The sequence below is a fragment of the Chelonia mydas genome, chromosome 1 (genome assembly GCF_015237465.2).
Source record: "Chelonia mydas isolate rCheMyd1 chromosome 1, rCheMyd1.pri.v2, whole genome shotgun sequence".
In the NCBI taxonomy this organism is placed as follows: domain Eukaryota; kingdom Metazoa; phylum Chordata; order Testudines; family Cheloniidae; genus Chelonia; species Chelonia mydas.
Window position 1 is genome coordinate 289,752,798 of NC_057849.1, and position 72,089 is coordinate 289,824,886.

Here is a 72,089-nt window from a genome sequence, read left to right on the forward strand (position 1 = left end):
AGGATCTGGGGTGGGACTGGGGATGAGGGTTTTGGAGTGCAGAAGGGGGCTCAAGGCTGGGGCTGGGGCAGGGGTTGGGGTGTGGGAAGGGGTTCAGGGTGTGGGCTCTGGGCAGCACTTACCTCAGGAAGTGGCGACATGTCCCTCCAGCTCCTAGGTGCAGGGGCAGCCAGGGGGACTTTTCGTGCTGCCCCTGCCCCTGGCACAGGCCTGCACACAGACTCCACAGCTCCCATTGTCTGGGAACCATGGCCAGTGGGAGCTGTGGGGGCGGTGCCTGTGGACCAGGGCAGGGCATGGAGACCTCTGGCTGCCTCTATGCTTAGGAGATGTCGGGACATGCCAGCTGCTTCCGGGAGCCGTGCAGAGCCGGCCACTGTGGCCAACCATACTTTTAGCAGCCCGGTCAGCTCTGCTGACCAGAGCCACCAGGATACCTTTTTGACCAGGTGTTCCGGTCAAAAACTGGATGCCTAGCAACCCTATTTGAAATACTGTAGGTGAAATCCTGGCCCTAATGGAGTGGATGGGAGTCTTGCCATTGATTTTAATGGGGACAGGATTGCAACCTGTAACTAAAACTCCTTTCTGATATTATTTTTTGTCCTCAAACTTCCCAGACAAAAAAATTCTGCTGTGAGATGAAATGTAAATGACTCTCTTTGGGTGCGGGGGAGGAAGGAGAGGGCAGAAAATTGGACCTATTAGAAGCTAGCCAGCTTCTAAATAATTATGGCAACTGCTACTCTATAATTTTCTACAACCACAGAGGCTATTTTACATAGTGCAATATTTTATGCACTGACAGTAAAGATACAAATATAACCATGGAAAAGTAAATATTCTTTGATATAATGGCTGGCTATTATATCATTCTGTACCAGCTTTATCCTCTTTAGCACATCACAAATCACACATTGCCATTGGGAGGCAAAGCCTAGCTTATGCTAGTTCTGCCTTGAGATGCAATCTCACTAGTCTCATACATACAAAGAAAACCCAGTCTTGCTAACATTCACATGACTAAAGTTCCTCACTTGCATTTTTTCCAGGAGTGGGCCCCAAATCAGCAAACATTTAAAGTGATATCCTTAGTAAGAATTCAGAAAGCTGCTCTCAAAGTCTGAGTAACAGCTAATTTCTCACAATATGTGGAATTGCACCTGATCTGTCACCATCCCACGTCTCACAATTGAAATGCCAAGGCTGCCAATTCTGTCCTTTTTACTAATAGTCAATAGCAAGTAGCGTGTCAGGAGGAGAAACAGAATGTCAGCTGGGAAGCAGTGACAGTACAAAGTGGAAATATTAGTAAATGTGCAGATTGGTTATTGTTAAGGTTAGCAATGCAATGAGGCCAGGAGACAAGCTAGATTGAAGGGGCATGGCGCAGCTGACAGAGGTAATGTGTCAGGCATGAGCAGCCCTATGCTGTAACAAATGACCTCTTAAACTGTCTGATAATATTTAAGGAAAAACTCAGTGTCTCTGACTGATTTTTCTTTCTAATCACTGTTCAATACAGAGCCTAGTGATAGGTAGACCTCAACATTTGCTGTAGAGATTGAACTGAATCAGAACCACAGATCCATAAACTGCCTTCACTTTAGTTACATTCAAGTCTGGATTGGAAATTCTCAGCTGAGTCCTATCCCTGAAATGCCATAAATCCAAACACCCCACCAAGCTCTTGCAATTCAGGGACATTCCCTAGTTTGAAGATTTGGTTCAATCACTTGAATTTCTCTAAACATCTGATGTGGAAATCATTATCTTGGTCAATTCTAGTACTTCCTGGGATTTCTCAGGCTGCGAAGAATGACAAAATTACCTCTCACGGAGCTTCTATACTTCTCATTCTGCTGCACTAAAGTGAGGAAGCCTAGAGACCTGCAAACATTGATTTCTGAAAAGGCAGAAAATATGATCTAGCAGTTAGAGCATAAGGCTGAGAATCATGAGATTGGGGTTCTATTCCTGGCACTGGTACAAAGTTGTTTTGTGACCTTGGTAAGTTATTTATCTATTTTCCTGTCTGTAAAACAGGTATAACGGCACTTAAGTGTCTCACACAGCAGAATACTATAAGAATACAAAGTGGACCTTATTTATTGAAAAATAAAGTTAAATTTCTTAAACTCTAAGAACAGGGCAGTTTTGGTTTGAAGTTCAAGTTTTGTGGCGAAGTTATAGGTGCAGTAACTTCTTTTCTCCAATGTGGTTCCAATGTCCCTTTAATAATGTAATTAAAATATTGGTTTATGTTGCATGCTGTAGGCAGATCAGCAAGGTTGGCACCTTTTCAATAAGAGTGCAAATGTTGTTTATGTTGCAGTAATGTCCTTATTGGAATTGCAAAGGAGGAGGATGGCAGGAGAGGTGAACAAAGTGAGAGTTTTGAATGATCTATTCATGCAGTATGCAAGATCCCCTTAAAGTGCTATACTTGTCAGAGCTGGCTGAATTACTTGGTGTGAACAAAATATTCAACACATTTAGGAAGTTTTCATTTACTAGATTATTCATAGATAATTTTTTCATGTCTAAATGAGGTTGAATAATATCTGGCTCAAATATTTTGTTTGAACATGAAAATATTCAAAATCACGTTTTTCATTATCTAACAGCTTTAGTGATCAATGAATTACTTTATAGATTCTTTAAAATATTACCTTAACTGAAATATTCAAGTACAATCTCTTAAAGTGCAGTTCTATGAGAAAAGTAGCTCATGAAAGCTTATGCTCAAATAAATTTGTTAGTCTCTAAGGTGCCACAAGTACTCCTGTTCTTTTTTCTAAAATATAGCTTTGTGTGATTTCATGTTCCTTGGCTCTTAATAGGCAGCTCACTGGCTTGTAAAGCAGCACCAGTGATACTTCAGAATCTACAAACTGAACACAGAGCTATATTCTTTTCTACCAAGGAATAACCCACACAGGGGAGTGGAAACTTTAGGAGTCAAGTCACTAACTTTACATAACTCTCCCCCCAGGGAGTGGGGTTTGTCACTCCAGGGATGAGACAAATAGTAGTTCAGATCACTGGAGATGTGCTAGAGAGAAGGAATGTCTGCTAAGGTACCTCTTGCCTCCGCACACCCTTGGATAGTACATCTTCTTCATGAATCATGGTTCCAGACTCCCCGGACTCCTGGCTTCTCTGGGATCCTGTAAGAGTGGGGAGAGGTTCCACAGTTTGGAGGGAGAAGCATCATAAATTACTGAAGATCTCAGTGGAGACCTGTACCTGCTGCTTCTGCAACACTCCAAACACAGATGTGCAGTGCAGCCTCACTTCAGCCTGCAGAAGTGAAAATAATTATATGTCTTAAACCCCCTACTCTGCAATGGGAGCTCCATGAGTTGAGTCCCATCCGTGTGCAGCCCCAGTGACTTCAATGGGACTATGTAGGCGCAAGAGGCTTCACTTGCACAAATTTGATTGCAAGATCAGGGTCTTGCATAGCAATTCACTGATCATAAGGGTGCTAAAAAATCCAGCTCACTCTTCAATAGCTGTGATGACTCTCCAGTGATAAGAGCTGTGACAATATATTTTTGTCTCAGTACTCATATCTCTACAGCAAGAAGATGCCATTTTATCAACATACTTTCCTGACTATAATGCTAAACTAGAATAGAATAGATCAAGATGTTTTCAAAGCAGCTCAGTTTTTTATAGCTGAAATACAATGCTTATCATTTGGAACTATCAGAATTGTCTGTTTTGTCTGTTTGTACCCATATGAATTGTATGCTGTAACTGATTAATATCTTTTAAAATAGATTTTGAGAGAAAGCTAATAGTAACTGTTAAAATGTGAGGAGGCAAGGGAGTTCTGAAGGGCCCTATCACTCGGTGCATCTTTCCTTTCAAAGAGCTGATCTCCATATCCGTATTTTGATAGCGTATTTCATAATGAATGCCAAATATCTCAGGAAATTTTAAATATAAATCAAAATATATCTATTAGTTCTTTGTTTTGCAAAAACCTAACTTGAGAAGAATCATATGTATATGGGTAACTCAATTAGTTACAATGGCTTTGCAAATATTTTCATCGTATTTTGGTATTAGGAGACACAGAACTTTTATATGAAGGCTGCATTAATTCTGCTCAGCTGTTCATCTAGCTATCTCACAAGATAAGAACTTGCCACACATGCAGAACAACTGTAAATGACTATTTACATGAGGTAATATTTTTATTGAAGTAACATCTGTTGGTGAGAGAGACAAGCTTTGAAAGCTGTCTCTCTCACCAACAGAAGTTGGTCTGGTAAAATGTTACCTCACCCACCTTGTCTCTCTAATATCCTGGGACCAACACCGCTACAACAACCTTGTATGCAACCTATTTACATGGTTTAACTAAACTGGCATTTCTGACTTCTTCTTGGGATCATTTTGTGGAAATGTGACATCTTTGACTCTTGAGTTCTTAATGGCAGAGATGATAGGAGTTTATCATAATGGTTTAAACACCAAAAAGGCTGCTATTTAAATACTAAATCTTATTCTTGTGATTGTATAAACCGAGTGGAAAATGGCCAGATCTGATACAGGTATCAAGAAGATAAAATGTTATGCCCCAACTGATTGAGGTCTGTGGGGTTCCACCTGGTCACAGCAGTCTGCCTGTTTGGTATCAATCCCATGCATGGGATTTATATATATATATATATATATATTACATTTATTCGTAGACTGATGCTTCTCCTATGCACCATGTTAGCTTTAGAATTCTACACGAAAAAGAGTGTAACCAGGTTTCTCCTAAAATGATAACGTTCTGCTCTGAGTAACCATGTGCAGATTAAGTTATTTTAAACAGAATTCTTCTTTCCTGGCCAGCCTTACATCGCACCCACCCTCTCAGACAATCAGGGCCGTCCTTAGGCATACACAGCTGCATAGGGCACCATGAAATTTGGGGCACCACCCTGACTGGCAGGCGCCCTAGCAGCTGCGTGCTGCATACGTGGCAGCACCAGCCCGGAGGACCAGCCCTATCCCTCGGCCGCCCCCACGCGGTCTGCGCCCACTGCAAGAGGCAGGGCCGTCCCTAGGGGGAGCCTGGACAACTCCCTCCGCCCCACCTCTTACCCTCCCACACCCCCCGCGCCCCGGTCTGCCCCCGGCCCACCCCCATTCCACCTCTTTCCCCCCCAGTGACCCCGCACTCATCCGGCAGCGTCGGGAAGCGGAGCAACCCGGCCCCAGCCTGCTCCACTCCGCCAGCTGCGGCGCTCCGCTTCCCCCTGCCGATGAGTGCGGGGAGCTTGGGGAAAGGACGCCCCCCGCACTCACTGGTGGCAGGAAACGGATTGATGCGGCCCCGGCCCCAGCCGTGTCACCCGGTGGGGTTGGGGAAAGGTCCCCCCGCACTCACCGGTAGCGGGAAGCGGAGCGCCGTGGCTGGGAGCTGGCAGAGTAGAGCTGGCTGGGGCCGGGCTGCTCCGCTTCCCGCCGCTGCTGGTGAGTGTGGGGGAGATCCCTTCCCCCAGGCCTCTTCCCCCGAGCGACATGGCTGGGGCTGCGACGAGGGGAGCGGAGCGGGCTGCTCCCGGCCCCCTGCTAATCCCGTGGGCCACTCTGGGTCTGTGGGGCCCCCAAAAGTGCCCCCCCCCAGCTCCTGCCTCCCAGACTCTGGGGCCCCACACAGCAGCCCCCCCTCCCCCGCGCAGGGGGGGCTGAGTAGGGCATCCACATGGCTAGGGCGGCCCTGCAGACAATCCCTTTCAGATGCTTCCGATTGAGTACCCGACCACAAATGCACTGAGTCACTGAACATTTGAAAATCTTGGCCTTGGTGTCAAGAAAAGAGGCTTTTTTGCTGCCTGCGTTACCGAAGACCAAATTCTTAGATTTGTATAACTTCCTGACAGTCATGGGACACAGCTTTTCTTCTTCTACAGATCGCTTGTTTTGATGCACTGCACTTAATAAGTAACTGAAAGATTTAGGGGGAAATAGAATAGATATTGGAGAGAACTTACTTTCTGTGCTGGATATAGTAATCAAATGAGTTAATCATTTCAGAATCTGTTATTCATATGTATGAAAAAAATAGAATATCAACATTTATTTCCTTTCTTCTTAACTCGGAGAAGAAAACTTAGAATTATATTGCCCCCTGTTGTTGCAGTGCAACCACTGCTTGAATTAAAGTGTAATATGCAAAAACATTCCCCCCACTCATGGTACCACACAGACTATATACAAGTTCCAAAAACACTTCTGATCTTTTAATACAAACTTTAGAGCTTTCGTTAAAAATTCTTTAACTTTTCAGGATCAACAGTGTTTAGATAACGGACTACCTGATTGCCCCTTTGGGACAGAAACTGGCTTGCAGTTTGAGAAATTAGAGGCCAGGTTGGTGTTCTTTTGAAAATGTAGCTCTGTAAGTCCTCTCCCCCCCCTCCCCCATCTTAAATGTGGTTTCTGTCAAATATTTTTAAATCCTATATACTATTTGCATTGTTGTACATCAGTACCACTTATTATGGGATATGTAAACTAATTAGTGTAAAGTAGAAAGCCACTTTCTGATTAAGAAAAAGCATATTTTTCAAAACAGATGAGTTATTTGTAGAGATGGCAGAATTAGATTTTTTTCAAAAATAATTTTGTCAGATAATGTTTTTAAAGCATTTGATATTGATTTAAATGTTCAGTTACAGGAAATTACGGGGGGAGTTCAGATCATTAATGACAGATGAGATTAAAAAGGTTAAATTTTTATAACTGTTAAAACACAAATTGTCAACATCAAACTTATATCAAACTCTAAGTTCTCATGCAGCATTTTTCTTACTTTGCCTGTCTGTTTTATAGTTATTGATGGAAATATTTATTAGTTTGGGTGTATATGGTGAAACAGTTTACTGACACCAATAAAATTCTAAACCTTCCAAGTTTAGTTATTTGATATGTTGCTTCTAAATGGCCCAGTATCTGTATCACAAACAAGATATCAAGTGCCTATACAGCCCTAAATTACAAGGGGTGAAATCCCACTCCACTGAATTAAATGGCAAAGCTCCTACTGACTTCAGTGGGACCAGGATTTCGCCCAAGGAGCCTATGATCTTATAGCAGTGTAAAGCAAGAGTAACTGCAATAAAGCTGAATTTGTGAGGTAAGAATTAGGTCCAAGAAACATTTAGATTTGTCTGCTGCATGGGGGTAGAAGAGGGAAACAAGTGTTTGGGAGCTGTGAAATATGAAGTCACAAATGATTTCCATATCAACTCTTAAATTGTTGTACTTAGACTTGGAAGGATTAGATTTTTATTGGTAAATGTTTTTTACCCTATAAACAGAAACCAATGAAACTATTTCCATTGATAATCAAAATTTACAGATGGACAACATAAGAAAAATGCTGCTTGTGAACTTATTAGAGTTTGATTTAAGGCTAACATTTTTACATTGATAGTTTGTGTTTTAATGGTTATAAAGTTGTAACTTTGAGTCTCAAGATTTGTTGTAATTGAATAATTGTCTGATTTGTCCCCTTACCCCCATAATTTCTCACAACTGTGAACATTTAAATTGATACTATTAATGCTTTGTCAATTATTTTAAAAAAATTCTGCCAAGTGTAGCCATAGCCAAGAAGTACATATTGCATGCTTATTATAGATGCTGTAAGGTCTTGCCCCTGTATTACAGTAGCCCCTGAGATCAGGAACTCCTTGTGCTTCATGTTGTACATATACGTAGTCCATGCCCTGAAGATTTTACAATCTAAATAGATTACCAATGAAATAGTATTTTACCCTCACTCTCTGTGCCTTCTAAAGATCATTTCCAAAGATCAAACAACTAAGATTTCCTGAGTGCCAGTACAGCACCTTCACTCTGTTGCCAAATGAATTTCCATGAAGCTACAACATAGTCAGATTGCATCTGTTGTATCCATGCAGGCTGCAGAATTAAATTTACATTCTTTCTCTCCTTCCAATTTTGCCCATCTTCCAAGTGTCAAATCTTTTATCAAACTGCAATTAACAGCAAACCACTGTGACTGGTTGTGGTACCTCAGTTAAATATTTACCCAGTGAGAATGTCTTTAAAAACATTTGCAAAACACTCAATAAAGATCAGTCACTGATCTGTTAATGCTATGACTGAAGGGTGTGAATGGTCTCAATAAGATCTAGTGCTTTACTGATAGTTCCTAGAAAGATAAAAGAGCACACAGGGACCTCACCTGCTATCTTCTGTCACAATTCAGGGCAACTTCACCTGTATTCCCCCTCCCTGGTCCACCTGCTCTAGGTTCTTAGCTCTTCAGCTGTCACCTCTCTTGGGCAGAGTTCAATATAGTTCTTCAATCATCTAGACCTTATATCACATCTGCCTTCTAAAGAGCTTACATACAATCATGGCACACAGTAATACTCAATATAGCATGGTCTCCAATACAATTAGGATACTTCAGGAAATTGACAGGTTTCAGAGTAACAGCCGTGTTAGTCTGTATTCGCAAAAAGAAAAGGAGTACTTGTGGCACCTTAGAGACTAACCAATTTATTTGAGCAAAAGCTTATGCTCAAATAAATTGGTTAGTCTCTAAGGTGCCACAAGTACTCCTTTTTTCAGGAAATTGCCATCTCTCTCACACTTCCCACTTTGCGCAAGGTTTTTCAAAAGCCCCCAAGACTATGTAGAAGAATAGTGCTTCAGCTACATTCCTCTCCCATCCCCCAGATCCCACTGAAAGCCACCCCATTGGCCTGGGCTCTGCACTGCAAGGGAAGTGGAGAGAGTTGCAGGGAGGGGTCAGGGAGGAATACGAGACTCTGGCACTGTGTCTTTACGGAGCCCACAAATCTGGGAGGTACTGCTGGCTGCAATAGCAGTATTTCTCCCTCGATGACTGCTGGCATCACTGCGCCTGAGGGGGGATCAGTCACTGGCAAGTACTATAGCTCTCTGTAAAAGAGAGAGATCCATATGTAATAATACCTCGTTCTTATGTAGCATTGTTCATCTTTAGATCTCAAAGCACTTTCCAAAGGAAGTCAGCATCATCACCCCTTCCCGTCTACTGATAGGGAAACTGACCCACAGGCAGGGAAATGACTTGCCCAAGGTCACCCAGCAGATGCATGATAGAGGTGGGAATTCCAGCAAGATCTCTTGAGTCCCAGAGCCTTATGCATTAGGCTACAGTTAGCAGGAGTTCCATCTACTAGCACATAAGAATCTGTATCGTTGTCTGCAAGTCAGTAGGTTCAAAAATACCTGTTGTTGCTAACATGTAATGCAGGTGGCTTTCAGCATTCAGCTCATAGCAGTAGGATCCCCAGGGCATTATGGCTCCTAAAATGGGAACTGCATAAAGGCTCTGAGCTGCTGTGAAGATGCTTCTGCTTGTTGTAAAGATCCTGGGACATCTACACATTAGGGGCCAGTGCTCCTGCTAGTTTATTAGGGAGGAGAGAAATAGACGTGGTGGTCTCTGCATTAAAACGGGGGGTTGTATTTCACAACAAAATTACTTTTCTTTATACATTACATAAAATAGCAACACCAACCTGCTGTAAGCTGTAGCCAGCACACTCTGTTTAGCCCCTATGCTGTCCAGGCCCCATCTTCCCATATAGAGGATAACTTTTGATCTTTATAGCCACACCCATATCCTTGTATGAAAAAGACAGCTACTCCACACAATAGGGCATGTAGAGCAAAGGGCAGTTTGTCCTTGTTATTCAGAGGTAACTGAATGTGTGATAAACCCACATTAGCACACATTCCAAGAATTGCAGTTGTGGTTTGAATGCATAACCAGACAGGAGACTTTCAGTGCTGGTAGGTTTTTATTTTTATTCTATATAGTATACCAGGGATGTAAATGTAATCTTGTTTAAATTAACTAAAATTTTATAGAAAAAAGAGGGGTCACCTGTTTCTCCCACGATCAGGGCCATAGGACCATGACTGCCAAAGACTACAGAACTTCAAAAAACTTAAGGCTTCAGCCTTTATTCCAAATAAATTTAGTATCTGTTGATCTCAATATCAATGATAAAGATGCTGTAGCTTTTTAATATAACCTCTTGTGGAAGAAGGACACACAGCACCAAGTTGTGCAGAGATGGAGAGCTGAAAACCATATTTACTTGTGTCTCCAGGCTCTGAGTTTAGCTGATCTGTCGTAGATGAGCCCTTCTGAGTTCACAGGAGATGAGCTGGTGCTCACACTAGTGAAGAGATGTGTTCTGGCATCAGTATGACCACTACCCTTTTACACAGGCAGTGCTAGGAACAAGCTGTATTTCTGGTATAGGGTGAATCTTGTCTATAGCAGATAACTAATTTGGCACACACTGGGCTTGACAGATGGGAAGGAGGGAGACTTCTTTCTCTTTACTCAGGACTTCTCTGAGATACTAAGTGGGAAGGTTGATTCCTTAGGCTCCAGAGAGTTTGACTGTGCTGGAGTATATCCGAGAGGATTCATAGACCATTTCAACAGCTCTTGTGCTCATAAACCCAATGACAACTCAAGTTGTAAGGGAGTTGGACTCAGGTGGGACAATAGCATTAGACACATATGCTTGGTTTAAAACATTGCAGGCACCCTCTGTAGCAGAGACCAGCTGTTACTGCCATTCTACAGACCTAAGTGCAGGAAGGTACAAGTAACTCATAAAATATGTGACAACCATAGCTGCACAAGACTTAATGGGATTTTCTTTAATTGGGGTGTGAGGAATGAAAACCAAACTACAGTTAACATATATTATGAACAGTATGCAATAGCTATTTTCCTCCTGCTCATTGTTGCTGAATAAAATCCAACCGAGCTGTGAGGCAGAGCAGAATTTTCAGGTTAGGGTCTTTTGACAGACCTGATTTGCACTGGAGTAGAAAACGTTAGGAGACTTAATTTTTTTTCCTTTCCTCTTTTGCAGAAGAGGATTGTTAGATGGCTACAGATGTGGATATAAGACAGATTCATTAACTGTCCTGTGAGCTTTACATTCAGTTTTCTTGACACAGTCATATCAGCTAATTGTAGTGACAGGGACAATGAAACATGAGTAGAAAAGCTCATGTTTGGGGATTATAGAAGTGGAAAAACCTGTAACCACTCCCCTCAAGAACCTGAACCCAGGATTTGAGTCTCAGCATCACTTTGCTGGCACCAAATATCTGCAAAACCCAGAGCTTAATTTGTGCCAGGGCTTGCAGGGGCTCAGCTGTAGCACCTCTTTTGTGAGTGACATGCAAGGCATGAGCTCACACATGTGGAGTGTAGAAGGTCACCCTGTGGGAGGATGCCATTGTTATTGCTTCAGCCCCAGCAATTTTTTATAAATTAAGCATTGTTCATCTCCTGGTGTTTGTTGGTCAATCTAGAAGATAACCTCTTATCAGTTACTCTGTTTCAAGTTGCTAGGTAAGTCTATGCTGAAGATCCCAACACTGCTAATGAACCATGTGGGAGTCAATATTTTTTCATATGCTGTAACTCTTATTTTCCTGTTTGCTTTTTTAAAAAATGTAGGAAATTAGCAGCAAAATAATACATTAAAAGAACGTTAAGATTGCAAAATGAAGCACTCAAAAGTTAGGAAAAGCAAGAATTAGGGTTCAGGGTGGGAAATATAACCCTGGATGGATATCACTTGTATTAAGTTATGTCCATCCAGTGCACTGAATGAGGCAGAGGTCTCGTGGAAAAAATAGTATGTGATCATGTAATTAAAAATTACATCATAATGCATAAACACAAAGGGCCAAATAAGGTTGCAGTTATAAGTGCTTATAACTGGCATTTCCTAACCTTTCAATGCTTCACTTTGCAACCTTAATGTTCTGTTTTTGAATTGTACAGTAGCATCCTGATTGTGCCTCCATAGTACTGAGCACTATAGATACACAAAAATAAGAGATGCTCCTTGCCTCAAAGTTTATTTTCTATCATGACTATCCTAATTCACCAGAATCTTTTGTTGCCATTTTAAAAAAAAAAACACCTCCATCCAACCTAGTTTATAGCCCATGTGTTTGTTCTTGGTCCTGACAACCTGTGTATTATTATTTTGTCTGTCTTGGCTATTTCAACTGTAAACTCTTTGGGGCAGGCCTATATTTTCTGATGTATCTGTGCCCACCACAGTGTGGGCCTGATCCTTTTTTGGGACCCAACCAGGATATGAACAATAATAATAACCAAAGAAAGATGTAGTCTGTTTCTGTAAATAGCCTCTGTAATTGTGGGAAGAAGTTTGTTCCCCTTCTGTGTCAGTATTTAAATGCTTGAGGAAAATCCTTCTCCAGTGAAAGAGCTGGCATCTTTCTCACCTAGAAAGGGACCAGCAAATGGGTATGGCCTCCTGAGCCTCCTAAGTCATCATCCCTTACATTCTCAAACATCAGCAGAGATGGATGACTGATTTATGGTTGAATTTTTTTAATAAAAGATGGCCATTTTTACTGCAAATGTAACTTTTGTGGATAATTTTCACTTTTGAAATATTCTTGAAAAAACTAGACAATTTCGGTATAAGATTCTGAGAAAAATTGTTTTTGTCAGAAAATAGTATTTTCTGAGCTGGGTTGACCAGCACTGTGTGAAGCATACTGCTGCCACCTGGAGGAAGAGCCTCAGGACTGCCATGACATTTTTGACAGGAAAAAGTCTAAACTAATTATTCTGGCTTTATCATTTCTATGATATCAAAACATTACATTAGTTCAATTTAGTTTTGACTTTTACATTATATTATTAAATTTAATAGGGCATTAAAATGTTATATTGTTTTGACATTGTTTCAATAATGTTTTGATTTCTCCAAATTGAATTTTTTTCAGAATTTTCACTTTTCAGTAAATTTCAGCTTTTCATTCAGATTTTGAAAGATGACTTTGAAATGTCACAATTTCCAACAGAACTTTCTGTTTCTAGCCAGCTCTGTTTGCCACTATCCGTGTTCCCTCACTACCGCTAGGAATGTGAAGGGAGAGTAGTGCAGCCTGTGCCCCCTTTACAGCTCAGGACACAGATGTATGGCTCAAGTGGTCTATCGCCGGCTAGATGAAAAACAAAAACAAAAAACAGTATCTTTGGACTGTATTCCATAAAATCCTATTTCCCTTTGCATTTTATTGAATACGTATAATCCAGAAGTGACTCTCATATTTCATGACACTTCTCTTAAACAAGAATCCAGAATAGAAGACCACTTTAATTAGCAGCCTTTAATAAGGTTAGGAGCCATACTTCTAGCACTGGACAAAATTGATCCTTCCATTGTCAAAGAATTACAGAGGATTCCAAAATCTTATTTTTAATCCATTTGATCTCTTTTGAAAATGTATTGAATGTGATCTTATCTTTCATTACACCATAGAGACTCTAACACACTAGCATGAAAGTTAAAACTGTGGGTCATTTTTTCTCTAGCACTCTTGTCCAGAATTTATTTACATTGTCAGATCCCAGAACATCTCAATTTAAGTTCCCTGCTGTGTGGAATTGTCAGTCTATACTGAAGAAGCAATGCCCATTCTACACATTCTCTCAGGTGTCTCATATAACCAGTTCAGGTTCTTAATGTGTCATCATAAAACTAGCTACCTCAAATTGCTATATTCACCTATTTATTACATCCAATGCCCTCCATATAGCTGCTTTTGTAAGAAAAGAACTTGTCAACAGTTCTGTTTCCCTTTAAATAAAAACTCAGAAGCAAAACTGGCATCTCTACTGCTTTCTAGCTTGAAATAAAATATATGGCCGTTACATAGTGCTTGGCACTTTCAAGGTGGTTTTCAAAAGTTGACTAATTAACCCTCACAGCACTCAATGAAATAGGATTAACTCATTTTTTCAGATGAGGAACCTGAGACATGGGGAGGATCAATGCCTTATCCAAGGCTACACAGCAAGTTAGTGGCAGAACCAGGATTAGAATTCAAAAGTCCTTTGTTTCCAGTCCCATATTCATTCTTCTACATCATGACTAAACAATTGCTCCATTCTATTCTTTCTTTCATCCTTTACTAATGAACACATACTAGGGAGCAAATCCTCACCTCTCTCTCACAGGATCCCAAACAAAGTGGAGCAGGTTCAGTTCCATAGCTCCAAAGGAAACCAATGCTTTAGGGGCTCTCTGTAAAGCCAGGTTTGGAGGGTGGGGAATAGGACTGGGGCCAATAAATCCACTATTGCTCACTATTCAGTGGTGGGGCCTACTGAGGCCTCCTTAGTACAGTTGCAGCTGTGGAGTCTCTGCTGCTGCTCTGTGGCCTCAATGACTCTTACTTTCTCTGCATCGAACTCCACTGTCTTGGGGGGAGGGGAGCATTTGGAGCACATCAGTGCCCTTTCTCGCTGTAGTTTTAGATAACAGCACCTTTCTCCTTCCTACATATTCATTACAGGGTTGTTCAGTGGGATGAAAGGACACTAGTGATTTCTTCACTGTCAAATTACGTAACTCAGTTGTTCAGCTGGGACTTATTACTATACAGGGACATGGTCAAACAGCCAATTGGTATTAAAATGTCACAAATACTTGGTGTGTGAGTCCATACTTAATGGATCTATTGAAATGCAGGCATCACAGGATTGTGTAGATGATACATAGTATGGGGGGGGGGGGAGGGGGAGAATAACCTCCATTTAAGAAAAGGAAACAGTAATTCTGTGGGAGGGGGAGGGCACTGATTCTAAATATTGAATCTCCAACTTTGTATACAATCAAGGCATCCATAATGGGTCAAACGCAGCTCTCATCGAAGCATGTGCAACTCCCAATGAAGTCAATATCTGAAGTCACTGGGTGTTGTGTCAGCTTACTCCAAGAATGGCCAGAACTGTGCAAAAAGATACTAGCTACAGAGGCCTCATGCAGCTCAGTGAGCAAAATTAAGTGTTTCTTTAATCTGAAGTACAGAGCTTAACATTCATAGTTTCTTCTTCCACATCAGCCTTCCTAGTCAGTCTATGTGCTCCTTATTTCCACCATCTTGTCTGATATCCTGTTAAAGCTACTTCAGTGGTGTTGCTTATAACCCCAGTCCACTGAACTGTGGCATTAATCCAAGGGCTCAGTCCAATGAAATGCTGAGTACCCTAAGCAAATCTGGTGAGAACTAAAGATGCTCAGCACTTTTCACTAATGTTAACACTTCACACAGCTGGTATTAAGAGGCGCTCACCTTAGTCCTTAGTGTAGTTGCTGTATATGGCAGAAATTATAATGTAGAACATGAAGCTATGAAATCTGTAATAAGAAAGCTATGCTGGAATGAGAAGCATATATATTTTTCTATGAATAATTACAGATTGAATATGCAGCATACATTTTAGTAGCACACACGTTAGTGTAGCTTCTACAAAAACCATCTGCTCTGTAGTAATGAGGTCTGCTTTCTGTGCTGTACCTACTTCTTATTTGGGCATAAAAGTAGATCATGTGAGCAGGCTTGTGGGTATCCCTCTGTCTCCTCACAAGTGATCTACAAGATAGCAACTCGTACACTGGTTTGTCTCCTATTAAAACATAATTATTCTAAAAGAAACCCAGCATATCCCTCTCCAATGTTTGATTTTTTTATAAAGGATATTAAAAATATAATCTCCTAGAAAAAGCCTATTACTCAGCTAAAGCAAACAAAACCCAACTCAGCCAAGGATGACATTACTTTAACAACACTCATGGAATGCAGAAACTATAAATTGTTTGGGTTTTTAAGGACACAGAGGTTTACTAGAGATGTGGATCAGAATAAGTCCCCAATTAAATGTACCACATTAAATCTATCCTGCATACATTACTTTGTTTGTGTTAATAATATGGCACTTTTACATGATCTTCCAGTGGTCTAGTATGATGCTGTGGTCAAAAGGGCCAATGCAATCCTTCGATGAATAAACTGGATCTTGAGTAGAAGTAGAGAGGTTATTTCACCTCTGAATTTGGGACTGGTGTGACCACTGCTGGACTATTGTGTCCCGTTCCTGTGTCAACAATTCAAGCAGGATATTGATAAATTGAAGACGCTTCTGAGAAAAGCCACACGAATTATTAAAGATTTAAAAAACATTACTTATAGTGATAGACTCAAGGAGCTCTAGCTATTTAGCTTAACAAAGAGAAGATTGACAGACTTACAGTTTATAAGTACCTATATGGGGAACAAATATTTAATGGGCTCTTCAATCTATCAGACAAAGGTATAACATGAACCAATGGTTGGAAGTTGAAGTTAGACAAATTCTGATTGGAAATAACATACATTTTTAACAGTGAGGGTACTTAACACTGGAACAATTTACCAAGGGGCATGTTGGATTCTCCATCACTGACCATTTTAAAATCAAGATTGGATTTTTTTTTCTACAGCATATGCTCTAACAATTATTCTGGGGAAATTCCATAGCTTGTGTTATACAGGAGGTAAGACTAAATGATCAAATGGTCCTTTCTATGAATTATTGGTCATATTCTTCTATCAGTTACACTGTTGTTAATCCAGAGTAACTCCAATAAATCCATGGAGAAACTCCCAGTGTTCAGATTAAGAGTGTGTGTCTCTATGGCATTTTCCCACACCATCTGCCATTTTCCCTCACCTCCTTATTCCAGATTTACAACAACGTAACTGAGAGCAGAACTTGGCCCTGTATCTACCATTTGTTATAATCTATTCACTTAAGATATTATAAGCATTGCAATAAATATCATATTTCTGTGCCATTGAAAATATTGTTCTGAAATGGATGTGCCTATGTGAACTGAACCCACATTTGAATTTTCTATTCATAACTGAAATCCAGACTTCCTGAGCCGCATCAGAGACTTTAATTCATCTATAGTTTCCTTATTCCATCTTTGATATATTGCTCTCTTACTTTCTTGTTGCACATGTTCATTGTCTAACTGCTTCTTCATTCAAACCAACCAAAGAAAACATCTCTGGACATTTTCACATTTCTGGAAATCCCAACACAGTTTCATTGGTGTAAATGAGAGTGGAACTTGGACCACAATGCATAAGAGAGTAGGTCACTGTGGCTATAACTAGTTATACACTTGTGGACAGCAATTTTAGGTGGTGAGTTGTTTGTCATCATACTGTCTGTCGGAGGAACTCGAAGCTCATTCCATTACATAAAACTCTTGACAACTATCTGATAGACAGGAGTGGAAAGGGCAAACTCATATGAATTTTATCTCACTTACCAATTACCATTTTTCAAAGGGCAGGTTTAATGTATTAAGGGACATTCTTAAAATAGATTCTATATTGGCACTAATTATTATAAAAGGGTGATTGATAGTGAGGTTCATATGCATTATTTCCGGAAAGGCCAAATTTTTTTCCTTGCCAAATGCTGGTACTCATATGCCAGTATTTGTAAAAAGGGAAAGAGATCTTTATATATTTTCAAGGCCACAGAAGATTCATAAAGGCATGTTGCATCACTGTGATAGCTAAGCAGTCTAAACATTGCTGACAATATTAATGTAACAATACTAATATAAGGACATTTTACAACTAAAATTACAAAGCACCTAAAACATGAGAATGACAATTGCCAGCTGTAAGCTCCCCAAATAACAGAGGATTCAATCACCCTCTTTTCTGGGAGCTCCAGAAATGATTTTGCCTAATAAAATCAGAGTGCCAGGAAAGAAAAATATCATTTTAACATAATCAAAGCCAAAATATTTCACATTTATATAAAAATTAATTCCTACAGGTCTCCATCACCCCTCCCTTGGCATTCTGTGACACAGTACCTCATCAATGCCTAACAATGACTTCATACTTCCCAGTACTAAAGTAACATTTCATGCACTTTGCCATAACACCGATACTCTACAGAAATGTATTAATGTTGCCAAGGTCTGAGTGAAGGTTTTGCAGTATAGTGCAACTGTGAGGAATACAGGGTGTGTATTCTGACCCTACACATGTTCTGAGTGTAAAGCCAGGTTTGGAGGGGGGAATAGGACTGGGGCCAATAAATCCACTATTGCTCACTATTCAGTGGTGGGGCCTACTGAAGCCTCCTTAGTATATTTGCAGCTGTGGAGTCTCTGCTGCTGCTCTGTGGCCTCAATGACTCTTACTTTCTCTGCATCAAATGCCACTATCTTGGGGGGAGGGGCGCATTTGGAGCACATCAGTGATAATCTATAAACACATAATCTTAAAAAGTAGGCTCCAGAGCTGATTTTGTATAACCCAGCTGCATAACTACAGCTGCAGCCATTTGTGACCTTCATTTCTAGTCAATTTATAAATCTGTTTCAGGTAACCATTTCAATTAATCCTTTGTTCATTTTTTCCTCTAAGAACACTATGAAGAACAGATCTTCAGGGTTGCTGCAGGAAGCAAGCTGAGCTCTCTCCTCCCCTCAGACTCCAATTCCAGTCTCAGGAAGGAGCAGAAAGAGCATGGCAGCTTTGTTCTCTCCTCCCCCTCCCTTCCTGTGAGCAACATGGATGGCTCCTCCCCTCCCCTCCCACTCCCTGAAATACCTGTCCTGGCAAGGGGGAAGAGAAGACTCCACTGCTATACACCCCTCAGATATGGGAGAGGGGACTGAAGAATGCAGGTGCAAAGTGGAGGTTGGGAGGGGGCAGAATGGACTGGGTGCTGAAGGAGACAATGAATGCGTAGCTGCAGCAATGAGCAGATATGGGGGTGATGATAGACCCCCCTCCCCATTTCTATACACACTGTGTTTTAGAGCATTTTAAGCACTGGCTCCCATACCACAAGTAGGAGGGGACAGAGAACTGGAAGGAAGAGGAGAAGTCAAGTGGGAATAAAGAAGGAAGGACATTTGTAGTACAGGGCAGATGTAAAAGGAAGATAATTTGTAAAAGAGAGGGAACAAGGGGCTAAAGGACAAGAGGGATGAAAAGAAAAGTAGTGGGGAAGAATATATGTGCTCCACTTCAGAGTTCAGGATCCCATATGGAAGCTCTGACAGACTGAAGGGTATGGTGTCTTCTGTGCGTTACTTGCTAACCTGAAGATGTATTATTGCACAAGACTGTGTCGATTGTCTCTTTGAAGCCTGTGTAGATTATGTCCACTGCTTCATCCCTATCTGCTGCCTGCATTCTCCTCACAGTAAGACAGATTTATATTCTTATTCTTCTCAAATGGATGCATCAATCTCTGTCAAGTTGCCTGTCTGAGATTAAAAACCTGCATATCTCGGAACTGGTTTAAACTAATGCTGATAAATGTGAAGTATTGTGGCCATCTGGCATCAACTTATGGTCACTCTGTTCTAACTTGAAATTTCATCAAATGGCAGTTCTTTTCTGTCTTTCCAAAATATTCACAGTCTGGACTCTATGGATTTAGCGTCACTGTTCACATAATTCCTGTAAGTGATTTTTGTGTCACCAAATTTGTCCACAAAACTCATTTACATCAGCTTCTGTTCAGATCCTCCTCAGGCATGCAAAAATCCAGTTTTTCTGGAAATGTGTCTATCTTTTCCTCTGCCATAGAACTGAACTAAAGAAGTTCACTGAAACACAGATTCATAGATATTTAGGTCAGAAGGGACCATTATGATCATCTAGTCTGACCTCCTGCACAACGCAGGCCACAGAATTTCACCCACCACTCCTACAAAAAAAAAAAACCTCACACCTATATCTGTGCTATTGAAGTCCTCAAATCGTAGTTTAAAGACTTCAAGGAGCAGAGAATCCTCCAGCAAGTGACCCGTGCCCCATGCTACAGAGGAAGGCGAAAAACCTCCAGGGCCTCTTCCAATCTGCCCTGGAGGAAAATTCCTTCCCAACCCCAAATATGGCGATCAGCTATACCCTGAGCATATGGGCAAGATTCATCAGCCAGATACTACAGAAAATTATTTCCTGGGTAACTCGGATCTCACCCCATCTAATAGCCCATCACAGGCCATTGGGTCTATTTGCCATGAATATTTAATTACCAGAACCATGTTATCCCATCATACCATCTCCTCCATAAACTTATCGAGTTTAATCTTAAAGCCAGATAGATCTTTTGCCCCCACTGCTTCCCTCGGAAGGCTATTCCAAAACTTCACTCCTCTGATAGTTAAAAACCTTCATCTAATTTCTAGTCTAAATTTCCTAGTGGCCAGTTTATATCCATTTGTTCTTGTGTCCACATTGGTACTGAGCTTAAATAATTCCTCTCCCTCTCCGGTATTTATCCCTCTGATATATTTATAGAGAGCAATCATATCTTCCCTCAACCTTTTTTAGTTAGGCTAAACAAGCCAAGCTCCCTGAGTCTCCTTTCATAAGACAAGTTTTCCATTCCTCGGATCATCCTAGTAGCCCTTCTCTGTACCTGTTCCAGTTTGAATTCATCCTTCTTAAACATGGGAGACCAGAACTGCACACAGTATTCCAGGTGAAGTCTCACCAGTGCCTTGTATAACGGTACTAAAACCTCCTTATCCCTACTGGAAATACCTCTCCTGATGCATCCCAAGACCGTAGCTTTTTTCACAGCCATATCACATTGGCGGCTCATAGTCATCCTATGATCAACCAATACTCCAAGGTCCTTTTCCTCCTCCGTTACTTCTAATTGATGCGTCCCTAGTTTATAACTAAAATTCTTGTTATTAATCCCTAAATGCATGTCCTTACACTTCTCACTATTAAATTTCATCCTATTATTATTACTCCAGTTTACAAGGTCATGCAGATCCTCCTGTAGGGTATCCCTATCCTTCTCTAAATTGGCAATACCTCCCAGCTTTGTATCATCCGCAAATTTTATTAGCACACTCCCACTTTTTGTGCCAAGGTCAGTAATAAAAAGATTAAATAAGATTGGTCCCAAAACCGATCCTTGAGGAACTCCACTGGTAACCTCCCTCCAGCCTGACAGTTCACCTTTCAGTAGGACCCGTTGTAGTCTCCCCTTTAACCAATTTCTTATCCACCTTTCAATTTTCCCATTGATCCCCATCTTATCCAATTTAACTAATAATTCCCCATGTGGCACGGTATCAAATGCCTTACTAAAATCTAGGTAAATTAGATCCACTGCGTTTCCTTTGTCTAAAAAATCTGTTACTTTCTCAAAAAAGGAGATCAGGTTGGTTTGGCACGATCTACCTTTTGTAAAACCATGTTGTATTTTGTCCCATTTACCATTGACTTCAATGTCCTTAACTACCTTCTCCTTCAAAATTTTTTCCAAGACCTTGCATACTACAGATGTCAAACTAACAGGCCTATAATTACCCGGATCACTTTTTTTCCCTTTCTTAAAAATAGGAACTATGTTAGCAATTCTCCAATCATACGGTACAACCCCTGAATTTACAGATTCATTAAATTCTTGCTAATGGGCTTGCAATTTCCTGTGCCAATTCCTTTAATATTCTTGGATGAAGATTATCTGGCCCCCCCGATTTAGTCCCATTAAGCTGTTTGAGTTTCGCTTCTACCTCAAATATGGTAATGTCTACCTCCATATCCTCATTCCCATTTGTCATGCTACCATTATCCCTAAGATCCCTTTAGTCTTATTAAAGACTGAGGCAAAGTATTTGTTTAGATATTGGGCCATGCCTAGATTATCCTTGACCTCCACTCCATCCTCAGTGTTTAGCGGTCCTACTTCTTCTTTCTTTGTTTTCTTCTTATTTATATGACTATAGAACCTTTTACTATTGGTTTTAATTCCCTTTGCAACGTCCAACTCTACTTGACTTTTAGCCTGTCTCACTTTATCCCTACATGTTCTGACCTCAATAAGGTAGCTTTCCTTGCTGATCCCTCCCTTCTTCCACTCCCTATATGCTTTCTGCTTTTTCTTAATCACCTCTCTGAGATGCTTGCTCATCCAGCTTGGTCTACAACTCCTGCCTATGAATTTTTTCCCCTTACTTGGGATGCAGGTTTCCAATAGCTTCTGCAGCTTTGATTTAAAATTATCCCAGGCCTCCTCTACCTTTAGATCCATAAATTCTTCAGTCCAATCCACTTCCCTAACTAATTTCCTTAATTTTTGAAAGTCAGCCCTTTTGAAATCAAAAACCCTAGCTGCAGATTTATTTTTATTAATCCTTCCATTCAGTTTGAACTGAATTCACCCATGATCACTTGAGCCAAGATTATCCCCTACAACCATTTCTTCTATGAAGTCCTCACTACTCACCAAAACCAAATCTAAAATGGCATCCCCTCTAGTCGGTTCAGCAACTACTTGCTGAAGGAATCCATCAGCTATCGCATCTAGGAAAATCTGAGCCCTATTATTATCACTAGCACTCGTCCTCCAGTCTATATCTGGGAAGTTAAAGTCTCCCATGATCACACAGTTTCCATTAGTATTTACTTTATTAAAAACATTAAAAAGGGCTCTATCCATATCCAAATTAGATCCCGGCGGTCTATAGCACACCCCAAGCACTATCCCAGGGGAGGCTCTAATAGTTTTCTTCCCCAATTTAATTTTTGCCCAGACGGACTCAGTCATAGCCATTTCATCGCTTCTTATTTCTTTACATTCTATCTCATCATTGATATACAGTGCTACTCCACCACCTTTACCTTTATTTCGGTCTTTCCTAAACAATACATATCCTTCAATACCTGTAGTCCAGTCATGACTACTATTCCACCATGTTTCTATTATCCCTATAATATCTGGTTTCACTTCCTGCACCAGTAGCTCTAGTTCCTCCATTTTGTTACCTAGGCTGCTCGCATTAGTGTACAAACATCTTAATTTTTGCTGTTTGGCCTCACTCACATTCTGTACCCTATTAGGCACAGTCATTTTACTACCAGTATAACCTATTAGACTTGTATCTACACTGGCCTTCCTCCTGCCCATGGCTGTATCCACTCTTACTTCATTTTCTTTCCTTTCAATGCTAAATTCTGGCGTGGAGATTACCTGGACATCTCCCAACCATCTCCCCCTAATTCCTAGTTTAAAGCTCTCTTAATCAGTTGTGCCAGCCTCCATCCTAAAAGTCTATTTCCTTCCCTACTCAGATGAAGTCCATCCCAAGAGAACTGTCCTCTATCCATGAATGCCTCCCAGTGGCCATACATCCCAAAGCCCTCCTTATAGCACCACTGCCTAAGCCATCTGTTGATAGTGATAATCTTGTCACACCTTTGTTGCCCTTCTCTAGGAACAGGCAGAATCCCACTAAAGATCACCTGAGCCTCAATTTCCTTAAGCGTCTTCCCCAGCCTAGCATAGTCTCCCTTAATACTTTCCAGCGAGAATCTAGCCGTATCATTTGTTCCCACATGAAGGATAATTAGGGGATTCTTTCCCGCTCCCTTTAGAATCCTTTTCAACCTCAGGTCTACATCCCATATCTTAGCACCTGGAAGACAGCACACCCTCCTATTCTCTGGATCAGCTCTGGTTACAGGCCTATCTATTCCTCTCAGTAAAGAGTCCCCAATCACATAGACATGCGTTTTTCTGGTGATGGTGCTATTCTCCAGTCTATCCCCTGTTCCCTCTGGCTGCAAGTTCTTTCCATTCCTATTCTCCTTTGTAATCCTCTTTAACCCATCCTGTATCCTCCTGGGGCTCATATTTGGTGTAATCTCCATGAACTCTTTCCCTTTTCCTATAGGACTAGCTGCTCTTCTCTTCTTCCTTGCCCTTCCACCTTCAGTGACTACCTGCTGAGCCCCTTCTTCATTTTCCAACTCTGCATACCTATTCTTAAGCTCTATTTCTCCTTCACTAGCCTTGGTCCTTTTAGTCACATGCTTCCACTGACCACTTTCCTCACCCAGTCTCCCCTCAGAATTCCCCAGTCCTGCTTCCATCTGCAAGTCTGAGCTTTTCCCTTCAGATACCTCATGTCTTTGCTCCATAATCTGCTCAAACCCCTTCCTAAACTCTACCAGACTTTCCACCTGCATCTCCAAACCTCGGATCTTTTCCTCCATCAGCTCTATCAGATGGCACTTCATGCAGACAAAACTCTTACCAGGTGCCCCCTCCAGGACCATATACATACCGCAGCTTCCACATCCAGTCATCCTCATTGTGTCTTCCGCTACATGGGTCACTCCCACTGCTACCTCTGTCTCTGTCATAGCCTTGCCACCTAAATCCTGTTAATCTGGGAAACACAAACCACACCAAAACACCACCACCCACAGCAAACAACAAGCACCACAAGACAAACTCCCACTCAAACTCCCCTGTTTGCTAGCTCCTGTGCCGCTGCAGCTGTCTGTGCCGCTGCCTGACCGTGTGTATCTCATTCCCCTTTAGGGGCTGGTCTGTCACATGCTAACAGCCTACTACCTACTACCAGCTAATGAAACTACTCCTTTAGCTTAAATGGTGGTGGCCTCTGCTTTGGAAATGAAGACCCTGGGATCAAATCCCACAGATGACCTAGGCAAAAATCTGGGCTACAAGCCTTCCAGGGTTCCTGGGTACATACTGAAGTTGCTAGCCTGTGCTGAAGTCTCTACCATAATGTCTGCACTTCTACTGTTTAAAGATAGGATGGGGGTATGTCTACCCAGGCTACAATCACACTTTTCACTTGCAGTGGACACATACCTGTAGGTGCCTAAATGGGAGCAGGACTTTTTTTGAAAATCTGATCCTAACAATGAGTGCTAAGCACCTTTTGAAAATCTGGTGTTTAGGTTTTAGGAGGGAGAGTCTTAAAGGCACAAGTAACATTCAGAAATGGAAAGTCAGAACACAACTAGAACATCATTTTCTGTTATTAATTGAGAGACTTTAAAATTGTATCAGTAGGACACTGAATAGTATAACACTTTTTATGCCATAGTTCATTTCAAGGTGTACAAATAGAGATACTGGTTGCCTGGAAGATTTTAGTTTGATGGATAGCTCCTTTTCCAGCTCAATGTTGTACCTTTCATTTTCTTTGTTTTCTCTGGATGTAATTACAATCACAAAATCTAATCAGAATGTTGATCTAACAAGTTAACTGCAATATTGTTAAAATGATGCCTACAGAATCTAATAAGAGATTGCCATAGCAAATCTAACACTGTCATTCAATCTAAAGGCAAAACAAATAAAAAATCCAAATGTTGTCAGTTACACCAGTGTTTAGAATGAATAGGAAAAAGTCAATATTTTATTAAAAATAGACAGTATTTGTCAAATTACGCAAGAAATATAACTTAGGGGGCAGATCCTCAGCTGCTGTAAATTGTCATAACTCTGTTGGCCACATAGACAATTTACACGGACTACTCACAACACTGAGGTTCTCCCCCGTGAACTTTAAGCTGGGCAAATAATGGGGACGTTTTTAATGCATAACTTATTAACAATGATAAAATTCATCGAATAGTGTGGACCTCTAGTTTCATAGATCTTTAATATTTGTTGCAAAGCTTGGAAGTATATTGCTAGAGCTACTTATCAATCAAGAAGTTTGCAACTTCTTGTGCCTGCAATTCCTTGCAGAGCCAGGGAGAAGTAGAAACGTTTATGTTCTCAAGGTGGTTTCTGAACCTTTCATTCTTGCATCTAGATCATAGTCAATGCCTCTTCTCTTCAGAGCCTTCATAGACTATGAAATCAGCAGTTTAAAAAGACTTTCTCAGCACCAGTAGTACATTGGAACTAGGACACATAATCAATCTTCAGACCCCCAGTGAATGTGCTAACGGTTTTTTTGTGCTCATCCAAAGGATTAGTGTCTTTGGTAAGTCTCGCTGTGTGATAATGCTACACAAGTTGCCCATATTTCCATTTTAAATTCCTTTTTTATAAAATATACAGTATTTATTTCTTTACTCAGCCAAGTACATTTTCCAGTAAAATCTCAGCTTGTTAGATTCAGTTTAAGGATATGCTCAGCATGGTATTATTAGAAATAAAACTGGCAAGGTTTATTTTAATACGTCTCAAAGGTTCAGCTAAAAAGAAAAGGGGAAAAAAAAGCAATCACTCTACTAGTACAGTTTTGATTAGACATAAGGGAAACACATGGAATATTGTATAACAAAGCTAAGAATGCTGATTCTATCTTAACAAGCTAGCAGTGGCTTGATCACTGATAAGCGGTGAGAGGTATTTACTCTGGATTTTTTTTAATCCCTTCTAGTGCCCTAATCACTCTTGAATTCATAATTGGGTTTATGAGTATTTTTTTGCTCTTCCGCATGCCACACTGTGCCCTCCCACTGTTTCTCATTGCTTCCAGCCATTTTCCTGAGATCCCAAAATGTCCTTAATCTCTTCCAGTCACTTTATTAGTCTCCCTTGGTAGCCTTTCTCATAGAGAGCTCTTGACAGCTCTCATCAATTCTGGATACTTCAATTAATTGTGCCAGCATCTCTCCTATCTTCTGGCTGCTTCAGTTAGCACCTTCTGCTAGTCTTTTAGATCCTCCAGCAAAGTGACAGTTGTGATGTTAACAGCTCAGTGACATAAATGCAGTGAGAGTGTTCAGATAGTCTCGGAGAAAAATCTTTGTTTTAAACAGAGTTAGGCTTGAGAATAGATTTCTATAACTTTTTTTTTTGCAAATCTTTTGGACTTTTTCATATGAGGAAATGGGTTAAAATTATGGCTGTCAAGCGATTAAAAAAATCAATTGTGATTAATCATGTGATTAAAAAATTAACTGTGATTAATTGCGCTATTAAATAATAATAGAATACCATTTACTTAAATATTTTTGGATGTTTTCTACATTTTCAAATATATTGATTTCAATTACAACACAGAATACAAAGCGTACAGTGCTCATTTTATCTTTATTTATTGAATACAAATATTTGCACTGTAAAAAAACAAAAGAAATAGTATTTTTCTATTCACCTAATACAAGTACTCCAGTGCAATCTCTTTTTCATGAAAAAGTTGAACTTACAAATGTAGAATTATGTACAAAATAAACCTGCATTCAAAAATAAAACAATGTAAAACTTTACAGCCTACAAGTCCAATCAGTCCTATTTCTTGTTCAGCCAATTGCTCAGACAAACAAGTTTGTTTACATTTGCAGAAGATAATGCTGCCTGCTTCTTGTTTACGATGTCACTGAAAGTGAGAACAGGTGTTTGCATGGCATTGTTGTAGCCAGCATCACAAGATATTTACATGCCAGATGCGCTAACGATTCATATATCCCTTGATGTTTCAACCACCATTCCAGAGGACATGCGTCCATGCTGATGACAGGTTCTGCTTGATAACAGTCCTGAGCAGTGCAGACCATCGCATGTCCATTTTCATCATCTGAGTCAGATGCCACCAGCAGAAGGCTGATGTTCTTTTTTTGTTGGTTTGGGTTGTGTAGTTTCTGCAGCAGAGTGCTTCTCTTTTAAGACTTCTGAAAGCATGCTCCATGCCTCATCCCTCTCAGATTTTGGAAGGCACTTCAGATTCTTAAATCTTGGGTCAAGTGCTGTAGCTATCTTCAGAAATTTCACATTGATAGCTTCTTTGCATTTTGTCAAATTTGCAGTGAAAGTGTTCTTAAAACGAACATGTACTGGGTCATCAGATAAGACTACTATATCATGAAATATAAGGCAGAATGTGGGTAAAACCACAGAGCAGGAGACATACAATTCTCCCCCATGGAGTTCAGTCACAAATTTAATTAATGCATTATTTTTTTTAACAAGCGTCATCAGCATGGAAGCATGTCCTCTGAAACAATGGCCAAAGCATGAAGAAGCATATGAAACTTGAGCGCATCTGGCATGTAAAGGTCTTGCAACGCCAACTACAACAGTGCCATGCGAATGCCTGTTTTAACTTTCAGGTGACATTGTAATTAAGAAGTGGGCAGCATTATCTCCCATAAATGTAAACAAACTTGTTTGTCTTAGTGATTGGCTGAAAAAGAAGTAGGACTGAGTGGACTTGTAGACTCTAAAGTTTGATGTTGTTTTGTTTTTGAGTGCAGTTATGTAGCAAAAAAAATTCATTTGTAAGTTGCACTTTCACAATAGATTGCACTACAATACTTGTATGAGATGAATTGAAAAAAACTTATCATTTTTACCGTGCAAATATCTGTAATAAAAAAAGTAAAGTGAGCACTGTTCAATTTGTATTCTAAGTTGTAATTGAAATCAATATATTTGAAAATGTAGAAAAACATCCAAAATTATTTAATAAACAATAGAATACCAATTGAAATTTAACAGTGCGATTAATCACAATTAATTTTTTTTGAGTTAACTGCAATTTGACAGCCCTAGTTAAAATCAATGGAGATTAAAACAGCAAACCTTTATTTTTGATTTATGGAAGTATATAATAGTCTCAATGAGCTAGATGAGGGACTTAGGCTGAGCTCTTTTTTTTAAATGGTCAGTCCTCTTCCTCCTTCCCCATTTTGGGAATGATGGCCATTCAGTCTCCATGTTGCAGGTGTACCTACCAGCAACGCGCATGTGTGTATGCGCTGGTCAGTGTATTTCTATGCAGAGGCATGTGCACACACACAGACATAGGATGAGATTTTTCAAAGCCAGTTAGAGGATTTGGACACCCAATTCTCATTCATTTCTAATGGGAATTGGTTGTCCAAATCTCAGCTATAAATGTCTACTAATATCATGTCTTGACAGAGATTTGCCTGGAGTTAAAAACTAAGGCCCAGTCCCTTGAGTTCCTCTGTGTAAACAATCCCAGTTGAAATCAGTGAGGCTTCATGTGGATATAGGGGTCTGCCACATGTTGTAATTTTCAAGATTGGGGCCTAAATAAAGATCCCTGGATTTGGCCCAATATGAGGTGAACACTCCATTACACCTTCACTGAACTCATCCCACCTGAGTTTAACTGAAAATAAATCTTATTTTTTAAGAGGTGCAAAATTGATCCTGCTTTTATTAAAATATTTTAGAATCCAGTGTTGGCTACCTAAATACTCGGACCACTCAACTATTCTTAAGTACAAAGAAGGTTCCATAACAATGGAACATACTAACACAAAAATAGTAAATTATAAAAGTGGAGGTCTGCAAATCCTTTGTCAAAGAAATTAAGAACTTGGTTTCAAACTCCAACCTCTGTCGCACAGATTTTGCCATTTGATACAGATATACTATCACAAACCACCTTACCTCGTGTACTTCAAATTTTGTAAGCATGGGCTGAGGTTTGCAGATGAATCAAAGGCTCAATGTGAGAAATTTGATCACTATATTTTGTAAACTCTAATCTTTGTGAGCTATGTTGTTTTGAGCCAAATTCTGTCCTTACAGATCAATTCCTACTGAAGTCAGTGAGGGTTGTGCAAGTTTGTCTAAGGGTGGAATTAGGGCCCTAATAGATTTAATTGCTTGCTTTTTTCCCCAACATAGATAAAACAAGTAGTAAACATTTAAGATCTAGATATAGATCTCTAATTAGAATAGAGAACAAGTGTTGTGGTGGTGGTGTTCATTGTCAAATGTGAAATTTCTCCAGAGAAACTGGGATTTAGTAGATGGTCTTATTGAATTCCTAGCATGCAGTTTGTAACATATTGACAATGAAGGAATGATCCAATTATTATGTGATTAATCACACACTGCTGTGGGTCTGACTGATTACATTGACAATTTATGGAGTAGAATAATATTTAGCTCAAATGCTTTCACTTTACAGCCAACGGTCACCTGGGGATGAGGACTACATTTAAAAAAAAAATGTGGGCAGCAACACAGTCATAATTATTCAGTTACTTCACATTGTCATTTAGGAACATGCTGTTACTAGGCAATCATAGTTATAATGGCAGCATTTGTATTGCTTTGGTACCCTGCTTAAAATTAATGAATATTTTATTGTCAACACACAAATAAAAATATTCCATGTTTCTGGAGCAGACAAACCTTCAGTGTTTCAACAAGAGACAAGTAAATTTGGCTCTCATGCAAATTTAATTATGTGATCCAAGACATGAGGAAGTGAGTGGCATTTCAGAGTTTAGGAAGCAGATTAACAAATTAAAAATGCTAATTTTAGTACAGCTAATTAACACACAAAGTAGCATATTATAATTTATGGCAAATATGATAAAATACTCTGAAAAAGGCAACCCTGTCTATAAAGGAGAATCTTCCGGTTCCTAATTCATGGCATAGATCCCAGTTTATTGAGATACCTCCAATAATCCCCACCTTTACCTGTGGTCCGTACAGCTCACGATCATTTATCAAACTATCTTACACAGCCCTGCTTGTCTTTTTTGATTTCCAGTGCTCGGTTGCTGAAATAGCTCAAGAGCTGTCAGTCGGATTCCACATTGGATGAGCATGAGTAAATTTCAGATAAGGAATAACCATGTGGTGTTCAGATACTACAACGATAGGAAATACCTAGATAAAGTAGAGAGAAACAAATTCATACATTCTTTTCAACACTGAACCAGACCTCCAAGCCACTTCAGTGTCACTGGTTACTAATTTGTATAATATTCCGCAGGTGACACAAATAGGGCTGTGCAAAATCTTCCTAGAGGACCTAGCCAAATTCAGGTGAAAGAAAGCTTCCAAGTGAAACATCAATAGCTGATCATGGGCCAGCCCCTGAGAACAGACCCTACGGGGTCCATGCAGTGCTGGACATATACTGGCAAACTATCTCTGTGAGATTCCAATAGTAACAGACCCCCCTAAAAGTGCATGCCAGGATGAATGCAGTCATAATTACATACATCTCACAATCACACTTGATTTATCTTTGTCTTTGTTCACCTGCTGCATTATATGGCAACACACTCGGTTACAGAGTCTGCTGTCAATGCCTGAGGGTACCGCTACATGAGCAATTGTATGTGTCCATGCACATGGTTGTGTCATAACCCCCATATTGTCCACATCTAAAGCCCTGAAGCATATGTCTGAAGGAAAGTAGAGGGCAAGTAAGCCAGCACACCTGAGGTATGTGGGTAAGTGCACACCTGAGCCTGTGGCATGGCCCTGTACCCATGCCACTGTGCTGTGTGGATGGTGCGAGGGGCTCCTACCAGGTCTTGAGTTTGAATTCTCCTCCCCGACCTATTTCCACAATGTATTAAACCCTTTTCTGCCTGACCTTTATGCCATCTATAAAGGTTCCTGCCCCACTGCATTGTCACCAGTAATAGTGAGCTGGGCTTACCACATCAGAACATTTTTCCACTGCACACTTTACAGCTCAATACAGGTGAACATGGATCCTGCTCCAAGAGCAGCTGCCCAGTCCACCAACCACACTCGAGTGCTGATCAACATGTGATTGGAGTACGCTTTCCTCCACAGCTTCTCCTGGAGCGGCAGGCGCTTTCAGCTGTACTGGGAAACTTCATGGAGGCTGAAGTGGATTCTGGCCCAGTACCAGGAACACATCAAGAGCCTGAGACTCCTGTACAACAGGGGAAAAGACTCCAACAGTCGCTCCAGGAGGGATTGCCATATACACTCCTTCTACTACGAGCTTGACTGTGTGCTCATGAACCTGAAGTGGCTCAAGACCCCCTGCTTAGCCCTACCCGCGTCGTCCCATGGGATACCAATATGGGCCAGAGCAAGGAGGCAGCGGGGACCGCAGAAGATGCCCCAGAAGACCCAGAGGAAGAAGAATATTTTGTACCTCCCACCCGAAGGACTTGGTTGAGGAAGCCCCTGTGAACAACCTGAGGAGTATCCCAAACCACAGCAGAAACCAGAATCCAAGGCTGGTAGGTAACAGTGGACCCCACCTCTTGTTCTGATGTGACATTCCTGATTTTAAGCTCAGCCCCCCTGAGCTCTACCCCAGAATGGTCCTGAGCAAGTCATGGCTATAAATTGATGATTTTATTGAATTGCCATGACCACTATTTTGCATTTGGTGGAAGCTATAAAACAGATTATTAAGTAACAATCATTGTGCTGCTCTGTCTGTGTGTTTTGCAGCCAGCACATAGGCAGGGAAAGTTGGGAGGGGTCACAGATGGGACGAAGGGAGAAGGGGGGTCTAAAAGGCCCTGGCTGGCGATGGAACAGTTGTAGAAAATGTATAGTTCATTGTAAAAGTTACTAACCACTGACTTTTGTTCCTTGGAAAACTACACAGCGTCTTCCCACTACATCTTACCATCCCTTTACAAACAGGAGCTGCACAAAAGGGGAGAGCATGGAGGTGGAGCAGATGTTATGTCCACAAAGGGAAAAAGAACCCTTCATTTGTCTGAGGCTCATGACAGCAGTCCTTCTCACTTGGAAGATTACAGATATTGCTACCGTCCCTGTACCTGGTGTCTGGCCTCCCCACACTGAGCATTGTTGCACAATCCAGGGGAAGTAGGGGTGAGAGAAGAATCTCGTCTGGAGGTGGGATAAATCCAGTGCAAATGTCCCTTTGCTGTGGAGAGGTAAGGGGCTTGTGGTGCTGATCTGAAACTTCAGGGAACCCAATCAAGTTCCAGTGCTTCTCCCTTTCCCTGTCCATTTCACCACTGTTAACCATGAACAGGAGCAGGATTTTCTGGTGATGGGGGTAGGACTTTCATGTTCATTTCTCCCTTTCCATGGGAATGCCATATATACTAGTTGAGATTGTAGTCAATTTCCAGTTTAATTGCCTCCCAGTCCTGTAAGCATATTTCAGCAAATTCCTGGTGTAGCAGAAACTCCAGCTGGGTCTCGATTACATTGCAGTGCAAATGTGCTTGGTCCTTCCTAGCTGACTAAACCCCTCCATTCAGCAATATGTAGGGGGTGATCATTTGCAGAAACATCTGTGAGGCACAAATTGCTGAATCTCCCCCACAGGACTCTCTTTTCCATTCTGGTACTTTGAAAACTACTATGTTCGTCAAAGGCTGGCCAACATTTGGAGAAGAAATGGCAAACTGGTAACATAGCCCCAGGAAGGAACTGCCACTCCACCCTCTTGAGATACTATTGTTTTTTAAAATTTAAATTTTTCATATGTATATCTGACTGTTAGAAGCCTCTGCTCCTTCCCTGGGGGCTGAAAATGTTGCTTGAGAACCAAGGATAGTCCAACACCCGTATTGCTGCAATGCTGAGGAGCATCAATATTGTGGCCTTCTGGAGCAAAGTTTTGTTATGTGGGGGGATTTCTCAGCTTCGTCCAAAGGAGAAAAAAAATGCTACCCATGTCTTTGAATTGGCAGGACCTTTGACTCCTGACGGTGAAACCATTCTGCCAGGAAGTCTGGAGCAGGACTATAGAGACAGCAAAGGCAGACAGAGGAGGACCCTGGAGGACCTGCAGTGCTCATTGGAATGGACCAGAGGAACCAGGAACAGTTTGAGTTCCTCAGGACACAGGAATATTGGGTTCTTCAGCAGGGAGAGACACTGATAAACCAGTTCCTGGAGAAGGAGGCACGCCACAGGGAATGGGAGCATGTCCTAATGGAGCAGCTCATAGAACTGGTGGCCAAATGAGCTCAGAATCTGTCTGCTGCCATGGCCACTGCACCTCTTCAGGAGCTAGCACCATATCTTCCTCCTCCAGCTGCCACCCAGGGTGATGAGGTGGAGGACCCAACCCCCCAGAGTGGCTGGCAGAAGCTTGCAGGACTCCCAGGACAACACCATCAACTGAAGCCCACCAAGTGAAACCCTCAAACCCTGTGCAGGAGACATCCCTGGTTGTCCCCAAGAACAATTTTCCACAGTGGTTCTTCTCCCCTACCCCCCAGTCAGGGGAAGGGCAAGGAGGAGGGTGCAGACCTTGACATTTGGCCCTGGGTCAGGGATTCAATCCCTTTATGTTTTGTTAGTTTGTTTCCTTTTTAAAAAACATCAGTTACACATTCAATATACTAGTTTTAATAAATGTTAAAATTTCCTTGACTTGTGTGTGGACCCTCCTTCCTAAGTATGAGGAACGCAAGATATTTTCAGGTTCAGGATTGGGCCCCATAATTCACAGCACATGAATTGGAACCATAACTGTCTGGTGCCATCACACTGCAAACACTTTTCAGTCTGTCCTGTCTGTCCCACGTCCACTTGGACCCCCACCTCCAAAACCAATTAATATCTGAAGTGCCAAGGATACTCAGGAGGAGTGGGGAAAGTGCATTATTTTGTGCTTCAAGAGCACTGGTAGTTTTAATAGCATCAGAACTCACAGCACAGAAAATGGATAGATAAACATCTTTGTGGCTTGGTTCATATGTAGAACTAAACACAATTAAAGCATCTGCCACTATCCGGTGACTAAAAGGCCCCTCTCCTTCCCTCCTCCAAACCTTGACCAGTTTCATCCTTGAGGTATGCGCCACTGAGAGCACTTAGCACAGCCAACAACAAATGGTGGGGGCAAAAAAACAGGTGAACACACTCCCATCCCAAACCAAACTTGTTGAAATTAAGTGCTCCTGATAATGGAGGTTTGTTATACTGATATAGTTCTGTAGTATAGACAAGATCTTAATGTTCACACTTGTTTACAAACCTCTATTATCAGGAGCACTTAATCTCAAAAAGCTTGGTTTGAGATGGGAGAGTGTTCACCCATTTCCCCCCTCCTCCCCCACACACACCATTTGTTGTTGGCTGTGCTAAGTGTGAACATTAAGATCTTGTCTACACTACAGAACTATATCAGTATAACTACGTCAATGTGCAAAGGTGGGCGACAGTATTAAGAACACACAGCAAAAGTAGTTCCTAGAGTGTTTCCTGTGGTGCACAGAACCCAGGGATACCATCCCTGACATAGTAGCATTTACTTTGCATAACAGCATCAGTGTGGATCGGTGGTGGGCAACCTGCGGGGCACACATGGCGCATCAGGGTAATCCGCTGGCAGGCCGCGAGACAGTGTTTACATTGACCGTCCACAGGCATGGCTGCCCGCAGCTCCCAGTGACCATAGCTCGTCGTTTCCAGCCAATGGGAGCTGTGGGAAGTGGCAGCCAGCACGTCCCAGGTTGCCCACCACTGGTGTGGATGCAGACATTATACCCATCTCTAGCACAGCATATGTGGACACTCATCACATCTGTGGGGAATGTGCATGAGCATATACATGGCCAAATAACACAGTATCTGTGCAAATGTAGATGTAGCCTTAGTAGTGTATCATAATCATAATGATCTTTTGTCCTCTACTCTCAATACAGTGTTTCCTAAACACTCTCTTCCTGGCTGTATTGCATGGGCCACTGGTATGCAACTCTATTTCTTGCAGATGACTTGTGACAAAGTCAGAGGGAAGATGGTTTAGAGAACTGAAGACATTAAGACTTGTTAAATCCTATGTTGTGGCAGTGGAGGAGGCAAAGAGGTTTTGTTATTAATATCTACCCCTAGCCCTTCTAAATCCTAATCAGCAAAAATGTTCTCAGTGGTGAATAGTCTGATGCATCTGGGCATATTGTGCAAAAGAATCATAAAGGTCCAGAATGGGCTATCTGCCTCCATGGTGGCAGAGTAGTCTCCGCTACTTCTATGTTTCAGCCTCAGATGGTATCATTCACTGAGTTTCTGGAGGTGATGGAGGTGCTTCAGGTTATTTGAGATCCAGACCTATGCCCTTGGTTGGTGAGTGCCAGCAGGGAAGTATCAGCTTTGTTAGAAAATCCCTTTCAGGAAAGCAGGTCCCTGGCTTCACTTGAAGAGGTGACTGTTCGGCATAGCTCAAGAAATATTTGCCTTCATGTTAGCAGTGTTACCAGTTATCAACCATTGAGAAGGCTGGACAAGGCAACTCCAGAAATATCTGTACTCCTCCGATTAACTTGACCCTAGTCAGATTATTTTGAGGTCTGTGAATAGCATAGAAACTGCATTGATCCATCTTCATCTATCATCAGAAGAAAATTAAGTATTTCATTCTGATCCTTTGAGGTTAATCCGTTTCCTTTGAGATCGCATACAACAGTGATGTTCTCACATCTGTAGATCCTACTTATAGCCAGCTGCCTCTGCAGCAATATGGCTTCCCCGAATCGAATGTTCTGGCACAGGAGAGTTCAAGCTTCTCATGAAGTTCTGACGCCACTGCTGCCCACTCCAGATTTCCAAAACAATGTGATCCCACCACACACGCTGGTTCTCCTGGACCACCACCAATTGTCTCTCTTCCGATTTGAGAGTTGCAGGAATCAGTAGTGTAACTACCCCTTTGCCTGCAGGATCCCTCCTCATGGAGGATTCCACAAGATTATTTTCTTTCACCTCTCCTGTTTATCAGTTATGAGGCTAATAAAGAGCATTCTAAGAGAGTGTGGGCTATGTTATCTGTGTAATTGGACTTACCTTGTATTTGGATGAGACGTAGGAATAGATAATTGCTATGAGGCTCTATCTGGATAAAACTGAGGTCCTGCTTGCACGGCTGGGGAAAGCAGCTGAAGGATATGGCAGAGATTACATGTGCTCCCTCCACTGAGGGAGTATGTCTGTGTCAAGGTTCCTCCCCCACTCTGAACTCTAGGGTACAGATGTGGGGACCTGCATGAAAACCTCCTAAGCTTATTTTTACCAGCTTAGGTTAAAACTTCCCCAAGGCACAAACTATTTTACCCTTTGCCCTTGGACTTCCACTGCCACCACCAAACGTTTATCTGGGTTTATTGGGAAAACGTTGTTTGAAAACGTCTTTTCCCCAAAAATCCTCCCAACCCTTGCACCCCACTTCCTGGGGAAGGTTTGGTAAAAATCCTCACCAATTTGCATAGGTGACCACAGACCCAAACCCTTGGATCTTAGAACAATAAAAAAAGCATTCAGTTCTTGAAAAGAAACATTTTAATAGAAGAAACAGTAAAAAGAATCACCTCTGTAAAATCAGGATGGTAAATACCTTGCAGGGTAATTAGATTCAAAGTGAAGGAGTACTTGTGGCACACAGGTGCCACAAGTACTCCTTTTCTTTTTGCGAATACAGACTAACACAGCTGCTACTCTGAAACCATAGATTCAAAGCATAGAGAATCCCTCTAGGCAAAACCTTAAGTTACAAAAAGACACATGGACAGGAATATTCATTCTATTCAGCACAACTTAATTTCTCAGCCATTTAAAGAAATCATAATCTAACGCATATCTAGCTAGATTACTTACTAAGTTCTAAGACTCCATTCCTGTTCTGTCCCCGACAAAAGCATCACACAGACAGACACAGACCCTTTGTTTTTCTCTCCCCCTCCTAGCTTTTGAAAGTATCTTGTCTCCTCATCGGTCATTTTGGTTAGGTGCCAGCAAGGTTATCCTAGCTTCTTAACCCTTTACAGGTGAAAGGATTTTTCCTCTGGCCAGGAGGGATTTTAAAGGTGTTTACCCTTCCCTTTATATTTATGACAGTCTGCATGGGTTGTTCGGATTGCATATGTGGGCTGGGAAGTTCAGCTGATACTGACAGATTTATTTTTCTGGGGTTCTCAGATGACTGGGCCTTTTTATTCTGGATATGGGCTTCACTCCAGTACTGCATGCCCTTGTCACATTTAGATTACTGCAATGCACTCTACATTGAGCTACACCTGAAGGCCATTTTGGCAATTCAGTTGCTTGCTTATTAAATAGTCTTTCATAGTCTTTTCAGACTATGGGATGCAGGGAAAACTCTATACCTGCATCCCATAGTCTGTACTGGTTTCTAGTTTGTTTCTGGGTGACATTTCAGGTACTGTAGAAGAGTCGTGCTTCTGGAATTTGCTCCCTTGGTGGTCTGATAGAATCTAGCTGTATTGACTTTGTCTCGCTGCAAGGCTTATTTGTTTTCCCAGGCCTTTCTTGCTGTGGAGGATTGATTAGATTGAAGGGAGAGGGGCTTTATTGTTGGAGCGGGATGCTCTTGGAGACGTTGAATTGCTTGAAGAGGATAATATTTTTGTTTATGGAGAAATCTTTGCATGTAAATATTCTGTATGTGCTTTATACATTTCTGAAAGATGCTTAGAGCTTTGCTAAGAATTTGATATACAAGACCAGTGGTTCCCAAACTGGGGTTCGCAAACGCCGGGGAGTTCACAGAATGTTACAGGAGGCTCGCCAGAAAAATTTCACTAATGGCAGCCAGAGGACCTGGGCATTGGAGGCAGCAGGTGGGACCCGGTTGCAGGGCAGACAGCCTGAACTCCAGGGAGAGCGGGGCAGGGCAGTTTGGGCTGGCAGCCTGAGCCCTGCCCCATTAGTGGGGGAGCCAGCAGCCCGAACTCCAGCGCTCTGTGCGGGGCTGGCAGCCCAAGCCCCAGGAAGAGTGGGGCCGGTCAGTTGGAACTGGCAGCCCAAGCCCCGGTGGTCAGCAGGACCTGCAGCCCAAGCTCAGTGGAGCTCAGCTGACAGGGGAAGTCAACAGGGTCCAGCAGCAGGAGCCCCACGGAGTGCGGAGGAAATTTAAACTTAAATCCCTGGAAATACTCATTTTTAGGAGGGGGTTCATGAGATTTCACAATTTAGTGAAAGGGGTTCGCGGGCTGTTAAAGTATGGGAACCACTGTACTAGACTAAATAACAGGAATATGGCTTTTAGTTTAGCCAGGGATTTGGCACCTACCATCTATCAAATTCACCATTTCAGAACAGGCATCTCAGCCTTCCCAAAGAAATTTTAGTACACTCTTGAGTGTGGATCTTCATAGTGTTGTAAAAGAATGGAACTACTACACTGTGGTATGATTCTGTGTGGGAACCTTTTGTATAAGTGGATAACTTGATTTGGACAAAATGGAGGGAAAAAATGAGCTGATAGATTTGGGGCTTAATTTGCTCTAAATCTCTAATTTTTCTGACACAATTTTGTACCTTTCTAAGACTGTGCCCATAATTAATTGAGGTAAAATTATAATTAGGTATCTATCTGCATAACCAGGTAGTTAGACAGATACTTGGTGTAACTTGTGCCTTCAACTATTTTGAGGGTGAAAAATTGTACCTGTGACACTGGAGACCAGTTTTACAAAATCAGACCCTATACTTCAATGAAAGTTCATCTTCTTTTGAAATCTCATCTCTCTTCTCTGAGAACATCCCTGATTAAGCCCCAAAAGAATGTTTTCAAATGATTTTTGTCTTGACTGTGGGAAAGGCAGCAAGGGAGACAATATGCTTAGACTGAGCCTCAGAAAAGGGCTGCTTTCTTCAGCTAAGAGAAAAAGAAGAGAGTGAGTGTGGGCAGTGCCCCGGAAGAGTATTCTGCATATCAGAGAGGCTTTGAGTAGAGAAATAAGGGGCATCAATTCATCCCCAAAAGAGCACTGTTTGATCCATTTTTCTCTTGAGCAGTGGCAGTGGAACAGTTTTTAGAGTGGGGTGCTGAGCTGCACCCCCTCATACCCCTGTCCGCACCCCTCACCACTCCGTAGAGCTGGGGCCGGGAGCAGGGCCATACCTTCAGGAGGGGGGATGCGGATGGGATAAGGGGGCTGAAGCTGGGGCTACAGCTCAGGATGGGTACAGAGCCCTGGCTGCAGAACTGGCAGTCTGGACCCTGGGCATGGGGCCAGGAGCAGAGCTCCGGGTGTGGGGCTGGCAGACAGTACCCTGCATGCAGGCCAGGAGCAGAGTCCCGGGGGCGGGGGCGGCAGCGGAGGCCCCAGTCTGGCAGCCAGGACCAGGGCCAGCAGCTGGCCTGGCAGCCAGGACCCCGTGCAAAACCTGGGCGTGCTGCAGCAACCCCTGCACCCCTAGTTCCCGCACCTATGCTCTTGAGTATCTGATGTACACAGACTAATTAAAAAGTCATTTGAGTAAGCTCTCCGTAGATACACAAATCAAATGCATTTTCCCAAACTTTCACAGCACTAGATAGAAATACGGGTAAATGCCAGCCAGGGTAAATGTGTAAGTGACTGACTGCAGACCCAAGATAGCAGTCAATTCTATACAGGCAGTTAGTATAGGATTATAAACCTGTTTACTCTGGTTTCATAGAAAAAATGCCCTGATAAATGCTAATTTTACAATATGTCAGCTATTGAACACCTTCTTAAAGGAATACAAATACCAGGCGATAAAAATGAAGTAGTAAGATAGCTTTTGTATTACCTTCAATGTTAGTAATTTTGACTCTTCATCCCCAGAGAGGAAAAACTTTTTACATAGCAAGATGGCTGCATCAACCGAATGCACTCGAATCACCAACATTCACACCACCGCCAGCAGGAGAAGGCTGAGTCACAGTGCAACAGGCAAGGGATGTGGTAAGCAGACCCTGTTCAGTCAGCATACACATGCCAGTATGGAATTCATTGCACACTCATAGTTTATGCTTCTTGGAAAATCTGCATATTCTATTTAAAAACAATTCTGATGATATATTTTCTGGATTCTTTTCTTTCTTGTTTCAATTACTAAGAACATTTGCATAAAGACAGGTTCTTTGTTTATGAATTTATCTGTTCCTGCTGCTTACTCCTCATATGACATGGTTTGTGAAAGCAAAATCCTCTTCACACAAGCTAATTGTTATATTTCAAATTGAGGATTATGAGTCAGATTCAGAGTGTATCCTGAAAGGCATTTAAAGTCTGAGATACTCTACTCAAGTGATGCAAGTATGTAACAGAATTCAGGAGAAAACAAAATTTACAGCACAGATACTGCCACAGAGAAATTACTCTGTACGGTGGCACAGCAGCTGGTAAGTCGTATGTATTGCAACATGCTGTCTAAATAGCATATGGATGTGTGTACCACTGTGATACCATTCTAATGCTATGGGCTGATGGCAGATTGAAGGCATTATTTTTTTATTCCCATTTAACTATTCCACCAGGGTGTCTGGGTGCTGTACGTCCCCCAGCAATTCCAGAAGAATGACACCCAGAACACTGAGTGACACCCCCAGCTCTCTCTAAATGCCTACCTTTCCCTCCCCTCCCCCCCACAAAAAAAAACACACGAGGAAATAAAACAATGTTGAAAGGTTTTAACCCCAGAAGGGGAGAAGTGCCAGAGACTCAATCAAGTTTATTACAAACATTGCAATTACTATTGATTTTACATAGAAGGCACTGAGATACTATGGTGATAAGTGGTAGTATAAAATAATAAGATAACTTCTGGTCTTTTTTTTTTTTTTACCTTATCTCCTCAACCCTCACTATTAAGTTTTCCTCCAGCAACCACCTTCTAACCAACCTCCTCCACCACCAACCAAAAGCCTGGGGAAAAATAGAAAAATAAGTGATTCTTGCAGTGCATTCTGAAGGTCACCAAATGCAGGCTTTGGCAGATCAAGGAAATGAGTTCATTTTCAGTACCCCTTAAACCAGAACAACCCCTTCAGCTGACTGCAGCTTCTTTGGCATCACACAAGGAGAAGCAATTTCCCAGCTAAGCAAACCCAAACCATTTGCAATAGGTTTGTATGGGACAAAACCTTAGATTTCATCTGGAAATTGACTGTTAGCCAAAGTATATCAAAGATCACAATTCCAAGGTGCTCCCTGCGAGAGAAGCCACCAATCAAATGGCAGCTGCATTCTGTACTAAGTACAGTTTGGATGGTTTTAAGGTGCATTCCCATGTAGAGCAGTCCAACACTGTGTTGACAAAGGCACAGATGATGGAGTGTGATGTCTGTATCCAGAAGAAAAGAACAATCTCCTTGCCAAGCACACAGGTAAATGTTAAAAGCATTCCAGCCAGGTGCTGCTATCTTGATATCCCGGAGAAGCTATGGAAATGGCAGGCAGTCCCCCCAAATTAAAGGTAAAGATAAAATCTCTGCTTCATTTTTACTTTCCTCATTCTGGCAATAGGACTTCAGTTGTCCTGAGTTCCAGGGAGCTAACACCCATCTGTGCCCCAATTTCCTTTAGATGCTGAGGATTATGTTATGACTGACAAGAGTGCAAAAAGCTTTCCTTCACTGTTTTCCCTGTCCCACTCCCACTGCGCCCCCCCCTCCTACCTGCACACAAACAGTGGACCAGCTAGACAGAATTGCAGTTCTTGCACTCTACTTCAAACAAGTATTGCTCCCTCCAAGTGTCCCTTGGATCGTTTATCTAAAGTAGGCTGGAAAAAGGCATGACCCATGCATGCCTCCTGTGAATACACTTTCATGCATGTGCTCAGAACTAACCTGGGCTAGGGAGGCATAATCTGTCCCAGAAGTTCCCAAGGAATTTATAGCTCTGCATAGTCCCTAATGCAAGCCAGTGCTTTCAAGTTACTATTTGGCCCTAGGTGTTGTAGTGGTTGACTAGTGTCTACAAATGGCAAGATGTTGTGAAAACATATTATTAAAATAAAGACTCTAAAGAGAAAATGTATTAAGATACAACATGGGATCCACTAATGTGCAGTGCTATGCTGCTTTCCTTTGAAAATATCTTTGATTTTATTGATTACGGTGCAGTAGCTGATTGGCCAGTGTCAAATGTACTTGCTGCCTGTTGCCCTGAATTTTAGAAGCTGGACATATTGTCAGTCAAGTCTGTTCCTTGTCTGAATCTCTGACACTATTTTTCTCTTTTATTTGTACCTGTTACTTATGTATTAAACAAGCAAACGAAACAATGCTTTGTAACTCCTTACATTCACTCAAAGCAGACAAGCCTGAGATTTTGAAAAGGGCCTCAACCTGGCCCCTAATATCAGGAACAATATTCTGTCTGCGTTGTAAAATTATTAAATTCAATTACAGGTTCAATGTGGGCACTTAGATATCTAGTTACCTGATTAGATGCAGTCATGTAGTTGGATGTCTAAATACTAGCTTTTGCACCTGCATTTAACTGTGTGCACAATTATTGCTGTGTGCAAAACCAGAGACCACTTGTGTAAATTGGGACCTACATTACATAATTCTTTATGGTTCACCGTAACATCTACTTGTGCCAACTTAGAGGTACTGACACTGATCAGGTATGGCACATTCAACCATCCCCCTCTTTAATTGAATCCATACACTCCTCAGTTCCTTATATAAACTGGTGTAATTCTTATTAAACTTGCTTCTGTCCCAGTTACACACCTCCACTATTTGGCACGCTTTGGCATCATGTAATGTTTCGTTTGCTTATTTAATACATAAGTAACAGGTACAAATAAAAGAGAAAAATAGTGTTAGAGATTCAGTCAAGGAACAGACTTGACTGACAATATGTCCAGCTTCTAAAAACCACAACTAACAATAAGCATTTCTCCAAGATCTACCTCCTGGGCATTCAGGTAAATGAAACATAAAACCCAACTGCAGTATAACATTTTAGACTTCCTACTGCAAGAGCACACATACTGTTGTTCTAGGAACTGCCATTTCTGAATTTAGACCTGCATAGAATGAGCAGCAGGAACAGATGGAGCACTTGAGTGATAAATTCCTATATCCCGAGAAATAGAATATTTGTATCTTTCTTCATTTTTTCAATATAAACAGAATTTTTTCTAAAGAGTAGGATTTATGAATCATCGCTGGGACTCTGATTCTCATGCCAGTATTATTCAGCCTGAGACAGACTTCCTACAGAACAACTTTTTTCCATTCGTGCTGTGATGCAAAATGTTTTTACAGCTATCATTTGTAATAATGAAATGGAACATTGGAGACACTTCATAATGTCACTCTGCAAGCCTGTCTAATACATCCTCTTCTCTGATCCAGGAACAGTCAATTAGACAGGAGTGGCAGATGCTAGTGTCAAACTGATAACACTAACTTTTCTTTTAGGAAACTGATTTTTTATAAATAGATTAGTAAAAAAACCAAACACATTCTGAGCAAGAAATATTTCCCCCCGGGATTGCATAGAGAAGATATTGAGGAAATGAGACAAAATAGTCCATGTGATAATGTTTGATTAATGCACACTTCATGTATGTAAGAAGGCATGAGGAGAAGAGATGAAAACAAACAGGTGCCAGTACCACATGGGGAGTGCCTTTAGGAGAACCAACTATCCACATCCCAGCTTCTCACATGGCTCAAGCATCTGCTTTAATTTCCTTTTTACCCTGAACATGTTAATATAAACAAGCATCTCCTGATTGATTGAATATTTCAGTACAAAGAGAACCTAGATAGCTGATTGACAGGGTGAGTAGAGTGGAGCCTGGCTCATTGGCTGCTCTCCTGATTTGAAATGGCAGAAACAAAGCTACAGGATTTCCCAGCATTCCACACACTCCTCACCGCCAAACAGTTGCTCCCCACAAGCAGTGGCAGAAACCAGGGCAACTGTTTGGCAGTGGGGAGAATATGGAATGTTGGGAGAGTATGGAATGTCCTCTAGCTTTGTTTCTGTCATTTCCGACCTGTGGAGGCACAGACAGTATGGCGGAATGAAACACCTCTCCACCCCTTGCTCTGCCATCCACACAACAGCCAAAGCAGCAGGCCCTGATCCAATTTCCAAAATAAAATAAGATCTTGCAAAATGTAATTGAGTGGAAGAATCAGGGGTTAGAGGGGTGCAACCTCATTGGGAGGGGGTCAAAGAGGAGAGCTTCCTGGAGAAAAGAAGGAAATGCTAATCACAAAGTGATCCTTGTACTTCCTAAACACACAGGGTATGTCTACACTGCATTTTACAACGTGTGGCAGAGAGTCTCAGAGCCCAGGTCAACAGACATGGGCTCATGGGGCTCACATATGGTGCTAAAAACAGCAGTGTAGATATCTACAACATCTACACTGCTCTTTTTAGCAACTTAGCATAAGTCCCACAAGCCCAAATCTGTCAACCCAGGCTCTGAGATTCATTGCCATGGGTTTTAAAACAGTGTACATATACCCATTGTATGCAAGATTGCTTGCCAAGCAAGAGGTTACAGCTCTTGAGCATCATAAGGTTGGAGGAAACCAGGTGACCAGAAGTGAGGCACAAGGAGCACTCCAGCATTGGAAGAGGAGAGTGTTACAGGGGTGCTGTGTAAATAGTTGTGTTATGGTTTCAGTGTGAGTTGTACTTTTGACTCTCTGTGGGTACCTTTTCCAAGTACAGCCATGGGCCATCACGTCTCTCAGGATTGAATCTCATGATTCATCCCACTTTTAGACTGGGTCTCCAGATTTAAGCCTCCCTGTTCACCAGCAGTGTTGTCCTCCATCCAACAGCATTTGATTCTGCCAGGGATTTCTTCCAGTAGCCTGTGACCATTATGAAAGTACAATGACTGAGAACAACTTGTTCGAAACATAGCATTTATTTATCCACGGGAATCCAACAGCGAATAAAAGGATTAAATAACAAAAGGCCTGTATGTATATTGTTGTACCTAAACCTTAGCCTTCATTTGAAATTTATTTCAGAGTCCCTTTCTTTGGGTTTGGACACCTGAATCTGGTCAATCAGGCTTATGCATCCTCCCAGATGGGTTGGAAGCAGACTTCCAATAGTGGGTTCATTGTATTGTCCATTTGAACACTGGTAATTGGGACTGTCTACAGGCATTATCTTGAAGATCAAAGCTACTTAAGACTGAGTTAATCCTTTGTTACCTTTTAGGCAGCAACAGAATCATCCAATGTTCAGAGATGTAACATTCATAAAAGTAATACAGATATTTGCAACAATATCACAATAAAGTGGCAGTAGATTGTGCTCAAGACTATGTAGCATACTTCCTGGGTTTAAGACAATTAAACCTTCTGCTTGAGCACTGTGAATGGCTTCTTGGGTGCAGTTCTTTACTTGGAGCATTTAACATAGAGAGCTGAGCTTTAAGGGAGAGCAGAATAAAGATAAGGAGATTGTATATTTAATCTTGCTTTCTGTCCAAAGAGGAAGCAGGAAGGAAGACAGTATGCACATTTTAAAAGGGGTGTTGAAAAACTGTAGCGGTTACAAAGAAAAACTACAAAAATGGGCTGAAAAAATGCCTTAGGATAGGAGACCTAAAAAGCACAATCTGTTTAGCATATTAAAAAGATTGAGGTGACTTGATTACAGTGTATAACTATCTTCACTGGGAGAAAATATGGGAACTAACGAGCTCTTCAATCCAGCAGAGAAAGGCATAACAAGAACCAGTGGCTGGAAGTGAAATCAAGCCAAATTCTTATTAGAAATAAGGACCACAATTTTATCAGTGGCGGTAATTTGTTTCTCATTTTAAAAATCTATGAAAACGCATGAGTCAAACTCATCCTTCCTGTAACTGCCCTCGGTGGATTTTTGAGTGGGGGAACATCCTTATTTGGAGATAATAGCTTTTGAGCCACAGCACTGAAATGTAGTTTATCCATAATTTTATTTATAATTGAAATGGGGTTCCTTATTTGGAAAGCATGTCCAAATTCTTCTAGTGTTAACTAACTACATTGTCATGTGGCTCCTTTAGCTAATCCATAATTCACTATTTTTAAACCTGTGTTATAATAGGAATTATTTGTAAATGCTTGTAGTTTCTCCTTTTAAACTGCCTGACATATTTGATTTACAACAATTCTATGCATATTTAACCAACAGTGGCACAAATATATTATTCACCTACAAATATTTTTTATAAAGAGTTTAATTTTCACTATTTTCTATTCCTTCCTAATAATTTGAATATGCAGTAGTGGCTTATTCCTACTTCTGAAAATGAAATCTATATGATCTAAATTATGCATAATTAAGCAGCAGTTTATTTATGCTATTCTGAAAGTTCTAATTATTTTGACGCAGATTGGAGTAATTTTACCAGACATCTCAAAGTATAGATTATGGTAAAGTACAATTCAGCTATGAAAAATGGTGAGGTAAAAAAGGTACCTTTTTGCTCATGTGTATTGAGTTCAATCTGTAGACTTTAGTAAGAAAACTACACTTCTTAGTCCTGTTAGCTGTGTGTGGGATTTGCACTGTTAAATCTATTTCTTCTGGTGAATCATCAGTGAAACACTTTATTAAATTCCAGTTACAAGATCAATCTGCTACACCTGTGCAAACTCATTGGCAGCAACAGGATTATACCGATGTCACCAAGGCATAATCTGAGTAGAATAGGATTTCAGAGGTGTTATTGGGAGGTATAATTAGGCCTGCAAATTACCGGAGATGATTCATGAGAAGGAATGAACCCATCTTGACTCTGAGAGGTCAGGCAAAGTTTGTAGTGCTAGCATATATATTACTTGTAAATTAGGCCCATTTAATGAAGACTTATTGAAACAAAATAAATGTGAAACTCCACAATGTCACTTTTCCTGGTCATTTTTTTTGAACATAACAGGACTTTCAGGAAGCTTTTTGAATATTTGGCTTTTGAAATTCAGTTGTGACAAGTCAATATTATTTTCCCCTATATTTGAACTTGCTACTTAGCTATACTTTTATGTAGAGCTGGTCAAATAGCTGGAAAATATATCCGCAAATAGACTTGGCAAACTTTAAATTGCAACTTGAGCCAGCCCATATTCATAAGTACTTTCTTGAGATCCTGAAACTGTTTGATCTTGTATGTTGTTTTTTTTAACCAATATTTAGAAACATTTTATTTATGTAAGTCACATTCATGCACAAACACATCCGTGTGCAGTTCTTAGTATTCTCTTCAGAAGGGCTGGCACCCCCCCCCCCTAATATATACTGGCTTTGTACGTTTTGTGAGATGACATTAGGGCAGAGAGAGTGTTTATAAACTCACAGGTTTCTTTACTGAAATGAATAAATACTGCAGGAGCAGCAGAAGGAGGAAAGGAGAATATAGGGAATTAGGAGGCTGGAGCCATAGAAACACTTACACATACTTTACTCCATATTGTGGGACTGGAGTATCTTCCATGCAAACAGCTAGGCAGAGGGATCAACACATAGGGACAACCACGTATACATACAGCATAGGCAGAGACATGTACTCCTGTGGCCAGATAGTCATCTGTCACAGTGAGGAAGAGAAGCAGAACCTTACCTTCTCCAGTCATCTGGGAGATATGGCAGCCAGCAAGTAATAGCAACAGTCAGGGAGGAAGGGGGAACCACAAGAATAGTCATTACAGCTGCAAGAGAAGGACCTGAATCTACAATTTAGTGTACCTTAAATTTCCTTGTTCTGCTTATTTCCTGCTTTGTTACTGTCCCTAATGTGCTCACTGGCTGCTCTCGTAGTGGAGGACTAATGCCCATTGCCCCCCAATGATTTATGTGGCAGTGCTCTGTTCTAAAGATAAGGTAATCCAATCAGGGAGCGGAAATCATACAATGTGATTTAGGTGACCAATCACAGATCCAAGAAACAAATTCTGCATATCAGATATTCTAAGGAGCACTGGCTGTGAACAGCTCATGAAAAACAAATAGGCCCAAACATATCAAAATAAATCATGAGCAAATTCAGGATATTTTGAAAACAGAACAAGGACCATAGCTGATGAGTAAATTGTACATAATGACTAGATTCCAAAAACTAATTGACTCCAATAGAACCAAGATACGATTTTCAAGTAGTAACATCAGCATGGGAATCTTTGTTGTTGTGAGGGTGGTTTTAGATTTGGGATTTGTTAACTTTATTCACAATATTTTAAGGTAATGCCACTACAGAAATCCTAAGTGCAAAGTACAATTAACACTGGCACTTCATACACAGTGCAAGGTCATGATTTCACTTTTCTTTTTTTCCAAATGACATTAATAATTTTTGGCAATGTCACAATTTGGTGGCTGAAACCTGAAAGGAGCTTCTTAATGAGGCAGAAAATGACACTTCATCCCAGGTTACATTAGGCTCTCTTTATATTTCAGATTAGGTTTTCACTTCAAACTGTCATTGCCCATATTCTCCACAGATTGCCAGAATCATCTGACTGCAAGAGGGAATTCAGAACCTGACGTTACTGTTATTTCTAATGTAAATGAAAAAATAAAACATTTTATTTTAAATATTGAAGCTGCTTTTGTACAACAAAGGAGCAGTAAGAGACAGATTAAAAAGAAACTTGTTTAGCAGTTCACCTTGTACACAATCATCCTCCTCTAAATATTAGTGATATCTTATAGTACACAACATAGATGCTTATGCAGTATAAACAAAGATAGATTGGAGCAATCAATTCAATATCAATGGGATAAGTTATGGCAAAGTTTATGGATTGTTTTATAGTTTATATATAAACCTTGAGCTACAGACACATTTGGATAATAAACCTAAAAGCAACTCCTAACATTATATACCCTAGTTTAAATAACCTATTATTCAGTTGCTGAAGCATGAAAAATCTTAATTTTTTTAAATCTCTGACTTCTCTCATTGCTGTAGGGATTAAGGATTAATTCAGCTTTCTTTAGTGCAAATTATTCCTTTTTTATTTTTGTCTTTTGGGCTTTAGGATGGTCAATGAGATTTCAATGTATATGAGACTTGTTTCTTTTAAAATAGCTTGAATTAAATGAAGACCATTCAACAGCTGCTGTGAAGTTAGTGTGTAGGGATAATTATGAAATTAAAAGAATTAAAATTAGCTTAAATTTGGTTAAGAAAACAGTATATTTGCTTTATTGTTTGTGGCTAGTAAGGAAAAGGCCCCAGTCTGAGAATAAGAAGTAGTATTACTTATAGTGCGGGCAGGATGTGTGGTTCAAAAAGTAACTAATAAAATAAAGAGCTGCAGTAGCAAGACAAAGAGAACCTCTCTTAAAAAAAAAAAACAAGCACAAACTTTCCCACTGTTCTGCTGACAAGCATGGAGTGGGAGGAGATAAGAAAGGAAGGTCTCGGAGGAGGGAAAGTAGCAAGGATAAACTGCTTCAAACTGGGTTTTTGCTAAAGCTAGCAAGTTAGCTGAAGGGTATAAAGAGAGACAGGAATCTGAAGGTTCTTTGTCAGGCCTTACCTGATTCTACCAGAGCACACCAGGATAAGCCTGTGTTCCCTAGGTCTGGCATATTTGTAAATTTAATGATCATATGTGTAACCCTTCTGCCAGTTGGAGTGGGCATTGAGAAGGGCCGGGTTCAATATCTAGGGGACCCTTTTCAACAATATAACACAAAACTGGCTCGAGCCCCAACCTGGTAGCCTAGGAAAATTACGCTCTACCCTCTGGGTGCCTCTAAGAGCAATACTTGTCCTTTCACAAGCACAGAGTCTGAGGTAGAAAGAGGTTTTCTTTAATAAATGTAATTTGGCATTAATCTGGGAAAATAGCACAAGCAGGATTCATGAAAAGCATGAGCAAAACACCCACCCCAGCGTATGGGCAGTGTCTTTTGCTTCAGGTTCTTGAATCCAACACCAAACTTCCTTAGCTTGCCCCTCCCACCTCAACACCCCACTGTGGTGTTCAGATGTTGCTTGTAATTATTAGAAGTGGGAGCACTGGCTGTTGGGAGTCTGAAAGGACAGGAAACAGGAAGGAGGGGGGAGAAGTTGAGAAGCTGGGAGAAAGCTACAGATGGTGCAGCAGCAGCTTGGTAAAGAGGTTTCCACTTTGAAAATAAAGTCCTGTTAAAGCTTGTTAGTACCTTGCCTGGTTGATACAACATTTTGGCCATCTTCTGCCTCTGAACCCACATGCACCCTTTCTGTAAAGCCCAGGTGAGCCTCCAATTGCTTTTACTACCTGGATCCGTATATTTGAGACTTATCTGCTTGCAATCAGTGCTACAGAGATTTCTGAAGTAAGAAAGCGTGCTCTGCTAATCCACTGCCTTGGAGCAGAAGGGCAGCGTATATTTTACACTTTTCCCCATGCAGATGATAAATATGAGACTGCACTCACTGCATTAAAGAATGTTTTTGTGCCAAAAGTGAATGTAGTAGCTAATCGCTACAGATTTCGCCAGTGTGAGCAGAAACCAGGGGGAACTATAATGCACTATATTGCTTCCTTGAGGAGTCTGATTGTAATTTATGACTTTGGGAATATGGCAGATGAGATGATTAGAGACCAGCTCATTGAGAAAAAAACCATGCTTCATGTAAGAGAACACTTACTTCTAGAACCACAACTTACACTAGAAAAAGCAATAACAATTGCTACTCAGATTGAGTCAGCTACAGCTGAAGCCAAAATAATGAGCATGGATACAGGAGGCACAGTCCAGGCTGTGACTCCTGTGCAGAAAAGTTCACTACCACTGAAGATACACAATTGCAAGAGGAAAACTAATGAAAAACCACCAAATCATCATTTTCAAAATACAGTAAAAGCATGCTTTCGCTGTGGATCCCCACAACACCTTGCAAGTTACACAGGCTGTCCAGCAAAAGTAGCTCAGTGCAATCATTGCAAAGAATGGACGTTTTGCTAAAGTATGTCGCAGTAGCCAGTTCAATCAACAGGTGCATGCAGTTACAATACCAGATGTTACTGTGCTGAGCATGGACAAAATCACGACTGCACATATTCCAGAACAGATAAAGTGCACTGTAAACATTTCTGCCATACCCTCAGGCAAACCACACTCTATTCAGCTAATGTTGGACACTGGCTCAGCAGTATCTATACTACCTGATTCCATCTATCTGCATTACATTAAAGATGTGCCTCTTACTGAACCCAAACTTCACTTGGTGCGCTATTTGAAAAACCATATTCCAGGACATGGCTGCCTGCCGGTAATAGTTACTTTTGGTAATTGCTGTGTAACTGCAGAGTTCTACATTGTCCACAAAGGCACTCCTATCCTTGGCAGAGATTTATTGGCTCCTTTAAGTCTCAGGGTAGTTAATGGACGAATTGATCTTCCTCAGCAAAGCACTCTTGCGGTACACACACCAGTTTCAGCTGGGACCCAACACCAAGTTGAGGAGAAACTCCGCTGTGCTTATGGGTTTCTGCATAAAGTTAAAATGCGGATTAATGTGATGCTTGTACGACAGAAGTTACGGTGCTTACCATTTTCAGTCGGGGAAGCTGTTTCAGAGGAACTTTAAAAAACTTGTTCTAAAGGACATTATTGAAGAGATTGAGTCCTCGGAATGGTTTCACCTATAGTAGTGACGCAGAAGAAGGGTGGAGGCATTCGCCTTTGTGTGGAGGCATTCGCCTAAGGGATCCAAATAAAGCTATTGTGATTGACAGCCATCCTCTTCCTCACATAGAAGAAGTATTTGCAGAACTCTGTGGAGCAAATATGTTTTCTACTCTTGATTTGCAGAGCACGTACCACCAGGTTATGTTGCATGAAGATAGCAGAGACCTCACAGCATTTATTACACATGAGGGACTATTTCATTTTAAACATATTCCATACAGACTCGCATCTGCCCCAAGTGCCTTTCAAAAAATGATGTCATTGATTCTGAAGAATCAACATGGAGTTCGGTGCTATCTGGATGATATTATCATGTTTGGAAATACTTCTGAGGAGCATGACAATAACCTGCAGTCTGTACTAAACTGCATCAGCACAGCAGGCCTCCAGCTCAATAGGTCCTAATGCAAATTTAGATAAACTGAACTCTTTCTGGGGCATACAATCTCACAGGCTGGACTAAAACCTGATCCAGCTCATATCCTGGCAATTTCAAATTTGCAAACCTTACCTTCCTTCTTGGGTCTTACCTCCTGGTATGCAAAATTTATTCCCAATTATGCTTCTGTCACTGAACCATTATGGGAATTACTATGGAGAAGTTCAGCCTTAGTGTGGACAATGGATGCCGAAGCTAGTTTCGAAACAGTGAAAGACTTGATTGTACATAGTCCAGTACTTGCACTATTCAGTCCTGCATTGCCCACAATTGTAACTACTGATGCTTCTGATTATGGACTTGGAGCTGTTCTCACATAACTGCATGAGGACAACAGAGAGAGGACTGTTGCATTTGCTTCAAGGACACTACGTAATGCTGAGAGAAAATATTCTACAGTCAAAAAAGAAGCACTTGCTTGTGTCTGGGCTACTGAAAAATGGAGAACTTACCTGTGGGGCTACACGTTCAAGTTGCGCACAGACCACAGCCCTTTCACAACGTTGCTCACCATGAAAGGACTGGGAAGAGCAGGATACCATATTGCTCGATGGTCTGCAAGACTACTCTCTTTCAATTATGAACTGAATATAAGTCTGGAAACCAAAATGTGGTCGCTGATTGCCTTTCTTGCCTGCCTTTGCCTTCACCAGATGGTCCACCGGAGGATAAGAATGTAGTGGTTGCACTTATTACAAGCACTCTTACTGCAGTTACAAGAGAGCAATTTCAAGCTGCTTGTTCAGCATGTCCAATTCAACAAAAACTACAGGAATTTCTGACAAAGAGATGGTCCAGTCACCCTAAAAACTTTACCCAGTTTTGCTGCCTTATTTTAGAGTTCGGGATGAACTTTCTTTGTTTGCTGGCTGTGTGCTACGAGGTACACACCAGCTCCTTGTGCTAGAAGAATTACAGTCAAAACTCATACACCTGGCACACAATACTCATCAAGGAATTGTCCAAATCAAACAACAACTATGGTATCTGTATTGGTGGCCAGGAATGGACTCTCAAACTGAAACATTCATAAAATCCAGTGTCACTTGCCAAATGCATGATAAGACAGCAGTGACATGTACCCCTCCATTACAGCCTGTTCCTCTTCCTGAATCTGCATGGGGAAAAAGTGGCGATTGACATTGTAGGACCCTTTGATACTGCTCCAATTGACTGCTGTTATGCCATCACTTTAATAGACTATTTCAGTAAATGGCCTGAGGTAGCATTTACATCACAAATCTCTTCTGCTACAGTAATTAAGTTCCTTTCTTCAGTTTTTAGCAGGCAAGGTAACCCCAAAGAACTGGTTTCAGATAATGATAGTCAATTTACTTCCCTGGAGTTTGAAACTTTTCTAGCACAGAGGAACATTTTACACTGAAGGTCATGCCTATATTCCCCTCAAGCCAATGGGGAAATCAAACGGTTTAACAGAAGTTTGAAAGCGAGTGCAAACGGCTAAACTGGAAGGGCAATTGTGGGTACCCTTCACTACTGATTTCTTGCAAGCATACTGGGATACACAACATGCCGCAACGCAAAGAGCACCCACAGAGTTACTGCATGGGAAACAGATGAATACTAAACTGAACATTGCTGGATTGTTAAAGGCATGACCTGATGCCCCAAACGAGGATGATGTGAGAAAAACAGTTGAACAGAACCAAGCAAAGTTTAAGGCTTTCACAGACAAGTGGCGGGGTGCTAAGGAACGAAAGTCTGAGTGTGGTTCCTTCATTAGAATATGAAAACCTGGAATTTTACACAAAGGGGACCATAAATTCACAGCTCCTCTTAAAATCATAGAGAAGAAGGGACCTTACCCCTATCGACTTTCTGGTGGGCGGGTATGGAATGCTTCTTATCTTGCAACTGCCTGTACACAGAGAGGAGATTATGCCAACCTGCATTATGCCACCCAGTCTGCATTGGATGACTTCACTGTAGTACCAACACAACAAGACATTGCACTGGAACCGGGGCTTAAGAGATGGCCTGTCAGACCCAGATGACCACCTGTCTGGACTAGAGACTATGTTATGTAGTATGTACAGTGTTTTCAGTGTAATATTTCTGCCAACAGTATAGTGTCTTGTTTCATATTTGTTCCTGTGGTTAGAACAATAATGTTTATTTTAATTGGGAAAGTTTCTTAAGAGTGGAGGGAATGTGGTGTTTAGATGTTGCTTTTAATTATTAGAATTGGGAGCACTGGCTGTTGGGAGTCTGAAAGGACAGGAAACAGGAAGGAGGGGGGAGGCATTGAGAGGCTGGGAGAAAGCTACAGAGGGGGTAGCAGCAGCAGCTTGGTAAAGAGGTTTCCACTTTGAAAATAAAGTCCTGTTGAAGCTTGTTAGTACCTTGCCTGGTTGATTCAACACCCACTCACAGTTGTTGTCCATGGTCAGTGAAGACCCAGAGTTCAGAGGTGCATCTACGTGAATTCTCCTCCCACAATGGTGGTGTGGGGGACAGGGTAAAAGCCACCTTGCTCACTCCAGTGTCCAGGCACTTGCTCTGGCCCGCTCCCGCTGGCTGTCCATCAGTTACCTTCTGCTGCCACCTGCCTCTCTGCTGTGACTTCTGCAGATCAGTTTCTCACAGATTATCAGCACTTAGTGATTTTCTTAGCAAGCTGGGCAGAAACATTGTCCCACCACAAGTATTTCAGCTTATTGAGTACTTAAAATAACAAGAGACTCCTAAGGGAGCCTGTTTAGCTCTATCTTTGAACAGTGGGGAGGAACCAGTTAAACCAGACTGAGGACCCTTAGGCCTGGTCTACACTGGGTGGGTCGGGGGCGAGCTAAGTCAGTCTAAATTATGCAACTTCATCTACGAAAATAGCATACTGAGCTACTTACCGTGGTGTCTTCACTGTGGTAGGTCAATGGCTGATGCTCCCCCGTCAACTCCATCTACACTTCTTGCTCTGGTGGAGTACCAGAGTTGATGGGAGAGCGCTCGGCGGTCGATTTATCACGTCTTCACTAGATGCAATAAATCAACCCCCACTGTATCAATCGCTCCAGAGGTAGGTGTAGACATGCCCTTAGGGAGAAGCCATATCTCCTGACAGGGACGCCTGTCCCCATCTCCTCTTACTTTCACAGGGGTCTGGCATTCAAGTCCCTGGCTTAACTAGGTCCTTTCAGATGAGGGTGACCTCCTCATTTGGGGCAGGTTAAGCACAGTTCTGCTCCCCTTTACTCATACAATAAAGACAACAACATTGATAACATTTCACTACGCCTGCATTCAGTACTAAAGTGATTTGTAACTCAGCACCAGCCAAAGTTGATCACTTGGAGCTACACAGCTCCTGTCTGCTGGATACCTACGCAGAGTAAGTGTGTTCATGTAAATACAGTTTGTTCCCGAAGTCTCTCCCCCTCCCCAGCTAGCTGTCGGGGAGAGTTCATTTAGACCCTGATTACACGTGCTTATGAATACTTTGTTACTGTATTGGATGTAGTGATTGCTTATTTTTAGGCTGTTAGGAATGTTTAGAGCAATTGTATAAAATAACATTTGACCTTTGGGCTTAAAAGGAATTTATTGTGAAATTAGTGTCTGTTGGTCTCTCATATTAATAATTCCAAATATGAATAATTCCAACACAGTATAGCTTATTTTTTCTCCAATATCACATTAATTACAATGGCTTCATACCTGAGAGTATTATTTTGACAATCTTATTCACAAATTAATCAAATTTCCATTGGAAGCTTGATTAAGAGGAATCAAAATTGCTTGGGTTGCAGTTATGGAGCTTTTAAATGGAGTAAGATGGCCCACAGCAGGGCAATATTTACGTTTGCCACAAGTTGCAGTGCTCTTTACTGTCAACATCCTGCTGCTTTTTCATGGAGGACAGTTTTAAAACCCTTTTAACTGTAGCAGTTTAATGGACACTTTCACTCCTGAATAACATTTTTTCAGTGGTGATAGGTCCATGAGTTCAATACACCTTCTTTAATTGTAGGGGAAGACTCTTCTTTCTACTCCCAGATCAAAAAAGAGTTCTCAGCCTCTCCAAACTGCCTATTAGCAATCATCTACAAGTGATCTTTATGCCTTTGTGTATCTTTCTCTATGAATTTTATAGTTTGTTTATTGCATGTTCTCTGTGGCAGCAGATCAGTCATACAACACAGGGCCATCAGACTGGGGTAAAACTTGCTGATCTTGCTGATAAGAGAAATGTTTTACCAACAAATAAAGCTGTACAGTTCAAACTGTGCACCTATGAGAAATGATTCATACCTGCTGTGTCATCTGTTTTTTTTTTTTCTGAAGAAGCTAACTTAAAGACACTAAACCAGGTCACTTTGAAGGTCTTCAGCAAGCTTTTCTGTGGTGGTGATCAATTCTGAAAAGTTGTCTCTTTTGGCATATTGCAAAGTCTTGAAAGACCTTTTTTAAAATCTACTCTTAGCATCACATTTGTCAATGTTACATTAGAAGTCTCAGGGCAAACACCAGGTTGTTTTTTAAATGCATACAGAAGTTGGAAAATCTTATTTGCATTTTCTTTATCATCATCCAATATCCTCCACATCAGTGTGTTCCCATCAAAAGTCTAATGGCTGTCCTAATTATGCATCATGTCACTTGGGGTGGGATAGTCTTGTAATTTAATGCACAGAACTGTGCAAGTCACTTAATCTCTCTGCTTCAGTTTCTGTACCTGTAAAATGAGAGGAATAATAAATACCTACCTCAGAAGGACCTAGTGAGGTTAGTGGATGCCTCTAGGCGACTTAGTGGTGCTTGTCTCTTTTTATTCTCTGTTTTTTCCTCTTCTGGTAACATCTCTCACTTCCTACTTAGTGATGATATGCACAGGAAGTGCCATGATATGCTCCACAACTGATTGTTCCTGGCCGATAGCTTACTTCTTCCTGCCAGGCATCTCATAACCACCCATCACTAGGTAGGCAGCAGGTCCTAGCCCAAATGCTAGCTCAGGGCAGCTGGGTTTCCTCCCAACCGCATAGGCCTGCCCAGTAATGTCATTTAATGCAATGGGATTCTTTTAATAAATAATTCTGCTCAATTGGCATGAAAAGTCACCCACTGCAGGGTACAGGAAAGTGGGAGCAGAGTGAACAATGTGGTTTTTGTTTTCTTATTTAAATCCGTGCAGTGGAGTTATGTTAGGAGGGAATTAGCTAGATGAAAAGGAGGGGAGGAGTTGGTGGGAAGGGTTGAACTGATTTAGTTGGGGATTGGTCCTGCTTTGAGCAGGGGGTTGGACTAAATGACCTCCTGAGGTCCCTTCTAACCCTGATATTCTATGATTCTATGAACTGAACAGCCTGACTGGGGATGGAATGTTCAGAGTGAAACCAGCCTGATTTCCCCCTGCTTGAACTACTTGCTGCAGCTCTTGAGCCTGCTTTAGCCTCTGGCTGGCTTCCCCACTGGAGTTTCTTTCCAAAAGTCCACATGGTTTAGGCAAGAGAAGGAGAAATTTCCTGTCACCTGAATAAACTAACCTTCTGTAGCTGCGGCAGTCTTCAACAGTAACAATAGCTGCTTCCCAGGTGTATGTATTTGGACTATAATTGCCCAAACTGATAACATAAACCATGAGGAAAGAGGGAGAAGGAAACAACCCAACAAAAACCCTGGCAGCATCTTATGATACTTAACAAGTGTGGGTTACGTTAGCACTTTGATACTGGTCAGCTGCCTGGGAGCAACAGTGCTGCCGTAAAACTAAAACCATTTGTGTTATTTAAAAGAAACTCAAGTAGCCATTACCTCAGTCACTCATGAAACCCCTCTAACATTGGGCAATTGCAGCTATCTTGACAGCTTATGGTTAAGCCAGTGTACAACACAATAAACTATAGCAGTGCTTTTGGTGTTGCCCACTGTACAACAGGTGCTCACACTCACACCACTTTCCATAACTTGGGGGTAGTAATACATACTATTCAGCTTGTCATAATTGTCTGGCTGTGGCTGAGAGTCCTTTTCTCACAGTAGAATGGATGTGCAATGTCAGACTCTCGCACTGATCCAGCTTTGTGCAGCAGTGCCAGAGGCAATAGGCCAGTACTACGGCTATTGGAATTTGCTTGCATTGGATAAGTCACAGGAACAGAGACACGCTGCCAAGAGTCTAACCAAGAACTTCCACAAATTCTCCTTTTTGAAGAAACCCCCTCCAGGGCCTGTGCTTATGGGGAAGAGGGTACAATTCTGGGGAATCCATGCATTGATTTAAATTATTTCTCATCGTCATAGAAGGAAGCAACACATCTTGGCATCCAGGCTTTAAGATGTACTTTTGCTACAAGTATTTATACATTGGTTCTTGAAAAATCTATCAAGTCCATTTCTAGTACAGCACAGTGAAGTCTGAAGTGAAGACTGAGGTTAAACACCCATTTAGGAATGGGTCTTGGGAGTCTCTTCCCAGGGACATATTTTTAGAAAGTTGTCAACATTTCAGTGCAATCTGATGCATTCTAAAGCAAAGTGCATCAGTAGTATTTGTATGAGTCTCAGGGCATGGTCAGCTCTGGCAGGGATTATTCAGCAGTATTCAAAGAAAGGTTGCACTCCATCAGTGACTGGAAAGTCATCACAACCTTCTTTTCAATTTTGTGGCAGAATTTTAATAAGGGCTTCCAAGAACCTCCAAGAGCCCTAATAGCACATCAGTACAGTGGAGGAGGTTCTGGGTGTTAAAGCTATGCTTTGCCTTCATCTGCAGATGTGCCTGCAAGGAGTATACAGCTCCCTCAGTGTCCTGAAAGGAAGAGAGGGAGACAGAAGCCAGAAAATAAGGGAAGATACAGTGCTGGGGGTATAGAAAGATAGGCAGAGGAGAGAGAAAGAAGGATGAGCCAGAAAAAGGGGGAAGATATGAGGATCTAAGAAGAGAGCAAAAGAGGCACCAGCATAATGACAGTGAGCAGAGCTCTGTCTCCAACACTCACCTTGCCCCCAGTACTTTTCTAGTGACCATGGAGCTGGGGATCTCCCACCCTTGGCGCCATTCCCACATACCTTTTTGTGTTAAGAATATGGCAGTAGAGGATAGGCAAAATCTGTCTTCTCCCAGGCATGCAGATTTACTCTGTCTTGGATACGGACTCACTGTGTTTGACTGAGAATTGGTGGGTAGACATGGTGGACTGAAAGTCCTGGGAATTGGGACCAGTGAAGCACAGGAATGGGAAAGATCATTTGCAAGATCACTTTACTTCCCAGGTGGTTCTGCAGTTCATCACCGTAAAGCGGGGACTATATGGGTGTGTAACAGGGGACCTGGAATTGGTTTGAGCTGTTCGTGTCTTACTGAGCTCTCTCTCTCTTGAACATGCTGGCATAGTGTAGAGCTAGAGTCTGAAGCCTCCTCAGTATCAGACAGCTCAGAAGCAATGGATATTTTCACTTGGATCAGGCCCAAAGTGGCACATAATGTCACAGTCCTGGCTGAGCTTCTCTTTGTGGCTGCTCACCAGGTAGCTCTTTGGACCCAAGTGCTCAATCCAGGCACTTCTAAGCTCCCTGGTGTCTGGGCAGTCTCCAGCCATAGGCGCTGTTCTTATGGACACAAACTGTCTGGTACCAACTATAGGGAATGGAACCCTGTCTTCCAGCTACCCTGGTCCCCCAGGACCATTGATCCCTCTCTGACCTTCCTCCCGTCTCCCAGTTAGCTTAAGCACACCCTCCCCAGAATTCCACCTCTGTGGGTACTTTGGCTTATAGATCAACACTTTAGAGTCACGTGATAGTTGAATCAAGTAATGCATAGACTTTGCAGAGGAATTACTGAACCAATTGCACTTTACTCAGAGAAATCACAAGAGATACACAGATCCAGACAAAGTAAAAAACACCTGGATGTAATTCCTTCCCTCAGAGTCCTCACTGCTTTTGAGCATTCTCTGGGTTTTAGTCAATACCTTCAGGGGTCTTAGGTCCCCTCTCCCTTGCTTCAGTCTTCTCTTCCAGCTCGCAGACTCTCTCCTCTGACTCATGCAGGAAGTTCCCCTGAGCCTGTTCAGATGCAGTAGTCAAAAGGTTCCCTTCAGTCAGAGAGCAGAATCCTCTATATTCCCTGAACCTCCCAGAGTCTGTTTGTAAAAGCCAGTTTTAACACCTGGTTTCTTTGTTCCCTCTTCCTTGATGGGATTTTGCATTGTTCCAACCCCACCTCCCGTAGTCAACAGTGGCGATCCCTCAAGGTTGAGGATGATCTCTTCCACAAGTTTATATTTTTTATGGGTCCTTTGGTGACTGAGGAGTCCAATCCTTGAACTGCAAACTCATTGGCAAACATTGCAGGTGATATTGGAAGGCAGGGTTGGGTCACGATTGCTGCATGACAGTCATCTGTTCTTGCTTTTCTGGAGTTTTTATGTGACCAGGGCAAGGTGATTTTTCCTTAAAAATAATTGTTCCTTCTCTGGCAAGTCTTTGCCAGTTAGCCCTGTCCTGGGCTACTGTCTCCCGGTGCATGGTATTGATGCCACATCTCTTGACGTATGTCTGGAGGGTGTCTTTGAAGCGTTTCTTTTGGTCTCCCCATTTCTTTTCTCCTTTTGAGTTGGGCATACAGCAATTGTTTTGGTAGGCGTGCATCAGAGATGTGTACACAGTGCCTGCTCCACCTCAGCTGGTGCTGGATAATCAGGGCCTCAATACTGAAGGTGTTGGCCTCTGTAAGGACACTGATGTTAGTGCAACTAGCCTCCCACTTTATGTTGACGATCTTCCGGAGAAAGTGCTGATGTTCCAGGGTTTTCAGGTCTTTTCTGTAAATCACCCAAATCTTGCAGCCATAGAGGAGAGTTGGGATTACCACTGCTTTATAAACTAAAAGTCTAGTGTGTGTTCTGATGTCGCGGTTATTGAACACCAGTTGAGACAGTCTGCCAAACCTCCTGTAATAAGCCTAAGTACAACTGGTTTTCACCTGTGCTGCAGTCATCCCATTGTTCTAAGGTGCTCCCATTTGAATAGAAAGCTAATACAGGTTAATGATTCTCAATTGTTCCTGGTCTGGGAGATAAGTGACACCAACCCCAGTAGCAAATGGGTGATTCAGTATACACTGAGGGATTCAGTCATACAGCAATTTCATAAAATCAGCCAGAATTCATGTTTCACACATAATTCACCAAACTGTCACAACCACTGTTAGCACCAGCACTGGGGCCACGCTGAATCAAAGGTACAGTACTCTGATAGTTCTCTTTGCTGCTGCTCCTCTACAGTGCAAGAACATGGCTGCTGCTGTTTTATATTGGCATTAGTCTTTCTTTGCAGTTTTTACTTGAAAAATGTGGCTACTGTCTTGGATTTTCTGATTCATTAAATATCTAAGGTTTTGCTTAATTGATATGCATTGCCGAACAATTAAAATTACCGAGCTGAATTAAATGCAATATAAATCTTGAATTACGTCCAAGATCTAATTGTTGTTCATTAATTCACTGGCCTTCTTAGGTTGTTTTGTTCTAAGCAAATGAAAGCCAGAGTATTTTGTTCTTATTATTTGGGCTGCCCAATAACCAACAATGCAAAGAAACTGAGACAAACTTAACAATTGGACAGAATTACAAGTGGAATGTCATTACCAAGTTATTAGTCTCCAACTAGGGATGCCAGCTGAGGCATGTGAAACTAACAGCACGGTCTGAACTAGCTGGCATTTGGCTGCTACTCTTTGCCAGTTTGCAGCATGCCCATTTTTTGCAGAGAGCCAGAAGCCTATGCCATCTGTGAATGATGTCTCTGTGCAATATTTCTCTGTAGTAGTTTGTAACCTCCAGCACTGATGTGAATTACTTTCTGAGTTGCTACTGTGGGGGCAAAAGCAGTAATTTGTAATAAATATGCAGTACTGTATTGTAAACAACAGCGAACTGCACAGTAATGTTGCCATGTTATCTCATACTAATCCACTAAATTAGTATCTTCTATATCCTTTGATTTATATTTTCATTAAATGCTTCTTATTAATTACATGATCTCAGAGCACTGGGCAATGTGTCAAGCTATTCTTTGTTATTAATACTGATCTCTTCTAAAGCACTTCTCAGTTGCAAAGCACTGTACAAATATTAATTAATATAATGAGAAGGAACCACATTGATTTCCATTCCTTTAGGTACATTTATGTGAAAGCATACAGTCCCTATTCTGATCTGACACCAGTTTGACACTGGTGTAACTCTACTTAATTTATTGGAGATCATTCTCATTTACACTGGTGTATATAAGAGCAGAATGAGTACCCTGGAGCCATGCTACCAGGGCTTCCCATAATGAGGAGATTCCCCAGCACTGAGGGGCTCCACAGCTTGCAGCTGTATCACGTTCTGAATACTCTGAACAGGACTGGTAGGAAAACAATGTCATCCCAGCATCACTCGCTGCCTGGATTTTCCCCCTGTATATCCTGACCCCACAGAGGGCTCTCCATGAGGCCTGAGGAAGAGGAGCTGAGGAGGAATGAACAATGCAGTGGAGGTTGCTGATATCACACAGGTGAGGGGTAATCCGTGCACAGGCAGAGCCCTATGCATTCAGATCTTGGGAGTTTGATCCAGCCCCATATTATTTCTAGAAGCAAAGCTAACTTCATGTGTTGAATTACTTTCAGTCTGAAGAAGGAGTATGTTTATTTTCTTGTTCAGATGTATGGTAGTTCATTATTAAAATGTTTAAATAATTCATTGCAGATATGACATAATGAGAATATCAGTGATGACACAAAGGCGCTGAACAAAGATAAGCAAAGGTTTATCAAAGTAAGGAAGTGTCAGCTATGTTTAGTTTGGCAAGTTAGACATTTTCACAGGACCTAATCCTTTTGGAAGAAACAGCACAGTTAATTGGTTTCTCCATGGAGTTATATAAGTAAATAAAACTTTTTCTGTATGAGGAACCTACTGTCCTCCAAGTGCGATACACACCAGGGGAGAGAATGTGGGCCAGCAAACATCTAACTTTATTCCTATGTTAACCCATATTAAATGGCTTTAACATCTAGAGCAACTCCTCATTAACAATTATTCATTTGAATGGCACAAATGAACATGTAGAATAAATCTGCATCGGAAGAACTATATCTGAAGGGATAAGGGCATATGTGAAGATTCAGCAAGTGAAGGTTCAGGGAGGAAATTCTTTCATTTATTTTTGTTGCAGCAGGAGAATCTTATTTTATCCATACTGCTTCCCCCTAAATCCATGGGAGTCACATGAAATAACTGACCGTAGAATTTGGCCCAAAGAAGGAAGTTCTGAACTAGATTATGAAATTAATTGCTAAAAGTTAAATAGAAGAGTATCTGCAACAGAATAAGCTAACTAGGATCTCTAAAACATAATAAACACAGCACCTCTCCTGTTAGAACAGTGATAGAATAGTGTTGCATCCATCCCTGAGACAAGGGGGAAAAGGGCACACATCTAGTAAAGGTGCCTTCCTAAACTTAGTGACACAAATTGTTCAGAAAAAAATCCTGGTTCAAAATATAAATTGACTTCAGTAGGAACCAGTTTTTGAGGGCAGAACTGTAGCCCTTGATCTCAAAACCCACCATGGACTTACTCTCAGCTACCTTGTGGAACTTGTCTGTTCTCTATTCCTCGTCCCTCAGTGCTTGGTTCCCGGCTAATGGGAGCTGCGGGGGTGGTGCCTGCAGGCAGGGACAGCACACAGAGCCACCTGGCCACGCCCAAAAAGAGAAGCCGGACAGGTTGGCTGCTTCCCGGGAGCTGCCCAAAGTAAGCACCGCCCAGCTGGAGTCCTCACCCCAAACCCCCTCCTGCACCCCAACCCCCTGCCCCAGCTCTGAGCCCCCTTATGCACTGAAACTCCCTTCCAGAGCCCACACCCTGCACCCCCTCCTGCAGCCCAACCCTCTGCCCCAGGCTAAGCTCGGAGCCTCCTCCCACACTCTGAACCCCTCAGCCCCAACCCCCAGCCCAGAGCCTGCACCCCCTCCTGCACCCCAACCCAGCCCAGTGAAAGTGAGTGAGGGTGGGGGAGACCGAGCGATGGAGGGAGGGGGGATGTAGTGAGCAGAGGGCGGGGCAGGGGCATGGCCTCGGGGAAGGGGCAAGGCAGGGGCATGGCAAGGGTGTTTGGGTTTTTGCGATTGGACAGTTGACAACCCTAGCAGCTGCATAGAATAGCTTCCTTGAATATAAACCTGTATCGACCCCAGGGGTAAATACACAGGGTGGCTAGCCTGTGCTGCCACTGACCACGTGACTGTGGCTACAGTACTATTTTTAGCACAGTGCTAGCGTGAGTATGTTGATGCGAGCTGGGAATCACACCCTTAGACATACCCTTACTGTTGCCCACTGGTTGTTATTTCCTGGGAGAGAAGAATTAATTTTCCTAAATATCCATGAGAATATAATGATGGACCATTCTCTTGTCTTTGAGAGTGCTGGGAGGTTTGCTTTCACTGTGCCTGAAAGATAGTCAGGTTTGGGTTCATCCTTATTTGTGGGGATGAGGAATTCTCTGACTGATGGCCTTCTACTAAGTCCGCCCTGCTCTAAGCTTCCAAAAGCTTCACCCAGGACTCTGCCAGGTGCTGCATCCCTTATGAGCTTAACTACCACACTAGGGCATTGAGGGAGAAGATTAATGAAGACACTGATCCAGTAATGAGCTTCACCCGAGTCTGCCCTTTCATGAAAGCTCTTAACATGATTGGAACTAAAGATAGTAACTGGTTAGCTTCCCATTGAAAACGCCTGGTTTTCGCCAATATTAAATATAATCCTGCTACCCCATCATTTCATTAAAACCATTTCTTCATGGATGCTTTTAAATAAGCTGTTTATGGAATGCTCTTCTAGAAAATAAAACCAGTTGGTTGCAACTGAGCACTAATGCTTTTGTGACCACTGCTTGCTATTACTCTTCTTGTAGCATGAGCATGTTGCTCACAAAGTTATATTCCATCATTTATACCATTCAGAAAACTAGGTACATGACTAGACAAAGCAGAACATTGCATCTTCCTAGCCTTGCAACATCTGAGTCGTCTCAGCTTATTGTTTTGCCCCCCTCCCGGATATCCAAATGAAATAGTATCAGGGTTAGCTTTGTCATGAAAGCTGGGATACAAATCCATCTGCTTCAGTTGCTTGTAAAGCTAGTCAGTGGGGAATAGTGTCATAAAAAAGAGCCCGACTACCCCCATCAACATCTTGTGATCCTTCTATCATGAAGAAATTTATTTAGTGCAATGTATGACTGTTTGCACTACAGTAAACATTCATTAAAATAAAATAAATGGATTTTTGAATTAGGAAAATACAGTAAATGGTTTTCTGCCTTCAGACAATGGCAAGTAATAGTATAGACAAATGATTACTTGCATTTCTTTTGCTTTAAAATAGTATGTTCAATCTATTATAAAAGAAAAGGCATAGGGTTGGAGTGAGGAATATACCTGTAGAAGGGTTTGATCCAGCTCCCGTTCAGGTCAATAGGAGTCCTTCTATCGCTATCAATGGAAAATGAATCGGGTAGTGTGTCCATTCTAAAACACAGTGGCACTGATCACACAGCTTTCATCACTAACAAATGTCTATATATAGAACTACATTTTGGTAACTCTGTATAGGATATATATATACACCCTTTATATGTGTTGAATACTAGAGTTAAGCACATCATTCATGACAACTGAACCAATTAATTTTGTCTTCTCTTTTTGTCTGGATTCAAATACTTTGTCATCTTCGCAAATTTATTTTTTCAGAAGTATTGGCCAAGATCTTCAGATTAGTAACTTTTGATCTGTACTCTTGTACTTGATGGAAACTTTTGTAGCTTGTTCATTAAGAAAATGTGCAATTTGTGCTGTGCTGGTTAATTACATAAGTAACATGGTATTGCTTCTGTCCCCTGATTTGTATGACCTTGTATAACTTATCAAAAGGCAGAAGCTACAAATTGTGAATTTACAACTGGATGTTCAATTCAAAATGTGCTTTTGAAACATATTTTAGTATTTGAGCTTCAAATTCACTTTTCATTGAAATTCTAGCTCTTAAAGTTTGGGTACTACAATATTTGCAGGAAACAAACATGAAAGAGTCTAAAATATGTTCAAATAGATGTTCTCTTGAATCTGAACAAATACTCAGACTATTTTAACCCCACTCTTGGCACAGCTGAACTCTGGGTGACTGCCTTCTATGCATAGACCAGGCCTAGAAATGGTTGATTATATGGTTGTTCCTTTTTATAGTGAGAAATATGGTAATTGTCTGCTTGCTAAGATTATCCATTTATTTTAATTATGGAAACATCTTCTGAAGATCTGTATTTATATATATTTTTTGTAATTAGTTCTTACTGATTTTTTTCAGCTGCTTTCTTGCTTGAAAATACTCTTTAGTTGTGAGACTACTTCATAAACATTATGACCAAATTCTGGTCTTAGTTTTGTGTATGCAGCTTCAAGGCCTAATTTCTATACTGTCCCCATGTAGTCCCATTGATTTCAACTAAGTTGGGGGCAAAGTTTAGCCTTCCAGCTGAACCAGGAAAGTAGGGCCCAATTCACAATGGAATTAGGGTGACTTACGTTTCCTGAATCAGAAATATGGATTTCTGTAGAATGCTGCTACACAACAGGATTTAGGAGCATGTGGCAGCAGGTTAGGGGCAGAGCTGGGCCAGTAGATCTATTGTATGAAGGTTTGTTAGTGGGGTTACAGGTGCTGGATAATCCTGCTCTGTGGTTGCTGTAACTCCACAGATTATTCCATTTCCGCTTTGCAATTTGGTGGAAGGATTCTGTCCCCTCCATCCTCAGAGGAAATCACCAGTGCATAGCCCTGCTGCCCATGATGTACATTGTGGACATGACAGGTTTCAGAGTAACAGCCGTGTTAGTCTGTATTCGCAAAAAGAAAAGGAGTACTTGTGGCACCTTAGAGGCTAACCAATTTATCTGAGCATAAGCTGAAGTGAGCTGTAGCTCACGAAAGCTTATGCTCAAATAAATTGGTGAGTCTCTAAGGTGCCACAAGTACTCCTTTTCTTATTGTGGACATGATTTTAAGCTCTGTGCAGAAATTTACCTCCCTGCCCATTACTTCCCCAGTCTCTTAGGGCAAGGGAGGATAGTTATAGTAAGCGGGGACACTCATGATCATGCTGACTCAGCATCAACTGGAACTGGTTTGTCTCTTTTTGGTTTAGGGTGTAGAGAATCCAGAATCAGATCCAACTCTCTCTCTGATCCAACCTATCACCTTCTACCTATAGAGGAAGGATAATGCAATGGTTAAGGCAGTAACCTAGGCATTAGGAGACCTGGGTTCAAATCCCTGTTCCTTTACAGGCTTTCCTGTTTATCTTGGAGCAAGTTACTCATGTCCTCTCTGTGTCAGTTCCCCGTCTGTAAAATGGGGATAATAGCACTCCACATGGGTGTCTGAGGATAAATACATTAAAGATTGTGAGGTGCTTGAGACTAAAGTAATGGGGGCCATACAAGCATCTTAGATAAAGGGGCTTACACAGAAAGTGTAATAGGTAATGTCATTCTGAATAAGAAAAAACTGAAAAGATTTTAACTGCATTAAAAGTATTTCCCTAAAACAGCTGTATGAAAACATTAACAACTTCTAAATCAACCTTTCTGTCAATGGTACATTTATTTAAAATGCAGTGAGTTCCAGTTACAAAAAGTTTAGAGGAATAATCACTGGGTAAATGTTGCTGTAGGTTTGTGTCACTAATGCATTAAATCAGGTTTTGCAAAAAGTATTTTTGCATGAGCAAATGCATTTTGAGTATTTAAGCTGCAAATATTTATTTCGGGCCAGCTTTTGTGTGAATAGTCACAGTAGGACAGGCAGAGGCAGGAGTGAGCTAACTGTGCATGAGGAATTGGGCTTGTGGGAAAGGGAAATGTGTTGTTTATTTTATTTTTTGGTTTCTGCTTTGATTTTCAGGGGAGGAAATTACAAAGAAAGCTAAAAAGAATGAGTAATTTCCCCAGAATGTTTCTTGATCTACAAGAATAGACATAACTTTTAAATAAGTGTACCCTAGCTTACCTCAACATGTTAAGTGCTCATGTGCTCATGCCAAATAAAATAGCTCTAGATATAACTTTTGTTTAGTCTTTGCCAGTTCCAGAGTCTGCTTGAAGAATGGAAGTGAATTTTCCTACATTTCAAGGCCAGAAGGGACCATTGCGATCATCTAGTCTGATGATACAGTGTGTATAACACAGTCCATATAACTTCCCCAAAATAATTTCCAGAGAATAGCTTCTAGAAAACATCCCATCTTGATTTTAAAATAGCCAGTGATGGAGAATCCACCATGACCCTTGCTGAGTTATTCCAATGGTTAATTACTTTCACTTTTAAAAAGTACTCCATATTTCCAGGCTGAATTTGAAGAGACTCAGGTCTGATTCACAACTGCTTTACTTCGGTTTTCTCACAGTATACCTCCATTGAAATTAGTGGAGTTACATGGTTGCAAATCAGGTGTAACACAAGCTATGTCTACACTGAGCTAAGGTTGTGATTCCCCTCCTTGTGTACACAGGCTCGCGCTAGTTCTCATCAAGCTAGTGAGAGAATAAATAGCAGCATAGCCAAGGTAGCATGTGAAGTGCCAGCAGAGACCTATATGAGCTATGCTGAGTTCATACCCACCAGTTTCGGCGGGTATGGGGGGGTTTGTACTCTGTACAGCTCAGCTATGCCTCCACTGACATTACCTGCGCTGACACAGCTACACTACTGCTTCTACTTATACTAACTCAATGAGAACTCCTCTGCCTCCAAACTTCCCAGTCTTATTCAGAACCAGATTGGAAATATCAAAATACCATGAGACTAGTCTCTTGGCATTTATGGCCAAACCAAAAATCAAGTACTACTGGAAATCTGCCCACAAGAGTGTTATCTAGCAAATTTTCCTGACGAGCAATGCTTATGCAAAATTCAAGAGAATTATTTGAATTTGGAATAAAAACAACTGAAGTCTGACCCATAGTTCTAGTTCAGACATCTCAAAAAACTGATAGCAGAAACTGCCCAGGAATTAAGGTTAAGGAGGGCTCTGATTTTTGTCTCCTTAGAGAATAAAAAGATCCCTCACAGGAGCAACCAAAAACATCCCATCTTGATTTTAAAATGGTCAGTGGTGGAGAATCCACCATGACCCTTGCTGAATTGTTCCAATGGTTAATTACTTTAACTTTTTAAAAGATTATGCCTTATTTCCAGGCTGAATTTGAAGAGACTCAGGTCTGATTCACAACTGCATTATTTCAGTTTTCTCCCAGTGTAACTCCATTGAAATTAGTGGAGTTGCCTGGGTGCAGATCAGGTGTTACACTTCTTTGTAAAATAGCTTAGGATATGATTAATTTCTCAAAACAAAACAGCTGGTTTATTTTTTCCATTAATTAGGAAAACAATATGGTTTAGTGACACATTGATAGAAGCCAATGGCTACCTTGAATTCTAACAAAAATAACCACCTTATCCTTTATTCTCCTTATAATAAGCTTCCTTATTATATCGTTATCTCCTGAAACTGTTGTCATAATAAGGGTGGAAAAGTGAACAGCCTCATAAATAGGTTTAGAATGCTGAGATGCTCTACTCCACAGGGCTTTACTGCTTTTTGAGAGGTTTATCAAAGTTAACAAGGAAAATAAGAAAGGGAGATTCAATAAAGGAAACCCATAATGAGAGAAATACAAAAACTAGAGCAGTATTGTTTTAGTTTCAGACCTAATAAATCATATTAATTAAAAGGGAGCTGTTCAATCTTTTCTTGGTATACAGCCTGTGTTTCTCTAGTGCAAGTCCCTTTAACACTGTTTTTAGTCTAACTTTATATAAGGAAAGAGAAATTGAGAAGCAAAAGTAGAAAAAAGCAGAGAGAGGAGGAGTAGGGCAAATCCTAATCATACAGCATTACTAACAATTCCATAAATCATCTTATCCAGCCTGACCTCCGTGCCATTACCTGCAGAAATATTGGCTTGATCTGCATTCTTTTCACTCTGCTGCTAACAAATAGTGGCAAAGAACAAGTTCAACTAAGAGTTCATCATCTTTTTTTTTTTCCCCCACATGGGCTTTTGAGGAAGCAGTTACAAAGTGCTTGGAGAATTCTTCCGCTCTCTCCCCTTTGCAACAAAAGTGATTTCACACTACTTTGTTCCTTTACATAGAAATTGCATCCCCATGTGAACAAATCCACCATATGGGCAACCAAAAGGCTCCTTTTCTGTGGTGCGTTTTTCTGGGCTCACTGCTGGTGGTCACTCTACTACAATAAAGCTTTTCTCCATCACAGGCAGCTATTGGTTTTGAAATATCGTGATCCAGACAATGGAGCAAAAGTCGAGAGCAAGTGCCTGGCATTTTCTTCTTTGGACTGGCTGATATTAGGAACAGAAAAGAGAAAAAGGTGTTTTTACTCTCTTTCTTGCACAAGCATTGAGCTGATGCAAAATAGAGAGCAAACCCACAAAAGAGCAACAAATTCCCCCCTGGGCTAGTCTTTGTAGGAATTGTTAACAGTTTGGGAATCCGGAAGGGGTGAGGGGAAGATCACCAAGCAAATTGCTGGTGTCTCGTGCAGGTATTTGTTCAGTAGGGGGTCCAGTTCCCAAATAAAACAAAATTGGAAGAAGATTAGAAGTGTCTCATAAAGAAGGTGTGCAATGGGATTGTTGGGACCCCTAATGTCTGATACACTGAAGAGACAAACTCCTCTTCCCCTCACTCTTTTAATCATCATAAGGCAAGGGGACCCAGCAATGGTGCTGGGACCAGATGAAACAGAAGAGTAGGGGCTGATAGCAGCCCGTCTGTGTGTATAATGGATTACAAAAGAACAGTGACCTGCAGTGGATGAGTTATTGTTGGATAGTGCCTAGATTTTTAAGTTAATAAATTTGCAGCCTAGTTATACTACATTCCTAGTGTCTTGTCTTCCTGCAGTCTGCAGGACAATGAATGCCATACTCCAGTCTACTGGAGAACATAGATATTTAGGTCAGAAGGGACCATTATGATCATCTAGTCTGACCTCCTGCACAACGCAGGCCACAGAATTTCACCCACCACTCCTACAAAAAAAAAAAAAAAAAAAAAAACCAACAAACCTCACACCTATATCTGTGCTATTGAAGTCCTCAAATCGTAGTTTAAAGACTTCAAGGAGCAGAGAATCCTCCAGCAAGTGACCCGTGCCCCATGCTACAGAGGAAGGTGAAAAACCTCCAGGGCCTCTTCCAATCTGCCCTGGAGGAAAATTCCTTCCCAACCCCAAATATGGCGATCAGCCAAACCCTGAGCATATGGGCAAGATTCACCAGCCAGATACTACAGAAAATTATTTCCTGGGTAACTTGGATCTCACCCCATCTAATAGCCCATCACAGGCCTTTGGGCCTATTTACCATGAATATTTAATTACCAGAACCATGTTATCCCATCATACCATCTCCTCCATAAACTTATCGAGTTTAATCTTAAAGCCAGATAGATCTTTTGCCCCCACTACTTCCCTTGGAAGGCTATTCCAAAACTTCACTCCTCTGATGGTTAAAAACCTTCGTCTAATTTCTAGTCTAAATTTCCTAGTGGCCAGTTTATATCCATTTGTTCTTGTGTCCACATTGGTATTGAGCTTAAATAATTCCTCTCCCTCTCCGGTATTAATCCCTCTGATATATTTATAGAGAGCAATCATATTTCCCCTCAACCTTCTTTTAGTTAGGTTAAACAAGCCAAGCTCCCTGAGTCTCCTTTCATAAGA

At 41.4% G+C, this 72,089-nt stretch overlaps 1 long non-coding RNA gene across 2 annotated transcripts; it reads left to right on the forward strand.

Annotated features, from left to right (window-relative positions):
* The first annotated feature begins 1,693 nt into the window (after positions 1-1,693).
* LOC122466197 lies at positions 1,694-33,797 on the forward strand. 2 transcript variants are annotated; one of them, XR_006291542.1, is made up of 3 exons: positions 1,694-2,010; positions 31,259-31,677; positions 32,055-33,797. It is a non-coding gene; the product is annotated as an uncharacterized LOC122466197 (long non-coding RNA). The 2 variants fall into 2 exon arrangements; XR_006291541.1 differs by having other exon boundaries at positions 32,093-33,797.
* Positions 33,798-72,089: the final 38,292 nt, after the last annotated feature.